The sequence below is a fragment of the Heptranchias perlo genome, unplaced genomic scaffold, assembly GCF_035084215.1.
Source record: "Heptranchias perlo isolate sHepPer1 unplaced genomic scaffold, sHepPer1.hap1 HAP1_SCAFFOLD_49, whole genome shotgun sequence".
Lineage (NCBI taxonomy): Eukaryota > Metazoa > Chordata > Chondrichthyes > Hexanchiformes > Hexanchidae > Heptranchias > Heptranchias perlo.
Genome location: NW_027139505.1, coordinates 1,452,558 through 1,524,646, shown reverse-complemented (window position 1 = coordinate 1,524,646; position 72,089 = coordinate 1,452,558). Strand labels below are relative to the sequence as shown.

General features: G+C 43.5%; 1 protein-coding gene across 1 annotated transcript; it reads right to left on the bottom strand.

The window, feature by feature from the left end:
• Positions 1-36,323: 36,323 nt before the first annotated feature.
• LOC137313875 (probable G-protein coupled receptor 139) lies at positions 36,324-64,694 on the bottom strand. Its single transcript, XM_067979611.1, has 3 exons — positions 64,646-64,694; positions 59,509-59,685; positions 36,324-37,228 (listed from the first exon to the last, which is right to left on the bottom strand). Exons 1-3 carry the CDS (start codon positions 64,692-64,694, stop codon positions 36,324-36,326), a joined length of 1,131 nt encoding a protein of 376 aa, XP_067835712.1.
• Positions 64,695-72,089: the final 7,395 nt, after the last annotated feature.

Here is a 72,089-nt window from a genome sequence, read left to right as displayed (position 1 = left end):
GCCTATCGTTATTGATGAAGGATAAGTCAATTCTATTCTCCTTATGTGGAGATGTATTTTACCTTCCATATAATTATGTGATCCATAATTGTGTGTATTTCCAGCTACAGAGAGAAAGATAAATGTACAAAAGCTGCCTGTTTGTAATGAGTATTCGGATTCGTAAAGTGCTAAGATATTGAGCTCAGAACTGTAAAACCGTTGAATCCCCAACTAACCATTAGCAGGTGTGGTTGTAAGTACAACCTTTTAAGTGTATGTTTAAGTACTATTGCATGTCCTGTGTGCTTAATAAACTTATGACACGTCACTTCAATGTTCAATAACCTTATTAAAAACCTTTCACTCACAATAGCCTTAATACTTTAATTGTGAATGGCCTTCATTTATTAATTGTGATTAAGTGCCCCCTTCACCCGTCACTCTTTAACGTTCCACTTAATCCTGAGATTCTCCAAAAGCCAAACTCCACATTGTTGCAGATCCCCGTGGACCACAGGCTGAGCCTATCCGGCTGGATTCGCTCTTTTGGGAAAGTGGCGCTGGGTTATGGGCAGTTCCGTGTACTCGGCACATTCCATTTTACTGAATTCAGACGACCAACGGTATTTAAGGCACAAGTCAGGCAGCCGGCAGAGGTTTGAATTCCATCGACCAGCGATGTATCTGCAACCAATTACAATCGGGAGAAGCCGATGTGCAATCAGCCACATCATCCAAAATCAACAGATAAACGAGAAAGCAAAGTCATGATCAAGTAAACCATTGCATTTCCGAGTCAAATTCAATCCCATAATGTTGTGATTCCCCGCCCCCTGTTTCTAATCAAACTGTTCTTTGATTCGGAACTTGTTTTCCCTTGAGTTCCTGTCCTTCTAGTTGAAGAGTTCGTGTGTTTCCGTGACATTCCTGTCTCCTCTATTTCTAATTAAACAGTTACAGTCTTCCCGTGTCTCCTCCGTGCAAATAAATGGTTGTTGTGTTCTGCTGGTCCCATTTCTAATGAAAGAGTTGCTGTATTCTCCTAATTTTTCCTGTTCTCAGTCTTTAATTAAACATTTATTCTGCTTCCCTACATTCCACTTTATTCTATTTCCAATTGAACAGTTACTATCTTCCGCTAAATTCCTCTTTCCTCTCGATCTAATGATTGCAATGAAACAGTTGCAATTCACTGAAATTCCACCGTCCTCTATTTCTAATTAAATGGTCACTGTATTCCCCTGAATTCCTTTGTTCCCATCACTATTTTAACAGTTATTCTATTCCTCTAATTTCCCCTGAAAATTATTACCAATTCATCAATTACTGTGTTCCCCTAAATTACCCCCTTTTCTATTCATAATTAAAGTTACTCTAACCCCATGAATTCCACTTTATTTTATTTCTAATTAAGCAGCTCGTGTTCCCCTAGATTACTCTGCCCTCGATTTCTAATTAAGCAGTTATTGTGTTCCTCTAAATCCAACTATCTCTAGTTTTAATAATACAGATTGGGAAAGGAGCTTGTTCAAAATATCGACGACTCGCTCAGTGAAATAATGTTTCTGCAGATCAGTTTTCAACCGCAGGCCGTGTCCTCTGGTTCTACTCTTCTGGATATGGTGAAACAGCTTGTCATTTTTTACATTATCTAATGGAGTAACCGTACTTTCTCGCAAACACTCGGGTCCTCCATATTCCTGGGGCCTCTGTATGTTAGTCATAGATTTGTTAAAAGGAAAACGATAATTAAACTGCTGGTGCTGAGCTCAGCTGCAATTCAACAGTTTCAGTGGTTCGGATGATATTTCAATTCGGAATCTATGAGTCACGATCTTAGCCCTGTAAATAATTAAAAGCAGACTTGTCCTGTTTGTAAAATCTCACAATGGAAATCTCACTCACAAACACATTCTACTTGATTGCAAAGTCGCTAAAAATAAAGGCAGTGAGTGGCCTGCAGTATCCCATTCGATTTAATGTTGTTGAGTAACTTGCGAGCGGCCGAGTCAAAATTGCGAATGTAATATTGGCCTTTATCTCAACCGGTCTGGAATACAATGGGGAGCAAGTTATCCTTCAGTTGTATGGAACCTTGGTCAGACGACATCAGGATTACTTCATTCGGTTTTGGGAACTGCACGTCAGGAAGCATACATCGGCCTTGGAGGGGGTGCAGCACATTATTCGCCTTTAATATTCAAAACTAACAGAAGCGCGATCAGGGTTAGAACTCACGCTCTTTCATTTTACAATACTGAGGAATTACCGCTTGGCAACTGCGCTACCTCCACGTGCCTTTGGTGACTCCGGACATGACACTCCAGCTGTTAAACATTTTATCAATGTTAGTATCTGAATTGACCTTCCCCCACACGGAGCCGTGGTACAGATGGGTAGTCGGTACTTATGTTGAGTCTCCTTAAATGTATCTATGCTATTCGCTTCAACTACTCCATGGGATAGCAAGTTCCACATTCTAACTTCGAAAGAAGTTTCTCCTGAATTCCCTATTGGACTTCTTAATGACTATCTTACGTTTATGTCCCCTAGTTTTGGATGGCCCCACAATCAGAAACATTTTCTCCACGTCTACCCGCTCAAACCCCTTCATAATTATAAAGAGCTCCATCAGTTCACACCGCAGCCTTTTCTTTTCTGGAGAGAAGAGACCCATCCTCTTCAATCTTTCCTGCTAGTTATAACCTCTCAGTCCTGGTATCATCCTCCTAAATATTGTTTGCGTCATATCAATGTCTCAATATACTTTACATAAAATATATATGGAGACCAGAACTGTGCTCAGTACTGTAAGTTTGGTCTAACTAATGTTCTATATTGTTTAATGTAACTTCTCTGCAGGAGTAGGTGGCCTCCTCACTTCTCCAACCAAAACACAACACCTCACGCTTATTTATGTTGAAATTCATTGGCCATTTACATTTACATTCTGCAAGTTTGTGAAAGTCTTCTTGTATTTTGTTGCCGTCTTCCTCAATTCATCCAACAATTTGGTGTCAACCGCAAATTTTGATTTAGTACTTCCGATTATCAAGTCCAAATAATTTGTGTAAAAGATGAACAACAGTGGTCCCAGCACAGATCGTTGTGGAACACTACTTTCGACCTTCCGCCAGTTTGAGTAACCACCTTTAATCCCCCTCTCAGTTTTTCTATTTTGCAGCGAGTTTACTATCAATTCTGGTACTTGTCTCCTGACGGCATTGGATACAGCAAAGGCCATGGGCCGCGACAACATCCCGGCTGCAGTACTGAAGACTTGTGCTCCAGAACAAGCTGCGCCTCCAGCCAAGCTGTTCCAATGCAGCTGCAGCACTGGCATCTACCCAACAATGTTGAAAATTGCCCAAGTATGTCCTGTCCACAAAAAACAGGACAAATCCAATCCGGCCAATTATCGCCCCATCAGTCGACTCTCAATCATCAGCAAAGTGATGAAGGTGTGGTCGACAGAGCTATCAAGCGGCACTCACTCACCAATAACCTGCTCACAGATGCCCAGTTTGGGTTCCGCCAGGACCACTCGCCTCAGACCTCATACAGCTTTGGTCCAAACTTGGACCAAAGAGCTGAATTTCAGAGGTGAGGTGAGAGTTACTGCCCCTGATATCAAGGCAGCATTTGACCGAGTGTGGCACCAAGGAGCCCGAGTAAAATTGAAGTTAATGGGAATCAGGGGCAAAGACCCTCCAGTGGCTGGAGTCATACCTAGCACAAAGGAAGATGGTAGTGGTTGTTGGCGGTCAACCATCTCAGCCCCAAGACATTGCTGCAGGATTTCCTCTGGGCAGTGTCGGAGGCCGATCCATCTTCAGCTGCTTCATCAATGACCTTCCCTCCAACTTAAGTTCAGAAATGGTGATGTTCGCTGATGATTGCGCAGTTTTTAGTTGCATTCGCAACCGCTCAAATAATGAAGCGGTCCGAACCCGCATGCAGCAAGACTTGGACAACATCCAGGCTTGGCCAGCTAAGTGGCAAGTAACATTCTTGCCAGACAAGAGAGAATCTAACCTCCTCCCCTTGACATTCAACGGCATTACCAACGCCGAATCCCCAACCATCAACATCCTGGGGGTCACAATTGACAAGAAACTTAACTGCACCAGCCTTATAAATACTGTGACTACAAGAGCAGGTCAGAGGCTGGGTATTCTGCGGCAAGTGACACACCTCCTGACTCACCAAAGCCTTTCCACCATCTACAAGGCATAAGTCAGGAATTTGATGGAATACTCTCCACTTGCCTGAATGAGTGCAGCTCCAACAACAGTCAAGAAGCTCCACACAATCCAGGACAAAGCAGCCCGCTTGATTAGCACCACTTCCACCACCCTAAACATTCACTCCCATCACCACCGGCGCACTGTGTCCACAGAGTGTACCATCCACAGGATGCACTGCAGCAACTCGCCAAGGCTTCATCGGCAGCACCTCCCAAACCCGCGAACTCTTCCACCTAGAAGGAAAAGAACAGCAGGCACATGGGAACAACACCACCTGCACGTTCCCCTCCAAGTCACACACCATCCCGACTTGGAAATATATCGCCGTTCCTTCATCGTCGCTGGGTCAAAATCCTGGAACTACGTTCCAAACAGCACTGTGTGAGAACCTTGACCAAACGGACTGCAGAGGTTCAAGAAGGCAGCTCATCACCACCTTCTCAAGGGCAATTAGGGATGGGCAGCGACGCCCACATCCCATGAACGAATAAGAAAAAAAAGATCATCACCGGAAATGTTAGAGGAAGCTCACCACCATTAATGTTGAGGAGTATCACCACTATTAATGTTAGAGTAGTATCACCACTATTAATGTTAGAGTCGGATCACCACCATTAATGTTAGATTAGGATCACCACCATGAATGTAAGACTTTGATGACCACTATTAATGTTAGAGTAGAGTCACCAACGTTCATGTTAATGTAAGGTTACCATCAGTTATGTTAGTGTAGTATCACCATCAGTGAGGTTGGAGTAGTTTCACCGCCAGTAGTTTTAGAGTAGAATCTCATCATTAATGTTGGAGTAGGGTGACTACCATTTATGTTTGAATGCTTTCCTTACCAGTAATGTTAGAATTGGGTCACCACTAATAATGATAGAGTAGGATCACCACCAATAATGATAGAGTTGGGTGACCAACAGTAATGTTCTCGTAGGGTGATCACCAGTAATTTTAGAGTCGTGTCACCACCAGTGATGTTGGTGTAGGGTCACCATCAGTCATGTTAGAGTTAGGTGACCACCAGTAATTTTAGAGTAGGCTCACCACCAGTAATGTTAGAGTAGTGTAACCACCAGTAATTTTGGAGCAGGGTCACCACCAGTAATGATGGAGTATGGACATCACCAGTATTTATACAGTAGGATCACCATCACTAATGCTAAAGTAGGGTCACCACCAGTAATGTTCGACCAGGATAACCATCAGTAAGGTTAGAGTACAACAGCATCAGTATTTTGAAGCAGAATCACCACCAGTAATGTTAGAGTTCTGTCACCACCAGTATTCTTAGAATAGGATCGCCATCAGATATGTTAGAGTAGGATTAGCATCAGTAATGCTGGAGTAGGGTCACCAGCAGTAACGTAGAGTAAGGTCACCACCATCAATGTTAGAGCAGGGTCATCACTAGTAATGTTAGAGTTTGGTCTCCATCAGTAATGTTAGATTAGTGTCAACATCAGTAATGTTGGTGTATGGTCAGCACCAGTAATTTTAGAGTTGGATCACCTTCAATAATATTGGAATAGGATCACCACCAGTAATGTTGGAGTCGAGTCACCGTCAGTCATGCGAGACCAGAGCCACCACCAGTAATGATATAGTATGGCTCCATTCATTAATATTGGATTCTGGAGTCGAGTCACCAACAGTATTGTTAGAATAGAGTCACCACCACTAATATTGGAGCAGCGTCAACATCAGTAATGTTAGAGTAGGGTCACCACCAGTAATGCTAAAGTAGGGACAGCACCAGAAATGTTAAAGTAGGGACAGCACCAGTAATGTTAAAGTAGGGACACCACCAGTAATGCTAAAGTAGGGACAGCACCAGTAATGTTAAAGTAGGGACAGCACCAGTAATGTTAAAGTAGGGACACCACCAGTAATGTTAGAGTCGGGTCATCTCTAGTAATGTTAACGTATATTCATCACCATTAATGTTGGAGTAGAATCACCACCAGTAATGTTGGAGCAGTGTTAACATCAGTAATGTTAATGGAGGGTCAGCACCAGTCATGTTAAAGTAGCATTACCACCAGTAATGTTACAGTTGGATCACCACCAGTAATGTTAAAGTAGCGTTACCACCAGTAATGTTACTGTTGGATCACCACCAGTAATGTCAGAATAGTGCCTGCACCAGTAACGTTGGAGCAGTGTTACCACCATTTATTTTAGAGTAGCGTCACCAGTAGTAATGTTAGAGTAGGGTCGCAAGCAGTAATGTCAGAGCACGATCACTACCGGGAATGTTGGAGTAATGTCACCACTAGTAATTTTAGAATAGGGTCACAATCAGTAATATTAGTGTAAGATCATCATCAGTAATGTTAGATTAGTGTCACCACCAGTAATGTGAGGGTAGGTTCATCAGTAGTAATGTTAGGGTGGGGTCATCATTAGTCATGATAGAACATGGTCATCACTATAATGTTAGCGTTGATTCATCACCAATAATTTTAGAGTAGGGTCACCACCATTCATGTTGGAGCAAGCCAGCCACCAGTAAAGCTAGTGTAGGGTCGCCAACAGTAATGTTAGAGAAGGGTCACCACCAGTCATTTTAGGGTAGGGTCACCAGCAGTAATGTTCGAGTAGGATCATTACCAGTAACGTTTGAGTCGGGTCACCACAATTAGTGCTAGAGTAACGTCATCACCAGTAATGTTAGAATAGTATCTGCACGAGTAATGTCAGAACAGTGTCTCCACCAGTAACGTTAGAGCAGTGTCACCGCCGATAACGTTAGAGTAGCGTCACCATCAGCGATGTTGAAGTAGGATCACCAATGGTAACATTGGAGCAGGGTCACGACCAGTGATGTTTCAGTTTGCTCACCATCAGCAATGTTATTCCAGGAACATCATCAGTAATGTTAGAGTAGGATCAACACCAGTAACGTTAGAGTCGGGTCACCACAAGTAATGTTGGAGTCGGGTCACCACCGGTAATTTTGGAGTCGGATCACCATCATTAATGTTAGAGTAGCGTCACTACCAGTAATGTCAGAATAGAGTCTCCACGGGTAATGGTGGAGCAGTGTCACAACCAGAAATGTTAGAGTCGGGTCATCACCAGAAATGTTAGAGTCGTGTCACCACCATTAATGTTGGAGTCGTGTCACCAAGAGTAATGTTAATGTGGACTCACCACCAGTAATGTTAGTGTCGGATCACCATCAGTATTGTTAGAGTAGGGTCAGCACCAGTAATGTTAGATTAGAGTCAGCAACAGTAATGTTGAAGTATTGTCACCAACAGTAATGTGAGACTAGCGTCACTAACAGCCACATTAAAGTAGGGTCACCGTCAGTTTTATTAGAGTAGAGTCACCAACAGTCATGTTAGAGTAGGTTCAATAACAGTAATATTAGAGTAGGGTCAGTATCAGTAAGATTAAAGTAAGGTCACCGTCAATTTTATTTTTTGTACATTCACCAACAGTAATGATAGAGCAGGTTCAACAACAGTAATGTTAGAGTAGGGTCACCACCAGTAATGTTAGAGTAGGGTCACCACCAGTAAGGTTAGAATAGAGTCACCACCAGTAAGGTTAGAGTCGGATCACCGTCATTATTTAAGAGTAGATTCACCAACAGTAATGATAGAGTACGTTGCCCTAACGTTAGAGCCGAGTCCTCACAAATGATTATCACAATGCAAAACACATTTTAATTATTTAATGGATGAGTGAAGATTTTACTGAATTTTTTGAGGCATCAAGAACCGAACGCAGTGTCCTGGAGGGATGTTCATGGAGTGAGGTCTACAATTTTCTCATTTGCGTACCGGGTGCACTGAACCGGAAAATCGCGCCTTGTTTGTTCAGCGACTGTAACTAACGCCAATCATTGTGCAAACTAATTTTCTCACCGGGGCACTGATTGTTCTATAAAGGGGGAATATTTACGGATCTCAGATACACTCCAATCGGAACCGTGAGGCCGGACAGTATTCAGCCATTATTCTAAAAAATGGAACTGCCAACAATATCACAGATAACGACCATTTACTACCCTTGTCTCGCAGCCATTGGTGTTCCCGGTAAGTTATTGTATCCTGTTGTTTAATGGCTGTTGACTGTCTCACTGTCAATGATCATGTGACAGATTCCGAAAACTTCTATCGGGATAAGTTGGTGATCATCATCGTGAATCCTGCAGTCCTCGCGGCCGTGAGGTGCTGTTCTGATCGGTTGGTAGGCGCTCAACTTTCCTCCCGACACTGAGGGAGGAGGAGGACGGCCCTCTTTCAGTGCAGAGATCACCAATGGATGCATTGCCTCGTATCTGTGGACATCATCTCATTTGTACCGTTGTTCACTGTCTACTTTCAGTTGATAATTCTCCGGACTGCAGTCACCTCACCCAACAGAGGCCCTTGAATGATATTTGTGGAATTAATTGCCGCTCAGCTGTTCCCCTCTCCTCGGCTGCAAACAAACTTCGCGTTTGCACCAATTTCCGCTTTGTTACCGAGCAGCTCCCTCTGGCGATTATAAATAGAATAAGCCCAGAGTTTCAACCGAAATGAAATGCTTTCTCTCAGCCCAATGTTTGATTTGAATTCACATTTTTCCAGTAAATGCTGTGAAATTATATTAAATGCTGCTGACATCTGGGCGCTTTTATCTGCACCTGTACCGTCCCTACGAGATGTTGCAGGTTAGTTTGGACCGCACAGTATTATTGTGAGTGGAACCTCAATCTAGTGTAGTGGCGATAGAGATGGAAATGAAATTCAGGAGAGATATATGACGGACGGCTGTTTTACACTATCGCCCAAAGTCAAAATCTCCCGTTGACTCATCAGCCCCTGGATGTCGGTAGTCGTGGGGTCGCTCGACATCACCATTCCCCAGACAGATTCCGAGCGACACTCCCTCCGCTGTCTTGACAACTTTTGACTGAAGGATGCTGGAAGGACGGTGGATTTTCAGTCCCTCTAAATTGATTGTTTCATGTTTTCTTTTTTTTTAATAAAATGGCGTCATCGCTTGTCTAAACTAAAAAAGAACCCGCGTGCATAACTCTCAGTGGGAACACATTGGAACATTTCCCCACAATATGTTGTGAGATTTATCTGAGTATCCCCGTTCCTTACCTGTTGTCCCTCTTTCTTACAGCGAACCTAGTGACAATTGTGATTCTCTTCAGAGGAAAATGCGGCCTTTCCAAATGTATCTCTATCTATATCGTTGCCATGGCAATAGCAGATCTGCTGGTCTTTATTTTCAATGTAATAGGGTATAACATTTTCAGTAATCTCTTTCCACTTTCATTCCTGTCCTACACTGCAGTTTGTAAGTTCATGATGTACATTAATTGCACCAACCTGGATATGTCGGTGTGGTTTACAGTCTCGTTCACATTTGATCGATTTGTATCTATATGTTGCCAGAAGTTAAAAACAAAATATTGCACAGTGAGAACAGCGGCTGCCGTTATAATAACGGTCTCTGTGCTGATCTTTTCAGAGAATATTCCATTTTGGTTTGCATATGAGCATAAACAAATAATTAACAATGTTCAGTGGGGTTTCCGCCCCAAATTGGCCTTTTTCTTATCGCCTGCAGGTGTGGTGTACATGTGGTTGCAAAGTATTTTAGTTACATTTATTCCTTTTGCTTTAATATTCCTGTTTAATTGTTTGACAGTCAGACGCATTTTACTGGCCAGCAGAGCCCGCAGGGGCCTCCGGAGTCACATCACTGAGAATCAGAGTGATCCAGAGATGGAGAACCGAAGGAAATCTATTATTTTACTGTTCACTGTATCGGGCTGTTTTATAATGTTGTGGCTGACAGCTACCGTGAGTACTTTAGCAAGCGGACTGGCCGTGCATCACCAACCCGATTATACAGCTCCCGCATATATCGCCTCTGAAATCGGATACATGCTTATGTATTTGAGTTCCTGTACAAACACGTGTATTTATGGAGTTACCCAAACTAAATTCAGGGAGGAGCTGAAGAAGGTGGTGAAATCTCCTTGGACATTTATTCTGATTTTGGTTAAAGTATTGAAAAGTCAAACCAAAGCTTCCTGTCCTGACTAGAGCTCAATTACAGTCCGTGTTCCATGTAAAATGGCCTTCTTTCTGTTACGACGAAAATGGATTGTTGTTGTGGAAATAAACAGGGATCTGAAAACCTTTCTTCCATTGGGTGCCCCGTGTTTGAAGTGTGCTGCTTTCTCAGGGTGAATAGAATCGTTTCCTGTTAAAACAGCGCACTTGCCCCTGAAGATTCAAAGCGAACAGCCATGATTGAGATTCAGCAGTGGAGTATAACATGTGGCGTCAGCGTTAACTGTTCAATTGATAAATAAAGTTATCTTTCGTGCAGAAACAATGAAGGTTGTTATTATCGTGGTTATTTGTAATTAGTCTGTAATCTTGGTGTGAATGTTGCAGGCGCTGGTCTCCCCATCAGAAACCGCTCCCCATTGTCTCCTGGCCCAATAGAACGGGGCCCCGTCTCTTGATAAGTGATGTAATCATGGAGACAGAAGGAACTTGACTCGTCAATGTGACATTAAGCATCTCTGTTAATAGATATTTATTTAAATATCAATTGATTATCAAAATGTTGGAATGCTTTAACAGGGAAACAGACCATTCGACCCAACCAGTCCTTATCGGCGTTTACCCTCCACCCGAGAATATAGTTCCAATCACATTATCCGCCCTGTCTCAAAATCTCTTCAACCTATTTTTGTTCATCCATCTTGAATATTGACATAATTTCTGAATCTGTAATTTCCACAGTTTCACAACTCTACATGTAAAGAAGGTTCTCCCACGAGAGGTTTCTCCCACCCTCAGTTCTAAATCTCTTACATTTATTCTAGTATTTTGGCTGTTGCTTCTTGATTGCCCAACTTATGGACGCAGTCTGCTTCTATCTATCCGGGCTCCTCCCTTCTTACTTTAAATCACCTGGACACGACTCGCCACAAGATATCAATGTGGTAACAATACACAATCAAATGAAAGTCAGGAAAGTGTGGTTAATATAGTTAATTGATAACTTTCTCTTGCATATGGTTGTGTCTTTGCTTATAATGAACATTGAGATGAATGTATTAAATAGTTTGCCCCATACCCAAAACATCGGGACTGTGCAGGGGGAGATTCTAATCAAACACTTCCAGAGCCCATAATCTTTTGAGAGCGAGCCAGAAAGGGCCGGAATGGCTTGTGTCGGATGTCTGGTGCTGTATGATCTTGGGATATCGGTGTGTTTACAGAAGTGACGTATTGCTCGTGAAGCAACAAGCATGCGATATGCAGAGATGCATTTAAAGGGAAGCTCGATAAACCCGTGAGGGAGAAAAGAATAGAAGGCTATGCTGATAGGGTGAGATGAAGTGGGGTGGAAGGACGGTCGTGTGAATCATAAAGACCGGCATGTGCCATTTAGGTCGAATAGCCTGTTTCTGCGCTGTACATTCTATTTAATTCTCTGTAATTCTATAATGAAGCTGCACTGAATAACGAATCCAAGACATGGTCCGTCACGCTGACAACACCACTACATAAAATGGTTAATGTGGCACTGGACAGTTTGTAAAACCAATAGGTAGAGATCTGTACAATAGAATAGACCGAGACAGATGCTCAATGCTGATGAGATATTGGTTCGTGTTGGCCTTAAATACTCTAACTCGAACAAAGGGGGCACTACAAGGAAATGGTAAATCACACTGTCCTGAAGAGTGCTAATGTGATACTGTATTGGTTGATCCTCATATTGTAGTAATGATAACCTTTAATTTTGGCCTATTAAGCAGGGAAGTATACATCAATTTAAAGTCCCACTGGACTGTTTGGCCAGGGCTGACCCTGCAGCTATGATCCGTTTCAGGATGACATAATAGCAAACTTATTTAAAGACGGACCATTGCATTGAAATTCACAAATTTCACAGAACTATAATTATTTAACAGTGTGGGAAAACAGGTCGTTCTTCAAAGGAAAATATCTGGGCATGTATAACCAATTTAATTGGTGCGAGTGATACAGATTCAAGAATGGACTTATTATTAGAGGTAGAATTACATGTGTATCGATCAAGGGTGAAACTATCGATGTTATACGGAAGTAAGGGAATTATAGTTGTTAGCCCAACAGAATAAGTTTGTAAAGAAACCTATCGTTATAGATAAAGGATAAGTCAATTCCATTCTCCTTTTGTAGAGTTGTATTTTAACTTCCATATCATTATGTGATCTACAATTGTGTTTATTTTCAGGTAAAGAGAGTAAGAAAAATGTATAAAAACTGTCAGTTTGTAAAGAGTATTCGGTTTATTAAAGTGCTAAGATACTGAGCTCAGAACTGTAAAACGTTTGAATCCCCAACTAACCATCTTCAGGTGTGGTCGGAAGTACAACCTTTTAAGTGTATGTTTAAGTACTATTGCTTGCACTGTGCACTCAATAAACTTATGACACCTCACTTCAATGTTCAAGAAAATTATTGAAAACATTTTGCTAACAATAGCATTAGTATTTAAATTGTGATTTTCTTAATTTCTCTATTTCTAATTGAACAATTACTGTGTTTCCCTGACATTCCTGTCTCCTCTATTTCTAATCAAACAGTTACAGTCTTCCCGTGTCGCTAACTGCTAAATAAATGGTTGTTGTGTTCCGCTGGTACCCATTACTCATTAAAGAATTGATGTCTTCTCCTTATTTCTGTGTTCCCCCTATATTCCACTTTATTCTATTTCTAGTTGAACAGTAACTGTGTTCCCCATTTATTATATTTCCAATTGAAAAGTTATTGCGTTCCCCCATACTGCACTTTCCTCTATTACCAATTAAACAGTTCCCATAATCACTTAAATTCCGCTGACCTCTATTATCAATTTAATCCTTACTGTATTCACGTGAATTCCTTTGTTGTACTTTTCTAATTTAACATGTAATCTATACCCTTAAATTCTACTGTACATTATTTCCAATTAATCAGTTACTGTGTCCCACTATCTTCCCCTGTTCTCTATTTCTAACTAAACCGTTACTTTACCCCCATAAATTCCCATTTAATGTTAAGCAGCTCGTGTTCCCCTAAATTACTCTATCCTCTATTGCTAATTAAGCAGTTACTGTATTCCTCTAAATTCCCCTTTCCTCGAATTTTAATTATACAGATTAGGAAAGGAGCCTGTTCCATAGATCGACCACTCGCTCAATGAAATAATGTTTCTGCAGATTAGTTTTGAATTTAACCCCTTCAAGCGCAGGCCGTGTCCTCTGTTTCTACTGTTCAAGACGAAGGGAAACCTGTTGTTTTTCACTTTTTCTAAACGTTTAACCGTACTGCCTTGCATACACTCAGGTCTTGGATATTCCCGTGGCCTCTGAATGTTTGTCAGATGATTGTTAACACGAAAAGGGGAGTTAAACTGCTGATGCAAAGACCAGCGACAGTTTCAGTGGTTTAGATAATATTTTAATTCGGAATCTGTCAGCCACTATCTTAGTCCTGTATATATTTGAAAAACAGCCTAGTCTTGTTCGTGAAATCTCACCATGGAAATCTCCCTTCGGAACAAACTCTACTTCATTAGAAAGTCGCGAAAAATAAACGCGGTGAGTGGCCTGCCGGATCCCATTCGATTCATTGTTTGTTGAGAAACTTGGTGGTGGCCCAGTCAAAAAGGCGAATTGAATATTGGCCATTATCTCAAGCGGTCTGGAATACAATGGGGAACATGTTTTGCTTCAGTTGTATAGAGTCTTGGTCAGACCACATCAGGAGTACTTCATTCGGTTTTGGGGACTGCACCTAAGAGGGATATATTGATCGTGGAGGGGGTACATCGTATTCATCGCATTCAATATTCAAAACTAAAAGAAGTGTAAACAGTGGCTGCCTGCAATTGCCCTTGCTGTCTCCGGATATGTCACTCCAGCTGTTAAACATTTTTCAATGTTAATATCTGATTTGACCTTCCCCCACACGGATCGAGTGTCGTGGCAGGTAGTCAGTACTTATCTAGCATCTCCTTAAATGAATCTATGTTATTTGCCTTAACTACTCCATGTGGTAGCAAGATCCACATTCTCACTTTTGGAGAGGTTTCTCTGAATTTTCAATTGGACTTATTAGAGACTATCTTATGTTTATAGTCCGTAGTTTTTGATATACCCACAATCGGAAACATTTTCTGTGTGTCTACCCGATCAAACCCCTTCATAATTGCACTCAGTTGTACAATCACGGTGCAAAAAGTCATCATAAGAATAATACCGGGCGGAATATACGTATCGGACCACTAGGCACCGGACACGACAAAGGCACACCAAGCCCACTCACCCTGAGAATTCCTCCACACCAGCACCTGGGGACTTGTGCCAACATTGGGAGAGCAGTCCCACAGACTAGTCGAGCAACAACATGACATAGCACTACTCACAGAATCATACCTTTCAGCCAATGTCCCAGAATCTTCCATTACAATCCCTGGGTATGTCCTGTCCCACCGGTGGGACCGACTCACCAGAGGTGGCAGTAATTGATATACAATCGGGATGTAGTGGTCCTGCGAGTCCTCAAAATTGACTCCGGACCCCATGAAATCTCATGACATCAGGTCAAGCATGGGCAAGGAAACCTCCTGCTGATCACCACCTACCGCCCTCCCTCAGCTGATGAATCAGTCCTCCTCCATGTTGAGCAGCACTTGGAGGAAGCACTGAGGGTAGCCAGGGCAGAGAATGTACTCTGGGTGGGGGACTTCAATGTCCATCACCAAGTGTGGCTCGGTAGCACCACTACTTTCCAAGCTGGCCGAGTCCTGAAGGACACAGCTGCCAGTCTGGGCCTGTGACAGGTGGTGAGACCTCGTCCTCACCAATCAACCTGTCGCAAATGCAACTGCCCATGACAGTATTGGTGGGGGTGACCACAGCAGTCCTCGCCTTCGCACTGAGGACACCATCCAACATGTTTTGTGGCACTATCACCGTGCTAAATGGGATAGATTAGAACAGATCTTGCAGCTTAAATCTTGGCATCCACGAGGCTCTGTGGGCCATCAGCAGCAGATGAATTGTATTCCAACACAATCTGTAACCTCATGGCCCAGCATGTTCCTCATTCTACCAGTACCAATAAGCCAGGGGATGAACCCTGGTTCAATATCGAGTGTAGAAGAGCATGCCAGGAGCAGCACCAGGCCCACCTAAAAATGAGGTGCCAACCTGGTGAAGCTAAAATACAGGACTACATGCATGCTCAACAGCGGAAGCAACATGCTGTAGACAGCGCTAAGCGATTCCACAACTAACGGATCAGAACAAAACTCTGAAGTCCTGGCACATCCAGTCAAGAATGGTGGTGGAAAATTAAACAATTAACAGCTCTGTTAACATCGCCATCCTCAATGATGGCCGAGTCCAGCACGTGACTGCAAAAGACAAGGCTGAAGCGTTTGCAACCACCTTCACGCAGAAGAGCCGAGTGGATGATCCATCCCGACCTCCTCCCGATATTCCCACCATCACAGAAGCCGCTCATCAGCAAATTCGATTTACTCCACGTGGTATCAAGAAACGGCTGAGTGCACTGGATACACCGTGGGTACTGGAATGAGACGCAGTCGTTTAATTAAATGATGAAGCTTTCTTTAGTGTAGCAGCAATGCGGGTGTTGCAATCGTGGTTATTTGTAATTATTCTGTAATATTGATGTGAATATTGCCGACGCCGGTCTCTCCATCAGACACCACTCCCCATTGTATTCTGGCCAAGAAGACGTGGTCCTGTTTCCTGAGAAGTGACTAATGATGGAGACAGTAGGAATGTGACTCGTCAATTTGACTTCAGGCAACTTTGCTTGTAGATATTTGCTTAAAGTCTCAACTGCTCATCAAAATGTTGGAATGTTTTAACATAGGAACAGACCATTCGATGCACAGTCCTTGTCGGCGTTCACCCTCCACCCGAGTAAATAGTTCCATTCATTTTACCCTCCCCGTCTCAACATCCCTCCAAACTATTGTTATTCATCGATCTATCCAATTGAAGCTTGGATATATACGTCATTACTGCTTCTGTGTATTCTGCAGCCTTACAACTCTCCATGTAAAGAGGTTTCTTCTACCTTCATTTCTAAATCTCTTACATTTATTCTATAATCTATGGCCATTAGTTCTTGTTACGTCACCTGAGGGAAGCAGTCTTCTTTTATCTATCCTGTGCCATCCCTTCTTAACATGAATCCCCTGGGCAGACTCAACATCATATATCAATCCGGTATCAATGCACAATATGGTGTAAGTCAGGAAAGTGTAGTTAAGATAGTTAATTGATGTCTTTCTCTTGTGCCCTTGCTTATAATGTCTTTCTCTTGTGCCCTTGCTTATAATGAATAAGAAGAGTGTATTTGATGCTTGGCCACTACCCGAAACATCGGGACCGTGCAGGGGGAGATTCCAATCAAACACCTCCAGACCCCATGACCAATTGGTAGATCAGCAAAACGGGCAGGAATGGCTTGTATCGGATGTCTCCTGCTGCATGATCTTGGGATATCGCAGAGGTTACAGAAGTGACGTGTTGTGCGTGAAGCATCCTGCGTCCGATATGCATGACGAAGATGAACTGAAGAAGAATCATCGAATCTTACAGTGCAGGAGAAGGTCATTCGGCCCGTCGTGACTGTGCCGGCTCCTTGTAAGATCTGTACAATTTAGTCCAACACCCCAGCTCCTTCCCCATAAACCTACACATTTGTTCACTTCAAGCACATGTCCAATTGCCTTTTGACAGTTCCAATGCAATCTGATTGCACCGACATTTTAGGCAGTTTATCCCAGATCTTAACAACCCTGTGTGTGAAAAGGTGTCTCTTCGTTTCCCCTCTGGTTTTTTAACCAATTATTTTAAATATATGATATTTGGGTACAGGCCCACTTGCCAGAGGAAACACTTTCTCCCTACTTGCTCTATCAAAACGTCTCATAATTTTCAATACTTCTGTTTGATCTCCCCTAAACATTCTGTCCTCTGAGGAGAACAATCACAGCTTCTCCATTCTCTCTACAAAACTCGAGTCCCTCATCCCTGGTATCACTCTGCTAAACCTCCTCTGTATCCTCTCCAAAGCCTTGATATCCTTCCTAACGTGAGGTGCCCAGAATTGTGCTCATTACTCCAGTTGAGGACGAACCAGCGATTTGTAAAGGTTTAGCATGACTTCCTTGTTTTTGAATTAAATGTCCCTATTTACAAAGCCAAATATCCCATATGCTTCCTTAACCGCCTTATCAATTTGCCCTGCCACCTTCAAAGATTTGTGAATATACACCAGTGGGTCCCTCTGCTCTTGCACCCCCTCAAAATAGTACCATTTATATTATACTGCGTCTCCATTTTGTTCCTCCCAAAGTGCATCACTTCACAATTATCAACATTAAAATGTACCTTCCATGTGTCTGCCCATTTTACCAGTGTGTCTACATCCTCCTGAAGTCAGCTATTATCCTGCTCATTATTTACTGCATTGCAAGTTTTTTTATCATCCATAAACTTCAAAATTATACTCCCTAGACCCAAGTCCTGGATATGAATTTATAACAAGAAAAGCAATGGTCCTAATATCGACCCATGGTGACCCTCATGCATACTTCTCTCCAGTCAGAAGAAACACAAGGAAAAGGAGCAGGAATTGGCCAAACGGCCCCTCGAGCCTGCTCCGCCATTCAATAAGATCATGGCTGATCTTCCACCTCGACTCCACTTTACTGTCCGATTCCCATATACCTTGATTCGCCAAGAGTCTAAAAATGTATCAATCTCAGCCGAGAATATATACTCAGGAGAACTGCGTCCACGACACCACACAACCCTGCCACGGCAACCTCTGCAAGACATGCCAGATCATCGACACGGATACCACCATCACACGAGAGGACACCACCCACCAGGTACATGGTTCATACTCCTGTGACTCGGCCAACGTTGTTTACCTCATACGTTGCAGGAAAGGATGCCCCAGAGCATGGTACATTGGCGAGACCATGCAGACGCTGCGACAACGGATGAACGGACACCGCGCAACAATCGCCAAACAGGAGGGTCCCCTCCCAGTCGGGGAACACTTTAGCAGTCAAGGACATTCAGCCACCGATCTTCGGGTAAGCGTTCTCCAAGGCGGCCTTCGAGACACACGACAACGCAAAATCGTCGAGCAGAAGTTGATAGCCAAGTTCCGCACCCATGAGGACGGCCTCAACCGGGATCTTGGGTTCATGTCACGCTACACGTAACCCCACCAGCAAAAAGGGGGAAAAAATTTATATGTTTTTTTTAAATTCTCTCTCTCTCTGCCATTTTGAGTTTCTTTCTGCCTGCCTGTGTAAAAGACACTATGTATATCGAGTGTACTGGGACGTGCTGTTCTCCGTGACTGGCCTGTTTGAATAACAACGACACCTTTTGATTGTTGTGATGTTGTCCCAACATCGTATAAGATATGCGATTTGAGAACCTTTTCATTCATTCATCTGACGAAGGAGATAATCTCCGAAAGCTTGTGATTTTAAAATAAATTTGTTGGACTATAACGTGGTGTTGTAAGATTCCTTACATTTGTCCACCCCAGTCCATCACCGGCATCTCCACATCGAGAATATATTCAACTACTTAGCATCCACATTCATCTGGTGTAGTGAATGCCAAAGTTTCACAACCCTCTGAGTGAAGAAATTCCCCCTCATCTCAGTCGTAAATGGCCGAACCCTTATCCTGAGACTATGCCCCCTAGTTCTAGACTCTCCCACTGGTGGAAACAACCTCTCAGCAACCAACCTGTCAAGCCAACTCGTATGTTTCAATGAGATCACCTCTTATTCTTCTAAACTCCAGAGAGTATAGGCCCATTCCACTCAATCTCTCCTCATAGGATATCCCTCTCATCCCAGCAATCAATCTAGTGAACCTTTGTTTCACCGCCTCAATGGCAAGTATATCCTTCCTTCGAAAAGGAGACCAAAAATGTACGCAGTACTGGAGGTGAGGTCTCGCCAAAGCCCTGTACAATTGTAGCAAGGGTTTCTTCCGCTTGTACTCCAATTTGCTTCCAAAAGGCCAACATGCCATTTGCCTTCCTATTTGCTTGCTGTGCCTGCATGCTAACTCTTAGTGTTTCTTGTACGAGGAGAACCAAATCTCTCTGAACAACAACATGTAATAGTTTCTCACCATTTCAAAAATATTCTGTTTTTCTATTTTTTTTCTACCAAAGTGAATAACCTCACATTTCCTCACATTATCCTCCATCTGCCACCTACTTGCCCACTCACCTATCCTGTTTATGTCCATTTGCAGACTCTTTGTGTTCTCCTCACAGCTTACTTTCCCACCTCGATTTGTATTGCCAGCAATGTTGGATGCATTACACTCGGTCCCTTCATCTAAATCATTAATATGGATTGTAAACAGCTGAGGCCCAAGCACTGATCCTCACCGCATTCCGCGAGTTGCAGCCTGCCAACCTGAAAATGACCCATTTATCCCTACTCTCAGTTCTCTGTCCGGTAACCAATCCTCTATCCATGCTGATATATTATCCCAAAGGCCATAAGCCCTTATCTTGCATAACAACCTTTTATGTGGCAACTTATTGAATGCCTTTTGAAAATCCAAATATCGTACGTCCACCGGTTCTCCTTTATCTACCCTTCTAATTGCATCCTCAGAAAAATCTAATAATGTGTCAAGCGCGATTTACCTTTCATAAAACCATGTTGACTCTGGCCAATCATATTATTATTTTCCAGTGCCCTGTTAACATTTCCTTAATAACGGATTCCAGCTTTTTCCCGACGACTGATGTCAGGCTAACTGGCCTATAGTTACCTCTTTTCCCTCTCCCTCTTGAGTAGCGGGGTTACATTTACTGGGAAAAAAAAACATCTGTTCACCACTACCCTCTGCCTCCTATGCAGTAGCCAATTACTTCCCCAAGTTACCACCGCCCCTTTAATATCATGTGCTTCTATTTTCCCAATAAATCTGTTATATGGTACTTTATCAAAAGACTTTTGAAAGGCCATGTTTAGATCCCCTACGCTATCTTCATCAACCCTCCCTATTGCTTCATCAAAGAACTCAGTCACGTTAGTGAGACACGATTTGCCTTCAACAAATCCGTGCTGTCTGTCCTTTATTCACCCATGCTTCTACAAGTGAGAATTAATGTTGTCCTTGACAATAGTCTCCAGTACTTTCCCCACCACTGACGTTACACTGATTGGCCTGGAGAGATTTATTCCTCTCCCCTTTCTTGAACAGGGGAGTAAGATTTGCAATCATCCAGTCCTCTGGCACCATTCCAGGCGAATTGAAAGATTGTAATCAGACGTTCCGAATCTCCCGCCCCCCCCCCTCCCCCACCCCAGCTTTCTTCAGCAACCGAGGTTGCATCCCATCTGGACCGGGTGACTTGTTAACCTTGTGCGAAGCCAAGCTATTTTGCACCTCCTTTCTAAATTGATCCTATCGAATATCTCTGCTCCCCCCTACTCTACTGCGACATTAACTTTATCCTCTGCTTTTGTGACAACAGACGCAAAGTCCTCATCCAGTACCTCAGCCATGCCCTCTGTCTCCACAAGAAGAACAACAGCAACTACTTGTATTGATACAGCGCCTTTCGCGTATTAAACGTGCCAAGGCGCTTCACGGGAGCGATTATCAAACAAAATCTGACACCGATCAACATAAGGAGATATTAGGACAGGTGACCAATAACTTGGTCAAAGAGACAGGTTTGAAGGAGCGTCTTAAAGAACGAGAGAGGAGTAAGAGTGGAGATGTTTAGGGATGGAATTCCAGAGCTTTGGGCCGAGGCAACTGAAGGCACGGTCGCCATTATTGGAGCGATTAAAAACAGGGATGCGCAAGATGCCAGAATTGGAGGAGCGCAGAGATCTCGGTGGGTTGTCGGGCTGGAGAAGGTTACAGAGAGTCCACATGGTCAGTCACACTGACATCCCACTACATGAAATGGTTAATGTGGCGCTGGAGAGTGAGAACATACAGTATGTCAAACCGATAGGTAGAGATCTGTGCAATACAATCGATCGAGATAGATATATGATGCTGATGAGATATTGTTTAGTGTTCGCCTTAAAAAAGCTAACACCAACGAAGGGGGTATTGTAAAGAAAGGTTTAATCAAACTGTCCTGAAGTAATCTAATGTCTTGATTTCTCGTTATATTCTAGTAACGATAATCTTTAGCCTTTGCCTGTTAATCAGAGGAATGTCAGTAAATTTAAATTACCAATGGACTGTTCGGCCAGGGCTGAACCTGCAGCAATGGTCAGTTTCAGGATGACGTAATAAGAAACGTAATTAAAGACGGACCATTGCACGCTGAATCATAAATTTCAGAAAACTTTAATCATTTTATAACAGTGTTGGGAAGCAGTTAGTTCTGCCAAGGAAAACATCTGGGCATACACAACCAATTTAATTGATAAAAATGGTACAGAAACAGAGATATTATAATTAAATATTTAACTTGGTCGAATTGCAATTATATGCATCAATGGTGAAACTATCAATAAGATAATTCAATTAATTTATCTTTATATGGGGTAACTTTTATATAATTATGTAATGCAAAATTGCATGGATTGTCACTTACAAGGTGTGAGAAAAATGCATGAAAACTGGCAGTTTGTAATGACTATTCGGTTTACGCAACTCCTGAAATACTGAGCTCAGAACTGGAACACGTTTGATTCTCCAGCTCTATTTCAACTATATGTATGTATTGTGTGCTTAATAAACATCTGACACCTCACTTCATTGTTCAAGAACCTTATTGAAAACCTCACGCTAACAATAGTCTTAGTACTTTAATTATGGATAGGCCTTCAATTATTAACTGTGATTAAGTGCCCTTTTTACCCGTCACTCTATAACATTCCACTTTTTCCTCAGCTTCTCCAAAATCCAAACTCCAATTGTTTTCATGTGCCGGTGGAGACTCGTCTCTACCAATCCTGCTGGCATCCAGCGTCTGGGGGAAGTGGTGATCAGTTGCGGCAGTTCTGTGTAACTGGTACATTCTCATTTAACTGGATTCAGACGGCCAGCATTATTTACCATTCGAGTCAGGCAGTCGGCAGAGGTTTCAATTCCATCGGTCAGCACCCACGTACAATCGTGAGAAGACGATGTGTAATCAACCACATCATCCAATGACAACAGGTAAAAGAGAAAGCAAAGGCATGATCAAGTTAACTATTACATTACCGTGTGAAATTCAATGTCTTACGGTTGTTAGTCCCCGCCCCCTGTTTCCAATCATGCAGTTGATGTGATCCCTTCAGTTCATCAATTTCTAAGCAAAAAGTTACTGTCTTCCCGTGTCCCCTATTTCTAAATAAACAGTTACTGTTTTCCACTACTCTACTTTATCTATTTCTGACTGAACATTTACAAAGAATTACCAAGAATACAAATAAAGTACAGCACTGAAACAGGCCATTCGGCCCAACAGGTTCATGCCAGTGTTCATGCTCCACGTGAGCCTCCTCCCACCATTCTTCATCGAACCCTATCAACACATCCTTCTATTCCCTTCTCCTTCATGTGTTTATTTAGCTTCCCTTAAATGTATATATGCTAGTCGCCTCAACTACTCCTTGTGGAAGCGTGTTCCACACTCTTACCGCTCTCTGGGTGAAGAAGGTTCTCCTGAATTCACCGAGACCAAATGCGATCACTCTGAGATCTTCACGTACATTGTACCTTCAATCCATTTCATATCTTGATATATGTAGCATTGTTCATTCATACAGATGGATTAATATTTCATTCCACACTAGCGGCTCAGTGGTAGCATAAATCTGAACCAGAAGGTTGTGTGTTATAAGTCCCTATTAGAACACTGACATTCAGTGTCCCAACAAATACATGTTAAGGGATCGGATGAACATTTAACCCCTTCACCTCACTTCCTCACGAAGGAACCGTCTGGGTTTTACCTCCCAGCCTACACTCAGAAGTGAATGATGTCTAATATTGCTCGCTGAACTGTCTTAAATCTCCCAGTTCAGATTGTATATGAGTTCACCTCACTGACCCTCAATTAGGACCCCCCACACGCTACCGAGTGAATGAATTAACTCTTTCTTGCCAAATCTTCAAAGAAGTCAGACAGCAAATCTTGCACGATAATTTATTGATTTCAGAAACATAATCACCATTCCATAACCGTAAACATTGAGTTGGCCAATAATTAGCAAATAAAAATAGTTGAAGACAGGGTTGCCAAGCAATTTTAATAGCTTATAATTAATGGGCAGTTATTTAACGAAATGATTAACAGAAATTGTATAAACAGCTCAGTGTATCACCATAATTCAGCATTCGCTGGGTCTCTCATTATCATGTTAGAGTTGAGGTCAGCGTCTAAGATTACTGCAGACTGCTGAGATTAATTTAGGATTGACTCATTTGATAGCTGACAAATTGACCGCATTTGATCGCTGGAGTACTGAATGGATTAGAGTATAAATATACCATGGGCGTTCGTGTAAAACGGGCGATAGTGAATCGACAGCCCGTTTTGCACTCCACCTCGATTTACTTCACTATTTGTTGTTGCGTTTCCCAATGAGATGTTAATCCAGGGCCTCCTCTGTCTGTTTCAGTGACCTAACAAATCCAACAGCACTGATGTAAGAAGAGATGGGGTTTCTCCAGTATTCCGCAGTTGAGGCTGGGTCAATTGAAAATCTCAAAACTGAGATTGAGAGTTTTTGTTAGGTGACAGAAGCAAGGCGGGTAGATAAAGTTAAGATACAGATCAGATATGATCTAATTGAAAGGCAGAACTTGCTCGAGGGGCAGAAGGTCCTACCCCCGTTCCTATATTTCAATGTTTTCATACGAATTTCGGACAGTTGAATGGTCACTGATAACAGTTTTTTTTCGTAAAAGGTCCAGTTTCTGTTGAACTGAATTGAAGTTTTGAACCTGCCATTTGAATTCACGTCAACCTGTCTTTACTGCGCTCAAATACTGACGATCCTGCTCCGTATTTAAAACATTTCTTCTTGTTTTTAGACCCAGAATGGTTCAGATTTCGGTCCCTATATTGGTCCTGTTCAGTTACTGCAAAGTATTTTCCACTGTTTCACTAGATTTTCAAAACTTATCACATTTTGAGAAGTTGCTTTTCAGCCCAGACTGAGCCCCACCCTGGGCCCTTCCTGTCTGCATTTACCCAGTGAGTCCCACTGCAGCCCAGACTGAGGCCCACCCTGGGCCACTCCTGTCTGTACACTTACGCAGTGAGACCCACTGCAGCCCAGACTGAGGCCCACCCTGGGCCACTCCTGTCTGTACACTTACGCAGTGAGACCCACTGCAGCCCAGACTGAGTCCCACCCGGGGCCCTTCTTGTCTGGTGATTTTCCCAGTGAGTCCCACTGCAGCCCAGACTGAGCCGCACCCTTGGCCCTTCCTGTCTGTGCATTTACCCAGTGCCCCATTGGACGTTTAAAGGGGAAGGACAGAAATTCGTCCAAAAACGTTCATATAATGAAACTGATCATGTTCATCAATTGCAATTTTCACACTCTCACTCTCAGCCCGGGTCTGGATTCCCGCAGGGCCTGCAGCTGATTCTGTCCAGATGAACTGAAACCATTCCCCAACAGCCGGAAACAGATTAAGAAATAAAAAGGACATAAAGCGATTACAAAACCTTGTAAATAACAGGGAGACTGGAGTTAATATTTCAATAATAATAAAAAATACTACTCATAAAAGTGACTGAATTTTATTGCTATTTTGTTTATTACATTAAACATTAACACAAACACTCACCCGATCCACTGTAGACTCCTGCAGGTCTTTATGAGGCGGCAGAGAGCAGGGACAGATCGGTCAGTGAAGGAGTTTAATCTCAGGTTCAGCTCAGTCAATGTCCGGTTTGTACCGAGAGCGGAGGCGAGATCCTCGGCACAAGAATCTGTGAGATCGGCAGCAATCAGCCCGGGGATCAGAGAGAGTGAACAGGAAGCAGGGGAAATCCGCAATATTTATCAATAACAATTGCTGATAATAATGTACAGTGTTCATTAACAACACTGTTACTGATATTAATGAATACTACATTATTAGTACCAATATTACTGATACTAATAATACTGTCATGTGTTTATTAATAAAATTATTACTGATATTAATGAACATTACATTATGAGTAACACTATTACTGATATTAATAATAATGTCGTCCGTTTATTAATAAGATTATTAATAAACAGTACATTATTAGTATCAGTAATAGTGTTATTAATAAGCATTACATTATTAGTATCGGTAAGTGTTATTAATATACAGAATATATTATTAGTAACATCTACCGATGCTAATAATAAAGCTATGTATATTAATGACACTATTACTGTTACTAATAATGTACATTGTTAGACATCCAGTTGTTATTAACACAATCTCACACAGTCTGACTCTTACCGCAGTTTCTGTATTTTATTATCCGGGTCCCTCAGAGTCGCAGACAATACTTTCACTCAAGAATCACCCAGTTTATTATTACCCAGATTCAGTTCCGTCAGTGACTGGTTTGTACTGAGAGCTGAGGTGAGATCCTCAGCACAAGCATCTGTGAAATCGTTATTATCCAACCTGGAGATCAGAGAGACAGGGGTAAACAGAGAGTCAGAGGGACGAGCAGAGATAAAGGAATCAGAGTATATTCCCGGCATTTATTTTTACTGATACAAAAAAACGTAGAGTGTTTATTAAAAGCACTATTGCTGATAAAATACAGCGTTTATTAACAACACTATTATTGAAATTAATAATGTACAGTGTCAGACATCCGGTTAATAGAAACACAATCTCACATAATCTGACACTTAGCGCCGTTTCTGTATTTAACAGTTTGAGTTCCTCAGAGCCGCAGACAGTAATTTCAGACCTGAATCTCCCATTTCATTGTAACTCAGTCAAAACACAAAGACATAGAGTTAAAAACAAATTGAATCAAATCATAAATCAGGTATAATTTTTGACTCGAATATTAGAGCAAACACTGAAAAATGTTTAGGAAATTAATAAACAGATTTTCCTGTCACTGACAATTACTCTCACTACGTTCCAACTCCCCATATATTCAGGGACTGTCAGTAAATGCATTTATTAAATTTAATACTGGCCGTGTGGAGCCTTTAAATGTGCTTCAGACGGGCCTCATTCCATGATGATCAAAATTATCTTCCTGGAGGTCAGTGACCCGTCCCGTCATGTTTGGGGCAACTTGTCTCATTTTTGCTACTCCTTGAATTCCAGATTTTATGGGAATGGGCCTATTTTAAACGATAAAGCGGCGATTTCCTGTACTTTTATCCTCTGCGCGTTCTATTAATCTGTATAATATCTAGGGATGAGTGATGCTGTGAAACGGCGCTAACAGCTGCTGTAAAATCCATCCCACAGGATTTAATGTGACAAGAAGAGTATATTATTTCCCGTTACAAGTTTGAAATGCCCATGTACTCCTCGTTTATAGGGGAGGGAAGTCTCTCAGTTTATTGCCCATAAAACTGGATCTACATTTATTTCAGTTGTAACCAGTCCGATAGTTTTTTGGGGAATTTTGGGAAGCTTCCTCTCCGAGCGGATCCTCACACACGGGAACGGATTACAGGGTAATTCCCGGGTTCAATGCCCCTGGTTTACCCAGGAGCCTCCCGCTGTGTACCAGGCTCACCTCTGTCTGTACTCCTGGGCTAATACCCCACAACCCGATGGATTTCAGCCTTTTTAACGGTGGATTGAAACTTCTAAAATACTATTATTTACTTCATTTGCGGGACTGTAAATAACACGAAACATTAACTGTTCGTCTACTATACTTAACATTCTTGCCTCGTCGACAAAAAAACACTGCATGGAATTGAGCTAAATATCGTCATTTACTGTTAATTATTTTAGCCCATGTTTCTGTCTTGTTTCAGTTTGATCTCGTAGATGTATAAATTATTTTAAATTAATTCCATCTGCTCTGTTCATTTATATCATGTTTGCAATCCTGCCCAGTCTTATTCAGTATGATTTATTATAATTTAATTAGCTTCCTCTTTTAGTGCCCGGCATGTGTTGACCAATAAAGAGTGCAACATTCCTTTTGCTCTCAAGGACCAATTTTACACACCTTAGGGAATTAAATCCCCGGTTCTCCTTTTACTGGTGTATTTTTGCTGGCTCGCTCTTTCTCCAGATGAATTGGAGAGTTTTTCAACTAATACAAAGCAACAGCACAATCATTGACTTTTCAACTGATCACTTAACCGTTAGAGACACATACAGTTACCCCAACACTTGGCATTTGTACAGTGCGAGTCCCAGCCGCTGGAGTCCTTCACACTGAATGCAGCAGCTCTTCATGTTGAGTTGTTTTATTTCAGTACAGATTCCAATGACATGAGACAGCACTGCACAGTCAATCGGGGTCAGTGTCAATCCGGCAAATGTAAGTATTTCCATAGACACCACTGTGGCCTGTGCAAGTGCTTTATTCTGAGACTCAAACAGATAGTGGAATGTGTTCAGGAGGTCCCTTTTACCAGTTTCACCCTCTGTGTTTCCAATCTGTCCTTCAATCTTCTCCATCACCCAGTCAATCACTCCGCAGATTGTTTGATGAAGATATTCACCCAGAAACTCCTCCAGGGGCCGAGCTGACTGAGGAGGAGAGACCAGCAACAAAACGGAGAAATATCTCAAATCGCACATCTTCCTTGCTGTGGGCCTCACTGAGGAGTTCCCGGATGTTCCCGTGATCTGGAGTCAGGAATTCTGCGAGTGCGGCGACAAACTCTTGGATAGTGAGGTGCGGGAATGTGTACACCACGGTCTGGGCAGAATCATCTCTCTCCAAAAGTTCCAGCATGAAGCCAGACAGGAACTGAGAAGGATGCAGTTTGTACTTGATCAAATCTCTATTTCTAAACTCCTTCTCGGAGAAACCAGTGAAGGCCATCTCACCGATCTTCAGTAACACATCATGGGGGCTTTCAGTTCCTCGGCCGTGGTTTTTCAGAATGTTGTGAATATAGTCGGAATATAGTTGGGTGATGGTCTTTGGAACTTGCTACTTTATCCTGTCGCTTTGTGTGAAGAAGGAACCCAGTGCCAGGCCGAGGATCCAGCAGTCGGAAGGGTTGTAACACATGGTGTACAGGATCTCGTTCTCCTCCACATGTTTGAAAACAGCTGCAGCCACCACCCGATCTTGAAAAAAATTGTTGAAATATTTCTTCCGTTCCTCACCAACGAATCCAAGGATTTCAGCCCAGACGCTGACATCAGCCTATTCCAATAAATATAATACAGAGGAAAGGCTGGTCACCAGTACTGAACATCCTGGGAGCAGCTTGTGCTGTATTAAACTGTACACAATGTCAGAGATTTTACACCGGCTGCGAATTTGCTGAGGTTCTGTATTTTTACGATTGTCAGCAAAATCGATACTGTCCTTCAATTCTTCTAAGCCATCAAATTTAAACAGTAATCCCTCTGGGTTCTTCCAGAGCTCTCTCAGAATATTCCTCAAATAAGGATAGAAAATTACTATCAGGTTCCACAGGTTTATTCTACAGTTAATAGCGTTTAACTGGCTGAATTTAAAACTAAAAACAAATTGAAAGTGTGGGTATATTTTCCCAGTGGCCCAGTCATAAACAATCTTTTGTCCCATTGTTGTTTTTCCAATCTCCGGGATTCAGCTCACTGCTGCTGAACTCCCAGAATTGGATTCTCACCGGGAAAAACTGCTCTGGAACAATTGATAAGTTCGGATTTTTTCAGTTCTCTCCAGAGATATTTCTTTCTCCACTCTTCATGGTCTCTGCCTCTTGCCAGCAGTTCATATTCCACAAGTTTCCGATCTCGAACATTAGAAATGACCATTAGTTCAGCGCATCGATCAGCCAGCTGGAAAATCTGAACCTTCCCCTTTGTTAGGATCGTGTTCACTCTCAGTTTTTTTCAGTTTGGACCCGGAGTGATTCCTTGTGTTTCTGTTGAACATCTTCAATTAGAACAGAGAGAAAGTCGTTCTCAATGTTAGTTTTATTGACATAAAAACAATTCGACTGACCAGTAAAATGTTGCAAGAATTAATTCACAACTTTAATAGAGATACGTGTCGAAATTCAAACTCCTTTAATGGAAACCTCGCATGAATATGAACAATGAATCATAGAATCATAGAATCATAGAAGTTACAACATGGAAACAGGCCCTTCGGCCCAACATGTCCATGTCGCCCAGTTTATACCACTAGGCTAGTCCCAATTGCCTGCACTTGGCCCATATCCCTCCATACCCATCTTACCCATGTAACTGTCCAAATGCTATTTAAAAGACAAAATTGTACCCGCCTCTACTATTGCCTCTGGAAGCTCGTTCCAGACACTCACCACCCTTTGAGTGAAAAAATTGCCCCTCTGGACCATTTTGTATCTCTCCCCTCTCACCTTAAATCTATGCCCCCTCGTTATAGACTCCCCTGCCTTTGGGAAAAGATTTTGACTATCTACCTTATCTATGCCCCTCATTATTTTATGGACTTCTATAAGATCACCCCTTAACCTCATACTCTCCAGGGAAAAAAGTCCCAGTCTGTCTAACCTCTCCCTATAAGTAAAACCATCAAGTCCCGGTAGCATCCTAGTAAATATTTTCTGCACTTTTTCTCGTTTAATAATATACTTTCTATAATAGGGTGACCAGAACTGTACACAGTACTCCAAGTGTGGCCTCACCAATGCCCTGTAGAACTTCAACAAGACATCCCAACTCCTGCATTCAATGTTCTGACCAATGAAACCAAGCATGCCGAATGCCGTCTTCACCACCCGATCCACCTGTGACTCCACTTTCGAGGAGCTATGAACCTGTTCTCCTAGATCTCTTTGTTCTATAACTCTCCCCAACGCCCTACCATTAACGGAGGAGGTCCTGGCCCGATTCGATCTTCCAAAATGTATCACCTCACATTTATCTAAATTAAACTCCATCTGCCATTCATCGGCCCACTGGTCCAATTTATCAAGATCCCGTTGCAATCCTAGATAACATTCTTCACTGTCCACAATGCCACCAATCTTGGTGTCATCTGCAAACTTACTAACCATGCCTCCTAAATTCTCATCCAAATCATTAATATAAATAACAAATAACAGCGGACCCAGCACCGATCCCTGAGTCACACCGCTGGACACAGGCATCCAGTTTGAAAAACAACAATCGACAACCACCCTCTGTCTTCTGTCGTCAATCCAATTTTGTATCCAATTGGCTACCTCACCTTGGATCACATGAGATTTAACCTTATGTAACAACGTACCATGCGGTACCTTGTCAAAGGCTTTGCTGAAGTCCATGTAGACCACGTCTACTGCACAGCCCTCATCTATCTTCTTGGTTAATGGCTGAGAAAAGTTTCAAATCCTCACTTGATGCTAATATTTACTGAACATGGAGATTTCTATAAAGGTGGTATTTTTCCTCTGATGGTTAATACTCTCAGCCCTGCCCTGTACTAAAGCCATCTCTTTGCAAATCCGCACATGATCCTCGATAAACGGCAGCAGAGGTTCTAGTGGATCATTCTATGAAATCCTCGGTGGTGTTTACCGTCTGCGGAAATGGGAAATAGGGCATTGGATATCAGTGGGAGGGGGATATACTGTAAATGGTCAGGGGTCCCACCGTCATTGTACCGGACTTTGGGCTGATTATCTGGTGTACACTGGGAGAGCGACAAACTCTGAATTGCCAATGATCCACTATTATTGTTTAAGGCCGTGGGCAAGTTATTGGGGATGTTGTGTACACTGGGAGAGGAACAGGCTGCGAATGGACAAAATTCCACTGTTATTGTTTCAGGCCTTGGGAAGATTATCTGCGGTATTATGTGCACTGGGGAAGGGACAGTCTATATTTGGAGAGGAACTCCACTGTTATTGTATCAGGCGCGGGAAGCATTATCTCGGACATGTTATCTGGGGTATTGTGTGCACTGGGAGAGGGACAGACTGTTAATTGGCAGAAATTCCACTGTCACTGTATCAGGCCTTCGACAGGTTATCTGGGTAATTGTGGGCACTGGCAGAGGGATAGGCTGTGAATGGACACAAGTCCCACTATTATTTTATCAGGCCGTGGGCAGGTTATCTGGTTTATGGGGTAGCACTAGGCGAGGGACAGAAGATCCACTCGGCGTCCTATTTAACCCCGAGATGAGCTTCGGACCCCGTATCCTCTATGTGAGCAAGACCACCTATTCCACCTCAGTAATATCGCTCGTATCTGCCCCTACTCTGCTGAACAACTCATCAATGACTTTGTGACCTCCAGACTCGACTATTCCAATGCTCACAATTCGGTCTTTCACTTTGCACCCTCCTTTTGAGCTGACCCAAAACTCTGCTGTCCGTATCCAAACTCGAGCCAAGTCCCGTTCTCACATCACCACTGTGCTCGCTGACCAATACCGGCTTCCGATCCGGCAACGTCTCGATTTTAAATTCTCACACTTGTTTTCAAATCCCTCCATCCCCCCTTCCTATCGCTGGAAACGCCTCCAGCCCTAAAAACCCTCAGATCTCTGCGCTCCTCCAGTTCGGTCCTCTTGCACATCGTCAATTTTCATCGCTCCATCATTGCTGGCCCTGTCTTCAGCTTTCTGGTCCCTAAGCTCTGAAATTCCTTCCCTAAACCTCTCCGTCCCTTAACAGAAGTTCCACTGTTATTGTGTCAGCGCTTGGGCAGGTTATCTATTGTATAGTGTACACTGAGAGAAGGACAGACTGTGAATAGACCGGAGTTAAATATAGATTTAACAACAGAGATTGAAAGAGTTGAGTGAATCGACTAAACGGAGTGACTTGGTGAAAAGTGATGACGGGAATTTGCTGAGAGTGGGAAGAGATGTTCAGTAATTTAAACCAAGTAAAACCAGAAACAAGTAATTATACAAATAGTCAGCATAATTGATTAGATCAAACGGGACAATATTAAAATTAACTAAATAGAGGACACAAACATTAAAGGGTTCCGAATTGTATTGAATAAATTCCATAATTAGGTGGATTAATAGCATCTTCTGCATTCGCGTCCTAGAGTCCAGGTGGGTTTTCTACCTGGTGCAAGGGTAAAGGAAATCTCGGAGCAACTGGAGAGCAATTTGGAAAGGGAAGGCGAAGATCGAGTTCTCGTGGTCCATGATGGGACCAATGATATAGGGAAGAAAAGGGGAGGAGATGCTGCTAAGAGAATATTAGAAGCGAGGAACTATTTTTTTTTTAAAAAGGAACTCACAAGTGGTAATCTCGGGATTACTACCCGAGCCACGTACTCATTGAGAATGGGATGGACAGAAAAGGAAACTGATTACGTGGCTGAAAGATGGATGTGGTAAGGTAGGGTTCCATTTCATGGGACGCTGGCACCAGTCCTGGAACAGGAAGGAGCTGTACCGCTGGACGGGCTTCACCTGAAATGGAATGGGACCAATGTCCAAGAGGAAAATATAAACTGTGGATAGGATTTTAAACTAGTAAGACGGGGGGAGGGATTTCGGGAAAATAATACAAATCTTAAGATAAAAGAAATAGGGGATGAGAGTAAAGGTATGATTAAGGTAATTAATAAGCGTAACAAAAACAATCAGGGAACAAATACATTTGCAGGTCATAAGTAGAAAATGGCTGTTAAAATCAAGTGAGGGGAACAATTATTGAAAACAAATTAAATTGCCTGTACAGCAATGTTAACAACATCCAAAACAAAACGGTGGGACTGGAGGCAATAATTCGTAACGAGGAGGCAGATGTATTAGGGATAACTGAAACATGGCTACGTAAAGAACAGGCAGTTAAATATTGCCGGATATTACGTAATTTGAAAGGATAGGGTAAGAAGAATGTGGGTTGAATAGCTGTAATAATTACAAAGAGCATAATGGCAATAGAAAAAGGGGACATAAGTGATATTAAGTTAGAAACAGAATCCATATGGATAAGAAGCAATCGATCACGTGAATAGGAGTGTTCGACAGGCCACCTATTCGTTGAGGGGAAGTGGAGGAAGAAATATGTAAGCGAATCTATGAAATGAGGAAAATCATCGAATAATAATCTGTGGAGATTTCAACAACCCCCAAATAAACTGGCAAGAAAATGTAGGGAAAGGGGAAAGGGGAATGGAGTTTTTAAAGTGTGTACATGACTCTTTTCTCACCGAGTATGTGAGAAGACCAACAAGAGAGAAATCACTGCTGGATCTAGTAATGGGAAATTAACCAGATAAGCAAATGAAGCAGATAATAGAAATAAGCATATTGGGACATCTAAGCAATAGCGATGATAACATAATAAGGTTTAAAATCATGATTGAGAAAGATATAAGTAAAACACAGTACAAAATAATGGATATGAAAAAGGTAATTTTGAGGGAAAGAGAATGGAACAAGGGAAGGTAAACTGGAAAACACTTTTCACTGAAAAAGAGATAGAAGAGCGGTGGGAAATATATAAATGGTGATCCATAGAGTTCAGGAGAAATTGATTCCTCTCAAAAATAAGAACAAACTTGCAAATAATGAAACACCTTTGATGAATAAAGAGATAAGGGTAATATTCAAACTAAAGATAAAGGCATAAACTAAATAAATAAATAATAAAGGAGAGGATGACAAAACGGAATACGAACAGGTTAGGAAAGAAGTCATAACAATTAGGAAAGCAAAAAGGAACTACGAAATTAAATTATCAAGGAATATGAAAATATATAGTAAAGTTTTCTACAGACACGTAAATAACAAAAAGAAAGAATAGCGATAGGGTCACGAAGGGAGGCAAAAGATCAACTCCCAGGTAATGACAGTGAATTGTTGCAAATACTGAATGGTTACAGTGCCTAACTCGACACCAAGGAGACTAACAAGATGGACATGAAATCTAAAAAGATATAAAGACATTTAAGATAGTAAGTGGGTAGATCTTTGATAAACTAATCAAACTTTGAAAGGATGCAACTACTGGTCCGGATCGATTGCATCCACTCAAATTAAAATCTTTATGGAAGAGATAGCAGAGGCACATAACTATAAAACAAATCACAAATGGAATAATGCCAAAGAAAAGGGCGATGGAGCAAGTCCAGTGAAATATACACCAGTTTGCTTAATGTCAGTGGTCGGAAAGGTAATGGAATATTTACTCAAAGATGCAATTGAAAAATATCGAGGAAACGAAAATATAATAAAGAGTACTCAGCACAGATTCGAGATGGGAAAGACATGCTTGACCAACCTACTGAATTCTTTGAAGAAGTAACAGAAATATTAGACAAGGGTAATGCAATAGATGTAATATATTTGGATTTTGAATAGGCCGTCGATATTGTACCACATGGCCTTATGTGGTATTATTGTCAGGGCATGTGGTGTCCGGGGACAGGTAGCAGAATGGATAGCAAGCTGGCTGCAAAACAGAAAGCAGAGAGTAGATGTTAAGGGTAACTACTCAGACAGGCAAATGATGGGAAGTGGTGTTCCAGAGGGATCGGTGCGGGGATCATTGTTGTTTGCAACGATTTGAAGGACAATTTCAAAATTTGTGGATGACATCAAATTCCGGGGTGTAGTTAATACAAGGGAAGAATGTGTCAAAATGCAAGATGAAATTAATATAATTGTAGAATGGGCATGCCATTGGTAAATGAATTTGAATATAGATAATGTGAGGTGGTGCATTTTGGTAGGAAGAATAAAGAAGGCACATTCTGCTTGGATAATAAGGGTCTGAATTGGTTAGAGAAGCAAAGGGATGGAACTGTCAGACAAATGAATCAGTAAAATAGCGAAACAGGTTAATAAGGCCACGAAGAAGGCCAAACCGAGTACTGGGGATCAATCCTAGAGGGATAGAATTGAAAAGCAGAGAAGTTATATTAAACTTGTACAGAATCTTTGTTGGACCGCACTTGAAGCATTTTGCACTTTTCTGGTCTCCATATTATCAAAACAATGTATGCAGAGGCATTTAGAAGATGCAGAAAAGATTCAAAAGGATGAGACGAGATCTGGGAGGATGTCCTTATCAGGAAAGGCTGAACGGGTTGAGGCTGTTTTCTCGAGTAAAGACAAGGATGGGGAACGACCTGATAGAGGTCTTTAAGATAATGAAAGGTTTGAAAGGGTAAACGTAGAGAAAATGTTTCCACTTGTGGGGAGTCGAAATCTAGTCATATATATAAAATAGTCACTAATAAACCCAATAGGGAAATCAGGGGATGCTTCCTTAGCAAAAGAGTGCTGAGAATGTGGAACGCGCTACCACAAGAAGCATGCTGATAGGGTTAGATCAATTAGGGAGGGACGAGGCTCGTGTGGGACATAAACGCCGACATTGACAAGTTGGGCCGAATGGCCTGTTTCAGTGCTGGGGACTCGATATAACTCGATGAAATTCGAAGAAACATGAGGAGACAAGAGCCCCGTTCGATTGGACCAGGAGACAATGGGGGTCGATGTCTATGGGTAAAGAAGCGCCTGCAACACTCACACCGAAATTGCAGAAGAATTACAAATAACCACGGTTGAAAGACTCCTGATTGTTTCGAATAGAAGTTTTATTTATGTCTTAAACTGACGCGTCTTATCCCAGTACCTGCGGTGTCAGGCAGTTAACGATGACGCCCACATGTTCTACTCCATTGCTGAAGCTCAATCATGACTATCCGCTTTCACTCTTCACCTCGAAAGGTGCTGATTTACCAGGAACAGGTTAAATTCACTCAACGAAAGAAGCGAGAAATAAAAAGCGGGGAAAAGCAGACATCAAATGACCACTACAAAGCAGAAGAAGTGTTTCCTGATATCTGTTCGCTTTCACAAGAGCAATCCCATTTTGTTATATCGAGAAAAATGTCCCCTCTCAGCTGCAAGAGGGGCTGAAATTGAGCTCAGATTATAAAAGGAAGCTTTCGTTTGATTTAATGCCTTTTCATTGTTTAAATGATCTCAGAATTAGTGTCCATGGATAGTTCACCATAATCTTCAGCTCTTCTCTGAATTTCCTCTGGGTAGCTGCATAAATACAGGTGTTTGTACAGGAACTCAAATACATGAGCATTAGTCCAGTTTCAGTGGCGATATATGCAGGGCTGGTGCAGTCGCCATGATAATAAACGGTGGTTATCACCCTGGTAGTTAAAAAAGTCACAGCAGCTGTGGTCCACAAGAGTATAAAACTGCCCGATATAGTGAAGAGTAAAATTATGGATTTTTTTCGGTTCTCCATCTCTGAATCAGCCTGATTCTCACTGTCCTTACCCCGGATCGCCCTGCGGGCTCTACTGGTCAATAAAATACGTCTGACTGTCAAAGAATTAAGTAGTGCCATTAACATGAAGGGAAGCCATGGGACTGTGATACTGCGGATCAAATTGTATACGGCCCACGCGGGTAATGTAAGAAAGTCCACAGTCATCAGACAACCCCACAGCTCATTGTTAATTATTCGTTCAGGTTCATATGAAAACGAAATGGGAATATTCTTCAAACATATCAGGACAGAGACGGTTATTATCACCGCGCTCGCAGTTCTCTTGGTGCAATATTTTGTTTTGAGCCTCTCCCAGCAGATCACTACAAATCGGTCAAATGTAAACAAGACTGTGAACCAGACCGATGTTTCCAGGGTAGCAGAATTCATGTATTGAGTGAACTTACAAACGGAAGTGAAGGACAGGAATGAATTTGGAAATTGATAATTGAGAATGTGAGACACTATCACATTGAAGATGATGACCAGTAGATCTGCTGTTGCCATGGACACCATGTAGACAGAGATACATTTGGAGAGGCTGCAATTTCCTCGGGAAAGAATCACAATGGACACTAAGTTTGCTGAAAGAAAGAGAGAGAAGAGGAATTACACGGGGACACTCACAGGTACATTTATTTGAAAGAGGGAGAAGAGGAATTACACGGGGACACTCACAGGTACATTTCACTGAAAGAGAGAGAATATGAATTACACGGGGACACTCACAGGTACATTTCACTGAAAGAGGGAGAAAAGGAATTACACGTGGGCACTCAAGGGTACATTTCACTGAAAGAGGGAGAAGAGGAATTACACGGGGACACTCACAGGTACATTTCACTGAAAGAGGGAGAAGAGGAATTACACGGGGGCACTCACAGGTACATTTCACTGAAAGAGGGAGAAGGGGAATTAGACGGGAACACTCACAGGTACATTTCACTGAAAGAGGGAGAAGAGGAATTACACGGGGACACTCGCAGGTACATTTCACAGCATGTTTTCCATGTTGAGCTGTGATGTTACTTACGTTGATGTACACGGGATGCTTTGATCAGTGAGTGTTGAAAAGAACGTTTAAGAAGAAAGAAAGCATTCAACAGGGAAAATGTAAAATTCTCTGTCCCGCTGGGAGTTTTCGGAGGGGACGGGAGTTCGGGGCAACCACGGAACTGATGTCTATTATCCTATCGAAAGACCACCTACTTCCATGTCCGCAACATCGTCCGCCTCCATCCCTACCTCAGCTCATCTGCTGCTCCTCCAATTCTGACCTCGTGCGCATCCCCGTTTTAAATCGCTCCACCATTGGTGGCTGTGCCTTCAGCTGCCTATGTCCGAAGCTCTGCAATTCCATCCATAAACCACTCCACCTCTCAACCTCACTCTCCTCCATTAAGACGCCTCTCATAACCTACCTCGTTGTCCAAGCTTTTGCTCAGCTATCCTAATTTCTCCTTGTATGGCTCTGTCAAATTTCTTTCGATAACGCTCTTGTGAAGCACCTTTGTAAGTGTTTGGACGTTAAAGGCGCTATGTAAATGCACGTTGTTGCTGTTCCGTTCCTGTAAATCTCCTCTACAACCTCTCTGAGGCCTTGACATCCTTTCTAAAGTTTGGTGTCCAGAATTGGACACAGCAGTCTAGCTGGGCCCTAACTTGTCTTTTCTCACTGTTCAGCACGACTTCCTTCCTTTTCTCCTTGCCTCTATTTGTAAAACCGAGTAACACGTATGCCTTTTTAACAGCCTTCTCAACCTGTCCATCCAACTTCAAAGGCGTGCGTATGTACACCCTCAGGTCTCTGGTGTTGCATCTCTTGAAAAATTGTACAATTTACTTTATATTGCCTTCGCTCATTTTTACATAAGAACATAAGAGCAGGAGTGGGCCACACAGCCACTCGAGCCTGCACCACCATTCAAAAAGAGCATGGCTGATCGTCAATCTGAATTCCACTTTCCCACCATATCCCCATCTCCCTTGATTGCCTTGGTGATAAAAAGCTATCGAATTCAGGTTTAAATATACTTCCCGACTGAGCATCATAAGCCCTCTGGAGGAGAGAATTCAAAGGATTTACAACTCTCTGAGTGAAGACGTTTTTCCTCATCTCAGCCCTCCAGAGACAATATAAACTAAATGGTACAAACCGAAAGAGGTTGCAGGAACAGAGAGACCTGGTGGCATTTGTGCACAAATCTTTGAAGGTGGCAGAAGAGTTTGAGAAAGCGCTTAATAACGCATACGGGATTCTGGGCGTTATAAATACAGGCATAGAGTGCAAAAGGAAGGAAGTTATTTTGAACATCTACAAAACAAAACTGGTTCAGCCACAACTGGAGTATGTTCTCCAATTCTGGGCACCGCATTATACGATGTGAAGACCTTAGGGGAGGAGAGGAATTACACGGGTTCAATCACAGGTACATGTCACTGAAAGAGAGAGAAGAGGAATTACACGGGGACACTCACAGGTATATTTCCCAGAAAGAGGGAGAAGAGGAATTATACGGGGACACTCACAGGTACATTTCACTGAAAGAGGGAGAAGAGGAATTACACGGGGACACTCACAGGTACATTTCTTTGAAAGAGAGAGAAGAGGAATTACACGGGGACAATCACCGGTACGTTTCACTGAAAGAGAGAGGATAGGAATTACACGGGGACACTCATAGGTACATTTCCCTGAAAGAGAGAGAAGAGGAATTACACGGGGATACTCACAGGTACATTTCACTGAAAGAGAGATAAGAGGAATTACACGGGGACACTCACAGGTACATTTCACTGAAAGAGGGAGAAGAGGAATTACACGGGGATACTCACAGGTAAATTTCACTGAAAGAGGGAGAAGAGGAATTACACGGGGACACGCACAGGTACATTTCACTGAAAGAGGGAGAAGAGGAATTACACGGGGATACTCACAGGTACATTTCACTGAAAGAGGGAGAAGAGGAATTACACGGGGACACTCAAAGGTACATTTCACTGAAAGATTGAGAAGTGGAATTACACGGGGATACTCACAGGTACATTTCACAACATGTTTTCCATGTTGAGCTGTGATGATACTTAAGTTGATGTACACGGGCTGCTTTGATCAGTAATGTTTATAAGAACTTTTAAAAAGAAAGAAAGCATTCAACAGGGAAAATGTAAAATTCTCTGTCCCGCTGGGAGTTTTCGGAGGGGACGGGAGCTCGGGGCAACCGCGTAACTGAAGTCTATCATCCAATCTAAAGACCGCCTACTTCCATGTCCGCAACATCGTCCGCCTCCACCATTACCTCAGCACATCTGCTGCTGAAAACCTCATCCATTCATTTGTTAAACGTAGACTTCACTATTTCAATGCTCTCCACGTCGGCCTCCCATCTTCCACTCACCATAAGCTTGAGTTAAACCAAAACACTGCTGTCCTTATCCTAACTCGCACCAAGTACCATTCACCCATCAGCCCCCTGTGCTCGCTGAACTACATTGGCTCCCGGTCCGGCAACGCCTCGATCTTAAAAATCTCATCCTTGTTTTCAAATCCATTTGTGGCCTCACTCCTCCTTATCTCTGTGAACTCGTCCAACCCTACAATCCTCTCAGATCTCTGGGCTCCTCAAATTTTGGCCTCGTACGTATCCCCGGTTTTAATCGCTCCAGCATTGGTGGCTGTGCCTTCAGCTGCCTATGTCCTCAGCTCTGCAATTCCACCCTTGAACCACTCCGCCTCTCAACCTCACTCTCCTCCATTAAGACGCCTCTCATAACCTACCTCTTTGTCCAAGCTTTTGGTCAGCTATCCTAATTTCTCCTCATATGGCTCTGTGTAAAATTTTGTTCGATAACGCTCTTGTGAAGCAACATGGTACGTGTTTGTAGGTTTAAGGCGCTATAGAAATGCAAGTTGTTGCTGTACCATTCTCGTAAATCTCCTCTACAACCTATATGAGGCCTTGATATCCTTTCTAAAGTTTGGTGTCCAGAATTGGAAACAGCATTATAGCTGGGGTCTAACCAGTCTTCGATAACTGTTCAGGACGACTTCCTTGCTTTTCTCCTTGCCTCTATTTTTAAAACCGAGGAACCCGTATGCCGTTTTAACAGCCTTCTCAACTTGTCCATCCAACTTCAAAGGCTTGCGTATCTACACCCCCAGGTCTCTGCTGTTGCATCTCTTTTTAAATTGTCCAATTTACTTTATATTGCAAACGCTCATTTTTACATAAGAACATAAGAGCAGGAGTGGGCCACACAGCCACTCGAGCCTGCACCACCATTCAATATATCTTCGATCTGAATTCCACTTTCCCACCATATCCCCATATCCCTTGATTGGCTTGGTGAAAAAAACTATCGAATTCAGGTTTAATTATACTCACCGACTGAGCATCACAGCCGTCTGGACGAGAGAATTCAAAGGATTTACAACTCTCTGAGTGAAGAAGTTTTTCCTCATCTCAGCCCTACAGAGACAATATAAACTAAATGGTACAAACCTAAAGGGGTTGCAGGAAAAGAGAGACCTGTCGGCATATATGCACAAATCTTTGAAGGTGGCAGAAGAGTTTGAGAAAGCGCTTAAAAACGCATACGGGATCCTGGGCGTAATAAATACAGGCATAGAGTGCAAAAGCAAGGAAGTTATTTGGAACATCTACAAAACAAAACTGGTTCAGCCACAACTGGAGTATGGGCTCCAATTTTGGGCACCGCATTATACGATGTGAAGGCCTTCGAGAGGATGCAGAAAATGTTTACTAGAATGGTTCCAGCGATGAGGGACTTCAGTTGTGCAGATAGACAGGAGAAGCTTGAGTTGTTTTCCTTAGAGTACAGAAAGTTGGGAGGAGATTTGCTGGAAGTGTTCAAAATCATGAAACGTTCAGATAAAGTAAATAAAGGCAAACTGTTCACATTGTCGAAAGGGTCGAGAAATAGAGTGCACAGTATTAAGGTGATTGGCAAAAGAATCAAAGACGATATGAGGAAAAACTTTTTTTAGGCAGTGCGTAGTTATGATCTGTAATGCACTGTCAGAAATGGCTGTGGAAGCAGATTCAATCGTGGCTTTCAAAAAGGAATTGGTTAATTACATGAAAGGAAAAAAATTGAAGGTCTCATCGCAAAGACCGTGGGAATGGGACTATCTGGAATGCTCTTACCAAGATCCGGCATGGGCTCGATGGGCCAAATGGGGTTTTTCTACTTTTAACGATTCTATGATCAAATGGTGCTGTGATAACTGGTCGACCCCTGGTCCTGATACTAAGACCCCTAGTTCTCGTCTCTCCCGCCAGGGGAAGCAAACTATCAGCTTCGACCCTGTCGAGCCCTGTAAAAATGTAATACATTTCAATCAGATCATCTCTCATTCATCTGAACTGCAGGGAATTTCGCAGCAACTGTCCCTTTCACCCCATGGGTTTCAATTTTGCTAACAATTCTATTATTTGGTACTTTATCAAACGTCTTTTGAAAGTCCATATCACAACATCGTCCGCACTACATTCATAAACCTTCTCCGTTACTTCATCGAAGAACTCAAACATGTGAGTCAAACATGATTTGCCTTTAACAAATCCTTGCTGGCTCTATTTTATTGACCCATATGTTTACTAAGTTCCATTTAACTTTGTCCCGGCTTATTCTCTCTAAAAGTGTCCACACCAGCGACGTTAGGCTGGCTGGCCTGTAATTGCTGGGATTATTCATCTCCCATTTATTGAACAAGGGTGTAACATTTGCAATCCTCCAGTCCTCTGGCACCACTCTCATATCTAAAGAGGATTGGAACATTGTGGCCTGAGCCTCTGCAATTTCCACCCTTACTTCCCTCAGCAAACGAGGATGCATCCTAGCCCGACCGAGTGACTTTTCTACTTTGAGGGCTGCCAACATTTTAATACCTACTCTCAATCTATGATTATCCTATTGAATTTCTCTTCTACCTCCTCCTTTACTGTGACATTGACAGCATCCTCTTCTTTAGTGAAGATTTTGTGTTCCCTTTGATGTTAGCCGCTAGTCGATTCTCATAAACCCTCTTTGCCCCTCTCATTTTCTTTTTCAGTTAACCTCCATAAACCATGAACTAGGTGGACTCCCCTGTGTTAAGTTCAGGCGTGGAGGGGCCCACACAATAACACTGGCTCAATAAACCATGGAATGGGTGGACTTTGTGTGTGAGCTTCTCACTTGAATTGCCCACACCAGTCACACTGCTGTCCCATTAAAACATATGTAAGGAATCTTACAACACCAGGTTATAGTCCAACAATTTTATTTTAATATCACAAGCTTTCGGAGATTATCCCCTTCGTCAGGTGAATAATCTCCGAAAGCTTGTGATTTTAAAATAAAATTGTTGGACTATTACCTGGTGTTGTAAGATTCCTTATATTTGTCCACCCCAGTTCATCACCGGCATCTCCACATCACCCTTAAAACATGGAATGGGTGGACTGTATGACGATCTGGCGGGGAGGGACACATACCAGTAATATTGGCTCCATAAACCATGGAATGGGTCGTCTCTCTCGGATGATCAGGCGGGAAGGGACCCGCTCAGTTAACACTGCTGGCTCCATATCGGCGATATTAACTTAAATAGGCAGAAAGTCGGTCAGGAGCTTACCTTCTCTGCTTCTCCTCCAGGACTTTTCTATTTTGCCAAACATTTAACGCTTAAATGCAAAGGAATGATATCTCCTGAAACTTAGGGTCCTTGCAAGCAGGGACGGTTTCTGAACATGAAAAAATTGGGATTTGAATCGTGTTCAAAGTCTGAATGGATTCGAAATAAAATGAAACCTCCTGCTCAAGAGAATCTCACTCCCCTTTCTATCTGTGTTGGATTCAGTTCTGACACCGGATTGTGACCACTATTAAATGTTAGCGGCAAGTACCGTGCCAAGCCAAAGTACTTCGCAAGAACCGTGCAGTTATGAATGAATATGCAGATAAAGGGAAAGCTTGGATTGTTCTATAATCCATTAAATCTTGAAACGCAACAAAGTAATTCTCTCTCATATCCAAATTACATATTGCGATCTGTCGTTGAAAACTGAAACTAGAAAGTTGCTCACGACTATTCCACCTGCCAATTTTCTAAGTTGTCCTTTGAAAAGGTCTTTAAGAATATGGTTTGAAACAAGCATTGTCAGTATCCCATCTCGCATCGTTCGCATAAAGCGCGGAAGCATTTTAATAAGAGAGCGGGTGTCAACAGAAGGTGACGGGGGATGTCATGCCTCTGTGTGTGCAAACAAAGAAAGTTTGTAAAAGAAAAAAATCTTTCCTGAATCTTCAGAAGTAAACATTCAAACGTCAAGGGATACCACGGTTCTAGATGCGATAACGCCAGAAGTTGGATTACTTTAAAACAAGACATGTGGTTGCAAAATAAATCACACAAGAAGACCTGATAACAGTGAAAGGCTATGTAAACAATAAACATCACAGGAGTCATGTTCAAGGTTGACGTGGAACAAACTATTTATGCAGCACACATTATAAACAATCCTCGCTGGTTTCTGAGAGTCAGCACAACGGGATGATTGATAAACAGGAGATAAGGACAGAGGTGCATACGTGCAGAACAACGCAGCCGAATAGTATTAAATGGGACATGCTTCCCAACAAAAGATAGATTTCTCAAGAGGGGACGGTTGGAACTCCAATGCTAAAGGCAGTCGACGAAGGAAAAGTCTGATGACCCTGGATTCTCGGACAGATCAGTTTGTGTGATTGCTTGTTATTTAATATAATCTGTAGACTGTCGTAGTGCAGCTATAATCCTGTTGGATGTAATGTTGAAGAAAGCTGCAATGCAACTCTGTTCTAATTCAATCTATAAAATGTGTTATTTTACAATCACTCAGGCTAGAATCAAGCTAAGATATTGTTGAAGGATTAACAACCCATAGTTGCGACAATAATGGGAGGAATTAACTAACAACGTCCAACTGCGGCCCAGTGGAAAAAACGGGTCAAACTTTTACATAAGTTTCATTATGTTTGGTTCTTTTAGTTTCATTGGGGGGACAATCGCACGGGTAACAGAACCCACCTGGACAGGTGTTGCAACTGGCCTGCAACCCTTCATGTCCGATTTTCCTCTCTGCGCCCAATTTAGGCCATGATGAATGTCCACCCCTCTATGCTGCTTAATGTCCAAGCAATAAAGAGGAACATCTACCGCTTAGTGGAAAGGGCCGAAATTGATTTTTTTTTCTCCGCTGCAATTTCAGTTTGGATCCATGAACTTCCAATAATTATTTCGAATTTACATCAAAGCCTGTTCACTTTCTGAGATCTCACTCTCCTCTTAGGATTCGGGAGAAGTTCTCCCGTTCTCCTCACTACACCAGGCAATGGAGACACAATAAATCTAAAAGTATATTTGGCTAATTCTTGGTCTTTGGGCTTCCAGGAACGCTTGGGTGGAACATTACACCGGGCTCAATTTGCCTCTGACAATCTGCCTCGGCGGTGCGTGAAGCCCTGGCAGTTACAAGGGTAATATACTCCATTATCCTCCAGAGGGCGCTGCACGGTAGGACAGCGGCACCTGTTGGATCCCAAGCAAGCGGGAAATTGTGCCCAAAATGAGCCCGAAATTGCGCTGATTATGTTCCAGTTCAAGTTACCAATAAAATTCATTTGAATAACGACAAACGTAAAATGTTCCACTAAACAGCGTAATTGGACAGCGTAATGAAACATAATCGTTTCTTTTTTCCATTAAGAATTATTCCTTGTTGTTTTTAAGAGAGGCAACCTCGTGCAGTTATATTGATGCAGCTGAAAATGGCTTTATCACCAAATATAATCATTTTTTATACCAGTGTCCATTCCTGAGCCTGATTTAAAATCATTAAAAAGGACTTTAAAATATTGCACTGAACATTTACTGGTTTCATTGCTGTACACTAGTCAGTTTCTTCGTAAAATACATATTTTTGATTTACATTTTTTTTTTAAGTGTCTACTGGTGCCTGTGCGCCTAAGAAAATAATTGCAGTTTGGTGACCATTCCCCAAACAGAGCAATCCGAGGAATCTCACAATTTCGATCTGGCCGCATGGCCAGTTTTGTGGTAGGGGCCTGATACGGGTGAATTAAATCTCAAACCACAGGAAAAGATCTTGGAAAATATAAATGCAAGTGGTTTTGGCCATCACTCACTTATGTTTAAAATTCCTCGATCTTTTGCGCAGGTTACGCCAATTACACTGGAATCTGCACGCAAAACTAATGGAAACAAGAAGTAACTCTACCCCACTATCTTTAATGAGCTGCGTACTGCAGGGTTCGGGGCTGTGAGAATTTGTCCCACTGTATAGGCATAGAATGTTGAAAGCCCAGTGCTCACGATTTTCTCACCAGAAGAGCGACTGGCTAACGATGCAAATCGGTAGGATTACGGCTGGTAATAATAAAGTTATTTCACAGAATGAACAACTCTTCAATAAGATATTATCATTAGCTGATGCATTTTCTAACAAGCACCAACATGGGGAGATATTCCACAACTATTAAGTAACCAGAAAGACTGACTTACCGGGAACACCAAAGATTGCGAGAACAGGGTAGTAAATATCCTTTAGTTGTAGAATTATTGGTTGTACCATTTTCAGAAGAGCTGGTCAATTCTGACTACACTTTCTGGTTCCAACTGGAGTGCATCTGAGATCTGTAAATGCTCTCCTTTTATATACAATCAGTGCCCCAGTGAGAAAACCAAGTTACAAAATAATAGCATTAGTTACAGTCAATTAACAAAGAAGGTCAGATTTTCCGCTTCAGTGCACTCAGGATCGCCAATTGGGAAATAATGCACCCGAGTCCACGGAACTCCGTGCATTAAAATTAATGAACAGAAAGTAATCTCAGATGTAATTCGCTTGGGCGTGATCCAGGATCCCTGAAGTAAACACCTCTCATGAACATTGAGTTAGGTTCTTGCTGCTGAATATTTCTAGTTCAGTGACATGTTTACAACGTTTCAAGCACTCAATACAAAATCATACTTACTGCTACCAGTCAGGTATTGACTCTGCTGCAATATGACTGGTGGTGTCTCTACTCTATCATTACTGCTGTTGGCACGACTGTAATATTACTGACCATAAACATACTCGAACATTATATGGGGTGGCCGCACTCCAACATTAATTGTAGTGAGTATTCTCCAACATTACTGGTCCATCCCTACTCTTTACATTTCTGGTGGTGATCCTGTTCTAACTATACAGGTGGTCATTCTACTCTAACATTAATGATGTTGACCCCGCTTTAACATTACTAATGGAGGCGCCACACTAAACCTGTTGATGATGACTCGTACTCCAACATCATTATCTTGGTAAACGGTTTCCTCTCATCAAAAACTGACTCTCTCCCGTTCCATCCCCTCAGTTACTGTGACCATAATGCACTTTCGCTCCTCATCAAACGGTTCCACCTCATCAAACACTGACTCTCTCCCGTTCCATACCCTCAGTTACTATGATCATAAGGCACTCTCGCTCCTCATCCTCCTTAAGTTCATTGCGACCTTAGGCATGGTCGAGCACAGCACATTCTTGCAACACCGCTCCTCAGTTCGGTGGAAATTCCCTTGCTTGATTCTACCCTTACATAGCCTGACCATCACGTGCAATGACTGCACTTCTTTATCTCTGGACGCCCTCGGCGATCTCTACTTGTCCCTTACAAATTTACACGCTTCAACAAGGTGGTATCATCCACTCACATAGGGTTACCTTCCACATTTACTCTAATAACACCGTGCTCCATCTCTTCACCACCTCTCTCAGACCCACGTCCCCTCCCACCACCTGCACTATCTCTTCACCACCTCACTCAGACCCACGTCCCCTCCCCCCACCACCTGCTCTATCTCTTCACCACCTCACTCAGACCCACGTCCCCTCCCCCACCACCTGCTCCATCTCTTCACCACCTCACTCAGACCCACGTCCCCTCCCCCCACCACCTGCTCTATCTCTTCACCACCTCTCTCAGACCCACGTCCCCTCCCACCACCTGCACTATCTCTTCACCACCTCACTCAGACCCACGTCCCCTCCCCCCACCACCTGCTCTATCTCTTCACCACCTCACTCAAACCCACGTCCCCTCCCCCCACCACCTGCTCCGTCTCTTCACCACCTCACTCAGACCCACGTCACCTCCCCCCACCACCTGCTCTATCTCTTCACCACCTCACTCAGACCCACGTCCCCTCCCCCCACCACCTGCTCTATCTCATCACCACCTCACTCAAACCCACGTCCCCTCCCCCACCACCTCCTCTATTTCTTCACCACCTCACTCAGACCCACGTCCCCTCCCCTACCACCCCCTCTATCTCTTCACCACCTCACTCAGACCCACGTCCCCTCCCCGACCACCCCATCTATCTCTTCACCACCTCACTCAGACCCACGTCCCCTCCCCCACCACCTCCTCTATCTCTTCACCACCTCACTCAGACCCACGTCCCCTCCCAGACCACCCACTCTATCTCTTCACCACCTCTCTCAGACCCACGTCCCCTCCAACCACCACCTGCTCTATCTCTTCACCACCTCACTCAGACCCACGTCCCCTCCCCCACCTCCTGCTCTATGTCTTCACCACCTCACTCAAACCCACGTCCACTCCCCCACCACCTGCTCTATCTCTTCACCACCTCACTCAGACCCACGTCCCCTCCCCCACCACCTCCTCTATCTCTTCACCACCTCACTCAAACCCACGTCCCCTCCCCCACCACCTCCTCTATCTCTTCACCACCTCTCTCAGACACACGTCCCCTCCCCGAACACGTGCTCTATCTCTTCACCACCTCACTCAAACCCACATCCCCACCCCCACCACCTGCTCTATCTCTTCACCTCCTCACTCAAACCCACGTCCCCTCCCCCACCACCTGCTCCATCTCTTCACCACCTCACTCAAACCCACGTCCCCTCCCCCACCACCTGCTCCATCTCTTCACCACCTCACTCAGACCCTCGTCCCCTCCCCCACCACCTCCTCTATCACTTCGCCACCTCACTCAAACCCACGTCCCCCTCCCCCACCTCCTGCTCTATCTCTTCACCACCTCACTCAGACCCACGTCCCCTCCCCCACCACCTGCTCTAAAACTTCGCCACCTCACTCAAACCCACGTCCCCTCCCCCACCACCTGCTCTATCTCTTCACCACCTCACGCAAACCCACATCCCCTCCCCCACCACCTGCTCTATCCCATCAGCACCTCTCTCACACCCACGTCCCCTCCACCCACCACCTGCTCTATCTCTTCACCACCTCTCTCAAACCCATGTCCCCTCTCCCCACCACCTGCTCTATCTCTTCACCACCTCACTCAAACCCACGTCCCCCGCCTCCTCCACCACCTGCTCTATATCTTCACCACCTCTCTCAAACCCACGTCCCCTCCACCGCCACCTGCTCTATCTCTTCACCACCTCTCTCAAACCCACGTCCCCTCCACCACCACCTGCTCTAACTCTTCACCACCTCTCTCAAACCCACGTCCCCTCCCCCACCACCTGCTCTAACTCTTCACCACCTCTCTCAAACCCACGTCCCCTCCACCGCCACCTGCTCTATCTCTTCACCACCTCTCTCAAACCCACGTCCCCTCCACCACCACCTGCTCTAACTCTTCACCACCTCTCTCAAACCCACGTCTCCTCCCCCACCACCTGCTCTATCCCATCAGCACCTCTCTCACACCCACGTACCCTCCACCAACCACCTGCTCTATCCCTTCACCACCTCTCTCAAATCCACGTCCCCTCCCCCACCAGCTGCTCTCTCTTCACCTCCGCTCTCAAACCCACGTCCCCTCCCCCACCACCTGCTCAATCTCTACACCAACTCTCTCGCACCCACGTCCCCTCCCCCCAGCACCTGCTCTAACACTTCACCATCTCTCACAAACCCACGTCACCTCCCCCACCACCTTCTCTATCTCGTCACCACCGCTCTCAAACCTACGTCCCCTCCCCCACCAACTGCGCTATCTCTTCACCACCTCACTCAAACCCACGTCCCCCGCCACCCACCACCTGCTATATCTCTTCACCACCTCACTCAAACCCACGTCCCCTCCCCCCACTACCTGCTCTATCTCTTCACCATCTCTCTCAAATCCACGTCCCCCGCCTCCCCCACCACCTGCTCTCTCTCTTCTCCACCTCTCTTAAATTCACGTCCACCTCCCCCCCCCCCACCTGCTCTCTCTCTTCATCACCTCTCTCAAACCCAAGTCCGCTCCTCCCACCAACTGCTCTATCCCTTCACCAACTCTCTCGAACCCACATCCCCCGGCCCCGACGACCTGCTCTATCTCTTCACCACCTCTCTCGAACCCAGGTCCCCATCACCCCCCACCCCAGACCTCTTTGTTGTCAGGCTGCTTGTTACATATCAAGTCTTGAAGAGCGCAAGTTCCTCCAGGTAAACGTAAGGAAGACAATTGTAATCGCCTTCAGCCCCCCGTCACTAAACTCCATTCACTTGCCACTGATTTAACCCTCTCTATGCCACCATATCAGGCTGAACTAGACTGTTTTTAACGCAATGTACCTTTTCCCCACGAGGTGACCTTCCCACCCCGTATACTGTCCATCTTGAAGACCGCCTACTCGTTATCCAGTAACATCATTCGCCTCCGTTCTTGTCTACTATGGACTGTTCCCTGAACTTTTGCACCTCTAGACTAGATTATTTTTACGCTCACATGGCCGACCTCCCATCCTGCACACTCTGTGCACTTCAGCTCATCGGAAAGACTGATGCCTGTATCCTATTATGCACCGTCTTGCTCACCTGTCGTTCCAAGCTTTGCAGATCTACTTTGACTGCCGCTCCCCCAAAATCTACAATCGAACGGATACTACCAAAACAAGGAACGATTTTGGGTGTGTTTATTTTTAAATAACGATTCTTTTGTATCATAAACTGGAAATATCCCAGTGAAAGTTCGAAAATGAGAAAATTTGAAATATCATGTTCGAAAGAGAACTTTCGTTCGACTTCATCCCATTTCATTTTTGAACAAATATCAGGATTACTGCCAAAGAGACTGATTCTTCACTCTTCTATAGATTCACTCTGGTAACGATAAAATTGAAGTATTTGTACATGACTGGAATTACGTCAGAATAGGTCTGGATTGACTCGAGATATATACAGCGCCTTGTGCCATCGCCTTGGTAATGGGAGTTGTTTTGCAGCCTGGCAGTTAAATCTTTCGGTGCAATATTTGGATTGAAAGTTCTGGCGACATTTGTGAGGAGCATGGTAGTCGACTTCAGGAGGACACTGACAGACTGGAAAAATGGGCAGACACATGGCAGATGAAAATTTAGGCAGCGAAATGTGAAAGCCGGCCTCCCACCTTGCAATATCCATGAACTTGAGCCCATCCTAAACTCTGCTGCCCAATATCGTAAGTCGCAACAAGTTCCAATCACTCATCACCCCTGTGCTCACTAATCTGTATTGAATCGCGGTCCGGCAATGTCTCGATTTCAAAATTCTCATCCTTCTTTTCAAATCCCTAGCTGGCATCGCCCCTCCCAATCTTTGTAACCTCCTCCAGCCCTACAACCCTCTGATCTCAGCGCTCCTCCAATTCAGGCCTTTTGCCCATTCCTGAGTTCAATCACTCCACGACGGGCGTCCGTGCCTTCAACTGCCGAGGCATAAAGTTCTGAAATTTCATTCCAAAACCTCACCCCCTCTCCACCTTTCTCTAGACCTTTAAGGCGCTTTGTATTATGTAACTATCCCCCACTCACTGCATTTGTTTTTATTCGTTCATGGGACATCGGCTTCGCTGGCGAGGCCGCATGTATTGCCCATCCCTAATTTCCCTTGAGAAGGTGGTGGTGAGCCGCCTTCTTGAAAATCAGCAGTCCGTGCAGTGACGGTTCTCTCACTGCGCTGTTAAGAAGGGAGTTCAAGGATTTTGACCCAGCGACGATGAAGGAACGGCGATATATTTCCAAGTCAGGATGGTCCGTGACTTGGAGGAGAACGTGCAGGTGGTGTTGTTCCCATGTGCATGCTGCTCTTGTCCTTTTAGGTGGTAGAGGTCGCGGGTTTGGGAGGTGCTGTCGATGAAGCCTTGGCGAGTTGCTGCAGTGCATCCTGTGGATGGTACACACTGGAGCCACTGTGCGCCGGTGGTGAAGGGAGTGAATGTTTTGGGTCGTGGATGGGGTGCCAAAGAAGCAGGCTGCTTTATCTTGGATGGTGTGGAGCTTCTTGAGTGTTGTTGGAGCTGCACTCATCCAGGCCAGTGGACAGTACTCCATCACACTCCTGACTTGTGCCTTGTAGATGGTGGACAGGCTTTGGGGAGTCAGGAGGTGAGTCACTCGCCGCAGAATACCCAGCCTCTGACATGCTCTCGTAGCCACAGCATTTATATGGCAGGTCCAGTGAAGTTTCTGGTCAATGGTGACCAGAGATATAAGCAATTGGACCTATCCCCCACTCACTGCATTTTCCTGGAGAAATAGTCAATTGGTATTAAGTAACTATTCCCCACTTCCTGCATATTACAGCAGAAATAACCATTTTTTTAGAACATAACTTTCCGCCACTCACCATATTTTAAGGGAGAAATAATCAATTTGTATTATGTAACTGTCCCCCACTCCCTGCATTTTGCTGGTGAAATAATCAATTTGACTTACGTAACTATCCGGCATTCACTACATTTTACAGGGAAATCGTCGGTTTTTATTATGTAACTCTCGCACGCTCACTACTTTTTACAGGAGAAATAATTCATTTGTATTTTGTAACTATCCCCCACTCACTGCATTTTGCTGGAGAAATAATTAATTTATTTTATGTAACTATCCTCCACTCACTGCAATTTAGTGGAGAATAATCAATTTGTACCATGGAATTATCTCCTACTCATTGCAATTTGCTGGCGAAATCATCAATTTTATTATGTAACTGTTGCCGACTCACTGCATTTTACTGGAGAAACAATCAATTTGTATTATGTAACTATCCACCATTCACTGCATTTTGCTGGTGAAGTAATCAATTTTCATTCTGTAGCTATCCCCCATCACAGTATTTTAGTGGAGAAATAATCAATTTTATTACGGAAGTATCCCCCACTCACTACATTTTACAGGAGACATCGTCAGTTTGTATTGTGCAACGATCCTCCACTCACTGCATTTTACTGGAGAAAGAATCAATTTGTATTATGTCGCCAGGCCCCAATTCATGCATTTTACTGCATTAATAATCAATTGGTACAATATAAATATCCTCCTCTCTGCCTTTTTCTGGAGAAATAATCAATTTGTATTGAGTAACTATCCACCACTCACTGCATTTTACTGGAGAAATAATCAATTTGTATTATGTAACTATCCCCCACTCACTGTATATTACTGGCAATATAATCAATTTGTATTGTGTAACTATCCTGCACTCATTGCATTTTACTGGAGAAACAATCAATTTGTATTATGAAACCATCCTCCACTGACTGCATTTTAGTGGAGAAATAATTAATTTGTATTATGTAACTATCCTCCACTCACTCCATTTTGCTGGAGAAATAATTAATTTGTATAATGTAACTATCCTCCACTCACTCCATTTTGCTGGAGAAATAATCAATTTGTATGATGTAACTATCCTCCACTCACTCCACTTTACTGGAGAAATAATCAATCTGTATTATGCAACTGTCCCCCACGTGCTGCATTTTACAGGAGAAATAATCAAGTTTAATAATGTTACTTTCCCCCATTCATTGATTTTTACTGGAGATACAACCAATTTGTATTATGTAACTATCACCCACTTCCTGCATTTTACTGGAGAAATAACCAATTGGTATTATGTAACTATCACCCACTTCCTGCATTTTACTGGAGAAATAATCCATTTGCATTATGTAACTAATTCCACTCATTGCATTTTACTGGATAAATAATCAATTTGTATTCCGTAACTCTCGCCCACTCATTGCATTTTGCTGGTGAAACAACCAATTTTTATTATGTAACTATCCCCCACTCACTGTATTTTACTGCAGATATAACCAATTTGTTTCATGTAACTATCTTCTGCTCATTGCATTTTGCTGGAGAAATAAACAATTTTTATTATGTTACCATCCTCTACTCACTGCATTTTACTGGAAAAAATATCAATTTGTATTTTGTAAATATCCTGAACTCACCGTATTATGCTGGAGAAATTACCCTGCTTTTATTGGGAGAAGTTGCGATAATTTCGTTCATGATTTCTGTTTGTTGTCGTTCGTTGAGACTCTTGCTAAATAGACTCTGTAGACTGTTTGTTGTAGTGCGTTGTTTAACTGACTCTTTTTCTCATTGAGTAGATATTGTTTATTGCAAAATAGACAGTTTGGTATGCGTTTTGACTTACGTCCAGCCCCGTTTCAAACTCATTGCCTGACACAGTGCCACACATTGGCTGACACAGTTGTACCAATGGATACTCTCAAAAACCTTTGCTCCGCCCCCACTGTTTCAGCAATATTTTTCCATTGCCTGGCTGTCTTTCTTGTAGTGTGGGACCACAGAACACCACTCTATGGATCTTCATGGATGACCAGATTGGGGAGAAATGGTCAGATTGAGGAGAACGGGTCAGATTTATGTTGGAAGAGACCTGTGTTCACACGGCGTGTGTAAATGTCTATTGATGGGAATGTAATTGCCTGCCACAGCCATTCAGGATTGCTGAGACTTTTATGTTCCAGGTCGATTTATGTGTCCAGCTCGGATAACTCAGTCGACGGGGGAAATTTTTTTCCTGCATTTTTAAACTCGTAAAAACGTTGTCTTTGACGACACAGCGACCCTTTCTGGTTGTGGTAGCGAATTACATTTCCCTCACTTCATTCTCAAAGCCGACCTGTGACCACACCTCTCGCCATAAAATTGCTTCAGCTGAACACCTTTTCTCAGCCCATTTCCTCTCAAACACACTGCACTCCAACAGGCATCAACCTGCCCCGAGTATGTTCCAACCTCAGCTGACATCTTCTCCTCATTCTCACTCAACTCCTCAATCTGACTCCTTCTCTTCAATATAACCCCCTTCTTCCTAATCTGACTCCATTCCCTCAATCAGACCCGTTCTCCACAATCAGAACCCTTCTCCCCAAACGGACAACATCTCCTCTATCTGCACTTTCTCCTCAAACTGAGCACTTCTCTTCAATCTGAACTATGCTGCAAGACTGAGCCCTAGTCCTCAATCTTACCTCTTTTCCTCAATCCGCCCCTTCTCCTCAATCTGACCACTTATCTTCAATCTGACCCCTATCTCAATCTGACCCTACTCCCCAATCTGACATCATCTCCCCAACCTGACTCCTTCTCCTCAATCGGACCTCTTCTCAATCTGACCCCTTCTCCCCAATCTGACCCCTTCCACCCAAATTGACTCCATTGGAAAGCAAATTCGTGCTGGGTGCATAATCGGCAGCAAATTCACCATCGGCTTTGATACATCCCGACAGAACGTTAAATTTACCCACAATATCTCTCGGATAGTGCTTTCACGCAGAGACGCCAGAAACGATCCCTAATGGGAGCCTTAACTGGTTTGCATCAGTGTCCAGCTCCATTCTGAACTCCCAAACCAGTAGTAATACCGGACCCCTCCTCGACGCAGATCAGGTCGCTCGACACTTCCGTTATTGTTGCTGATGGAGGTTTGCCACTTCGGGCTGGGGATGGCAGGTTTGGCGGGCTGTACGGCTTATGAGAAAAACTGGCGAGGCTGCACATCAATCGGACCTGAGCACAAACCTTCTCCTCAACCTGAACCCTTCACCTCAATCTGACACAACATCGTCAATCGGAAGCATTCTCCTCAGTTTGACCATTCAGATAAATCAGAAAGCACTTTTTTTCAGAGGAAAGTTAGTGGAAATCTGTAACTCTCTTCCCTAATAGGCTGTGGGTCAATTGAAATGTCAGGACTGAGATCGATCGATTTTTGTTCGGTAAGGGATATGGAGTAAAAGCGGGTGAATGACATTTATATTTTTGGGCGGCAGACTTAAACTGACTGGCGCTTATTGGCAGTGCTTTAAGGTGTATATTGAGTGTGATTGCAATTCATAAAAGCAACACCCGAACATGGACTTCAACCCGACAGCCTCACATGAAAAGCCTGATGGTTTATGGATTGAACGATTCGAGCCTTGGAGCACTAACGACAACGCGACCCTAACTGGCTGTTAAAGGGTATTACACCCACTTCACCACGTTCACAGCCGCCTTGTCAACAAACATTACGTCACAAAATTGCTTCAGATGCAACACCTCTTCTCAGGCCATTCCATCTCAAACGTACCGCACTCCAAACACCATCTACCTCTCTGAGTGTCTTCCAAACTCAACTGGACCCTTCATCCCAAACTGAACCATATCCTCAATCTTACCCCTTCTCAATCTTTCCCTTCTCCTCAGTCTTACCCTTCTCCTCAATTTCGCCCTTTCCCTCAATCTGACTCCTTATCAATCTGTCCACTGCTCCTCAAGCTGATCGTTTCATAAACTGCCATCTTGTCTTCAATCTGACCACTTCTCCCCACTTTCACCCCCTCTCCTCAGTCTTTCCCGCTATCAAATTTTACATTCTCTTCTCAAATTGTATCTTCTCCCCATCTGACCCCTTCTCCTCAAACTGAACCCTTCTACACAATCTGACCCCTTCTCCCCAAAATGAGCCCTTCTCCTCAATCTGCCCCTCTCCCAAATCTGTCCTTTTCCCCTCGATCTCTATGTTTATCCTAAATCTGACCCCCTCTCCTCAATCTGAATCCTTCGCCGCAATCTGGTCCCTTTGCCTCAATCATGACCCATTCTATGCAACCTGACAACTTCTGCTCAAAGTCAACCCTTCCCCCAATCTGATCTCTTCTCCCCAATCTGAACCCTTCTCCTCAATATGCCCACTACGATAAAGGGCATTTATGAGCGAAATCAGGAAGTACCTTTTCTCACAACGAGTGGTTGAAATCAATAACCCTTTTACACTAATAGGCAGTGGGTCAATTCAAATTTCAGGACCTAGATCGATCGATTTTTGTTGGGTAAGGGGCATGGAGCAAAGGCGGGTGAATGAAGTTGAGGTACGGATCAGCCACGATCTAATTGAACGGTAGAATAGGCTCTAGGGGATGAAAGGCCCACCCCTGTTCACTCGGTTCATGATCTGCCTTTTCTATTCAAAGGCTTATTTCCATAGGGCCAATGTTAAAATGCTCCGTTTTAATCTCCATGAGAAATAATCAATAATCACAGATACAATGAGAAATGCAGAGAATGAAAGATGAAAGAATAGGGGAGGGAAGCGGACATGGGCAAAGATTTTCCAGAACTTCTAAACTGGTAAACACGTTATTTTTGAGTGAATGACGTTCAGTTCCCCTCTTTCTGACTCCGCTGGTCAGCTGTTGTGCAGTGAATAATAATGCAACTCAGTGACATTTTTTTTTGGCTGCAGACTTTGACTGGCGCTTGATGTCGATGATTTAAATATAAATTGTATGCGATTGCAATTGAGAAATGCAACGGCAGAACAGGGACTTGAACGCTGGACCCTCGACGTAAAAGGCTTCTGCTGTCCAATGGAGCTATCCGGCCTATGCACCCATAACGACATATCGACCGTGATTTGCTGGTGTATGGAAATACATTCTCTTCACATTCACAGCTCCTTGGATATGGGAGTGTTGCCAGAAGACTGGAGGATTGCAAATGTTAAACCCTTTTCAAAAAAGGAGAGAGTGATCAATCTGATAACTACAGGGCAATCAGCCTAACGTTAATGGTGGGATAAACCTTGGAGAGGGTACAGAGGAGTTTTACCAGAATGATGCCAGGAATGTGGGACTTCAGTTATGTGGATAGATTGGAGAAGCTGGGATTGTTCTCCTTTGAACAGAGATGTTTAAGGGGAGACCGAATCGAGGTATTCAAAATAATGAGGGGGTTTGATCTATCCAATAGGGAGAAATCGTTTCCTCTTGCATATGTTTCGGTAACCAAAGGTCATTGATTTAAAATAATTGGCAACAGACCTAAAGCGGAAATGAGGAGACATTTTTTTTCACACTGAGGGTTGTTAATATCTGGAATTCACTACCTGAAAGGGTGGTGGAAGCAGGTTGCGTAGGAACTTTCAAAAGGCAACTTGCATGAACTTGAAATTGACTAATTTGCAGGGTTATGGGGAAGAAGCTGGGTTGTGGCACTAATTTAGATAGCACTTTCAAAAAGCCGGCACAGGCAAATGGGGCCGAATGGACTTCTTCTGTGCTGTAAGATTCAATGATTCTATGACCACAGCCCTCACGAGTATGTGACTGTCAGCATTTCTCAACAGCTCGATGCCTTCCAGTTCCCACAATCCTTGATTCACAGGAAGTGTCAAATCAGATCTTTCCCTTCCTACAGCCTGATACTGTTCTCCCTATTCTAACACCTTATCTCCCAGCTCATACTCTGGTGTAACTGGTCAGCCGTCTCTCATTGGGAACTCAGCAGCTCTGAAGATTCTTCGTTAACTCTGACGCCCTTTCCACATCAACGAGTCTGTTCGCAGCTCTCATTCCATCTTAATGTTCTCACAGTGGGTGTCCCCACTTCAAGGCAATAAACCGACTCTCTTGCCTCCTGCTTTCATCTCTCGTCTTGGATGAGAACCTACTTGACACGAATGTTCCCCTTTCACACTAAATTGCAAGAGTGGATCTTTGTTCTCGTGTGCTTCGATATGGAAGTTACACGATCGTGGCAACAGACAGAAGATGAGAATGAGCATTACTTCACTCTGGCAGCTAATTTTTAATGAACTTTTAGGAACCTCCTCTAATTCCGCTACCGGATCCCTGCTGATACTGCTGTTGCCCTGGGGAACCCGATAGTAGAACTGTAGTTACCTTCATCAGGTTTTATTTTACATTATTTTATTTTATTTCGTAACATTGCACGACATCTCCCATTTTTCCGATTATTGACAATGATTTGAAATTCCGCTTTAGACATGAGAAGTATCTTTGGTTTGATTATTTTTTTCTCATGTTTTAACCAATTTGAGAATCAGTGACCAGAGAGTTTTCAGTAGAGTTCTTCTCTGAATTTCCTCTTGGTCGCTGCATAAATACACGTATTTGTTCAGGAACTCAAATACATGAGCAGATATCCGCTTTCAGTCGCGATATATCCAGGGTTTGAGTAATCACCTTTGTAATCAACGGTGTTTGACAGCCGTGTGGTTGCAAAACTCACGATGGCTGTCAGCCACAAGAGTATAAAACTGCCCGATATAGTGAAGAGTAAAATGATGGATTTCCTTCGGTTCTCCATCTCTGGATCACTCTGATTCTTACTGCTGTGAACCCGGAGTCCCATGCGGGCTCTATTGGTCATTAAAATTCGTCTCACGGTCAATGAGTTAAACAATACTATGAAACTAAAGGGGAGCAATGGGATTGACAGAGCCTGGAACCAGTTTTATGCGGCCCATGAGGGTAATGTAAACACGTCCACCTTTCGCCGGCAACACCACTGCACATTGTTAATTATTCGTTCAGGTTCAAATGAAAACAACATGGGAACGCCCTTCAAATCATCCAGGACTGAGGCCGCTACTATAACCACGGTAGCCGTTCTCTTGGTGCAGTACTTCGCTTTAAACCCTTGAAAGCAGATCGCGACAAATCGGGCAAATGAGAACGAGACTGTAAACCACACGGACATATCCAGGGTGGCAAAATTAATGTAAGAAATGAACTTACAAACGGCAATGTGGGACATGAATGAATACGGAAAGCGATAATTGAACATCCGGTAAACTATTACGTCAAAGGTCATCACCAGTAGATCTGCTGTTGCCATCGCCACCATGTAGACGGAGACACATTTGGAAAGGCCACAATTTCCTCGGGAGAGAATCACAATTGTAACTACGTTTGCTGTGAGAAAGATGGAGAAGATGAAAGTTACTGCGGACACTCACACGGAGGGTCCTTTTTTGGTGAATTCTAAACTGCTCCCAAGCCTCAGGCTTACTACTTTTCCTGGTAACTTTATATGACACCTGTTTGGATCTAATGCTATTCTTAATTTATTTTGTTAGCCAGAGGCAAACAAAATGAATAAAAGAGGATCTATCTGTTTGTTGAGGTGGGTATTAAAGATGCAATGGTACAATTAGAATAGCGGGGAATTCTCCCAATTCTCCTGGCCAGCATTTATGGCTCAACTAAAATCACCAACACAGATTCACTGGATTAGCTAATTGCAGTTTGCGGGATTTTGTTTGCACAAATTAACTGCGGTGTTTGCGTGCAAAACAACAGTATATATGTTTGAATGGAAATCATCGGCTGTAAACCACTTTGGGATGTCCTGAGCACATGGAAGACGTAAATGTGAACAGAAACAATTAATTATCAATATTAACTTTTAGCTTTTGCCTGTTAAATAAGTCTCTGTAAGAAGAATGGTCTAAATTAAAAAGCATTTCAGTCAGAGAGGTTTAGCCGAGAACAAGTTTACTGCACAGACACAGAACAAGCAAGAACAGTCTTTGCTGATCAGAGATTCAGCAGAGGCAACACACTGTATTTGTTCTGGTAAGTTCTTTTTATGGTTCGGTCTCCAATCAAAAAGGATGGCAAATATTTTGTTCAAAGGCTAAAGACTTTAATACGAGTTCCAATACAAGATAAGCAATAAATATGTTAAAGCTGCAGTGTTGCAATTATAACATACCAGGTAAGACGTTAAACAACACAATATAGTAAAGTTTTGATGTGGCAATTCAACCTCGAGAAAGAACAAGGATTTTGTTTGATCAGACATGAATGACCCTGCGATATGGAGCTGTTCAGTGGCTCCGAGAAAATTCAAATTATTACCCTTTAAGTCTCTCTCTCTCTCGCTCTCTCTCTCTATATATATATAGATAGATAGATAGATGGATGTGTTACAACTACCCATTCGTTCGTACAGGACCTTCAGCCACGCCCCACTTCCTCCCTTTTTATGCAGGCATATCAATCAATCTGTTGAATCCGACACATTCCACAACAATACAAAAACAGCAACCAAAGGTTTCTCATGCCATGTCACACTATAAACATTTCATAATAATGGAGGCATGGAGTCACATAAACAATCTTTAGCTGAAGGTTGGCATTTTCGCAGACACAGTTTTGTTGATGATTTTAAGAATCTTTATCCGAAAGCCTAAGGGTTGTTATTCTTAGGCTCGCCTGTCCACCATAACCATAGCTCACGTCTCGGTGGCACAATTTTCAAGTAGCTTCTCATACATTAAGGATATTACACAAAGCATTACAGGTATAGGTTTAAGAGTGACCGTGGTGGAATCGGATGTCCAAACTGTAGAACGGCCTTCTCGGTTTTCTCCCTTAAACCGATCTCCAACTGAATTTCCGTAGCGTTATCAATGTTCACTGGAATCAGGACCGAGTTTGCAATGACAGTCAACATAGACTAATCTCGATACACAGTAACGACGTCTTCCCATAGATCCGTGTCTTTCTCCTCCAGGTTTCCATATTTGAACACTGACAGCACAATTATTTAATCCTGGGTGAATCCACAGGCCGAGATATTGTTCTGGGTAACATCACCTCGACACATCCACGTGGCCTTGATCAGAGTACAGCAATATAAATGGCTAACTCTCTCTTTCCCTCCCTTCCGTGCCATGCTTATCAAGTATGTTGCTCAGATTACTTGACTACTTAACAGAGATGATCAAGCTTTACATTTGCAAGCATCGTTCAACATTGCATTGTTTAGCCTGGGTGGTTTTAACTTGGCTATTTTGTGATTCTTGGCTGCTATATTACAATCCCGAGCTATCTTATGTTTGCAAGCGTGTGAAGCTGCTGCATTAAGATGCCCAACCGAAACGTGAATGGATTCTATAGTTTATAAGTTGAAAACACCTCATCTAAATGTAAGTTAATGCCCAAGGAAACAGTTCCTGGCACCATATTCTTTAATCGAAGCAGACAATTCCAAGTTCAGGGTTTTCTCTAAAAGTCTCTTAAATAATCGTTTGAGCCAACACATTGTACCAATTATAACTATGAGGACAATTATTTGGGCTATGACAAAATGCATTGCTATTATTTTAGCCCATGGGTGCTGACCTATGTTGTAAACCATGTCCCACCACGCATGATTCCCAGGGGAAGCTGTCTCCCTTTTTGTAGCATTACGTTGTTTAATAAGTATTGCTGTCTTTCAATATTAGGGTTTCAAACTGCAGAAGTAATAAAATAAAATGGTTCCCTTTTGTACTTCTCAGTCGTAATCTCGTGGGTACTCCGCATGCCCTTATCTAAGATCCTCATCTTTCGAGCATTACAAACCTTTCTCGAGCGATTTGCTCTTTTTGTCCATTTTTCATTTGGTCAATATTAAATATCATGATACAGACAAAGAAAATCGTAATACATTACACAGAACGTTAGAGAATTCCATATTATCGTGGTTTTAAATGAATCTCCAGCTCTCCTTTTACCGTCAGCAACCCTGTGCATAATTCTTGTTAAATATAATTTGTCTCTTGCCCTCAGTTGTCCCAATTTCATTGTTAACTTAAAGGAAACCAATCCTGAATTACAGAAATCCAAATTTAATGTCCTTCTTTTTAATTAGTCTGTTTCTCTATGGAGCATCGATTTGTATCGAGTTACATAAAACTAAAGCACAGAAACAGATCATTCTACCCAACAGGACTATGCCAGCGTTTAGTCTGCATGTGAGCCTCCTCCCTCCCTAATTCATCGAACTGTATCAGCATACCCTTCTATTCATTTCTCCCTCGAGTGCCTATCCAGGTTCCATTGCCATCCAGGAGCTTAGTGTGGATGATTGTATTGACATCATGGCCTTGACAGAAACCTAGATGGCAGATGATGATACCTTCTTCCTTAATGCAGCATCCCCGCCTGGCTTTAACTTCTACCACTTGCCCCGGCCGGCCCGCCATGATGGCGGTGCGGCCCTTATCACCAATCACACCTTGGTCTGTCCCTCTACTCCTCGGCAACTTCTCTTCCTTTTAGCATCTCACCTGGTTTCACCCCTCCCAACCCTCCTTTACAATTCTCCTTCACTACCGCCCGCCCAATTACCACGCCAAGTTTCTCACCGAGATTTCTTCACTGCTGCGTCTTGACTGAGCACTTTGATTATAAAATTGTTGCAGAATATAAGTCCAGGCTCCAGATAGAGAAACAAGGCGAGCGTTAAATTTACTGGAGTCATTTCTCACAGAAAATTGCTGTTTTTCTGGGAATGTTTCAACTCTATCCCAATGTTATTTCAATAGGAACAAATATTGGACCGTGTCCATAATAGGCGGTGGTGGAACCAAATATTGGCCAGGCCTAAAACAGATGGCGATGGAACTGAAGAGGGGGCTGGCCCATAACAGGCGGCGATGTAACCGAATATTGGACTGGGTCTATAACAGGTCGTAATGGAACTAAAATTTGGGGCCGTCTCTGTAAAATGTGGTGATGGGCCTGAATATTGGGCCATGGCTATAACAGGTGGCGATGGAACTGAATACTGCCCGAGATAAATTTCTACTACCTCAAATGATAAAACGATTTTCATCGCCTCAGGCCGCCCGAAAGCGCCTCACAGATAAGGAAAGACTTTTGAAGTGTTGTCACTGTTGTAATGTCAGGAAATGTGGAAGTCCATCTTCGCCCAGCAAGGACCTAAAAACAGAAATGTGATAAAAGACCACATAGGTTGAAATTGGTCATTGCCGGTGACATCAAACGGGCGGGATTCCATCTGTCGCCTGTTACATGCTCGGTCTGATATTCAGTCCATTGAATTCAAAAGAGCAGAATATCGTGCGTGTCCAAAAACCGTCAGAAAATGAAATTCCACCTGTTTTGCGACAACGCCCGTGTCCAATTTCGCCCCCAACAATCTGTTCTAATTCTGTTTGTTGAGGGATAAATCCTGCCGAGGACACCGGAAGGTTAGAGATTCCATTCAAGGGCGAATCGTGTAACTGTTGGGAACTCCTTATCAAACTCCGAGCTCGATTACTGTTCTTCTCATTGACCCTGACCCATTATAGACAGGCAATGTAAGAGCTGTAACATGAACTACCATCGCCCCTTCTCCCCTTGTGTTCTGGTCGGGAAATTCCAGCACTGGGCGGAAAACAACGTCATCAGGAGAACTACTAACGTCCAGCAGATGGAAGGCACCGTGATACAATCGAAACTGGCTATCCGAAATAAAACACATGGAAGATAATAAATGTAAAATAAATTTAAACCAACACAGCAATCAATATCTGTGGTGCCCATCAATCACAGAGTGTGTAAAGGTCGAGCGGACACAGTGCTGTCTGTATTCCATGTGTAACCGGTATACTGAATAGAACAGTAGAAGCAGTCAAACACATCTCCTCTGATGATCTTACAAATCCTGCAGCGTGAACGGTGGATTTAAGCAGTCCCAGGAGCAGCCTCTCCTCGACATCTTACAATCTGCAACCAATATACTGCAGGATCAATTGGGAAATAGTTTCCTCCGAGACACAGAAACTGGCGAGTGGACAAAATGTTGGTTAATTGCCTCAAATCGTCATCTGATGCCTTTATATCGAGCAAACGCTCTCAAACCCAGGTCTGAAGTGGTACCGGACGGAACTCCGATACACAGCCTTGCACTGGGGATGCCCATACAACACCAGTTAATAAAAAGGGCAGGGGGTATCACATGTTACTGTCTGTGCACCATCACACAGAGCGGATTATTCCATCTCAATATCAGAGAGTATTGATTGCAGGTCCTGGCCTGGAATGTCCCGATTATTAAGGTTATTATGAATTGTTAATTCTTAAACTATTTTACCAGTTTTACCCGGTTGCTGATTCAAGTTATTTGCAGTCAGATTCCCCATGTTCACATTTAGCAACAACAAATAACAACATTATTTTCACGTTGCTGGGCAGCCTGCAGCTATTTCTCATTATTCGGTATGTAAGAAAAAGCAGGTAACACGAAGGAACAACAATTAATATTCAAAAATGGTGAAACCGCGCAAGACTGGAATGAGACAGCGGCTCCGCTCCTTATTCCCTGGAGAAGGGATGAAGCGGCCGGTGCAGCTGACGTCAGTCCAAGCACCGTGTTCATCAAACCTCCGAGAAAAAGGAAATTCACCAGGAGTTCTAAACGATCGAATCTTTACCAACTGCTGGTGCCTTCCTGTCAATTACACGGTAAAATTGAATTACCGTCCTCACACAGTGATATTGAACTATTTGATTAAATATTCTATTCCAATATTAAAGTTCACTTCATCCCTTTTCATAGTTAAAGGGAATGTTGTTATTTGGCAGACGTCACTCAGCCAACGAACTGTGGAAACCCCCGGTCAATGATGCGTTAAATGCTACAAAGAGGAACAAATACATTCGCCTACCTGTGAGTTTTCACAAGAACCACCTTTATGTAGCTGTTAGGGGAGAGATCCCCAGTCTAAGATAGAATTGGTGCTAAAACTGAATTCTATTGCTCGCATTTCTTTCATTTTTAACCAATCTTAAAATCAGTGTCCAGGGAGATTTCAGCAGCTTCTTCTGCTCTTCTCTGAATTTCCTTTGTGTCGCTGCATAAATACACGTGTTTGGGCAGGAACTCAATAACTTCAGCATAGCTCCGGTTTCGGTGGCGATAAATGCTGGGTTAGCACGGTCGCCTCGGTATTGATTGATGTTTGTCAGTCTGTTAGTTAGAAAAATCACACCATCTGTCAGCCACAAAAGTATAAAAGTGCTCGATATAGTGAAGAGTAAAATGATGGATTTCCTTCGTTTCTCCATCTCTGGATCACACTGATTCTCACTGCTGTGACCCCGGAGTCCCCTGCGGGCACTACTGGCCTCTAAAATCCGTCTGATGGTCAAAGAATTAAACAAGGCAATTAAAGTGAAAGGAAGCCAAACGCGACAGATGCCGTGAAACCAGCCGTACGCTATAACGAGAGGAGAGGAGAGAATAGCTTCAGTTGACCGGCAGCCCCATTGCACTTTGTTAATTATTCGTTCAGGTGCAAATACAAACAAAACGGGGATGTCCTTTAAAAAGATAAGTACAGAGACCGTTGTTGTAACGGTGGCAGCAGTTCTCTCGGTGCAATAATTGGTTTTGAACTTCTGGCAGCAGAGAGCGACAAAACGATCAAATGTGAACGCGACGGTGAACCATCGAGACAAATCGAGGGTGACACCTGTCATGTATAGAATGAACATACACACGGCAGTGTGGGAGAGGAATGAAAGTGGGAAGCGATAACTGAAAATATGATACACCATTATATTGATGATCATGACCAGTAGATCGGCTGTTGCCATCGCTACCATGTAGAGAGAGATACATTTGGAAAGGCCGCAGTTTCCTCGTGAGAGAATCACAATTGTCATCAAGTTCGCTGTAAGAAAGATGAGAGACATAATATTCCAGTGTCTGATTGAAAAACTGCATGCAGTATATGGAAATACCCGTTAAAAGCATTTTATTCCAATCGGTGTGATTATTAACACGGAGCAGTGTGACAAAATGATTAATATTGGAGCCATTACCAGGGCAAGCTACCCACACATGTTAATGAACTGTTGCAGCGCTCACTCTGCACGGGGTGAAAAGACGGTCCGGAAATCCACTAAAATCCATGTGTTCGAGCTGCAAAGAACATTGAAATATCAGTAAAATTATCAGATTAAGTGGAACGTAGAAAGGGCGGTCCAACCGTTCACAAATTGGTCCCGGTCAGTGCCGACTGTGTAATGTTGACATGCGGGAAACAGGTTACCTTCTCCAAAATGAGAAAGGAAGAGTGAGGCAGTTATCATGGATTAACAGGTTACAATGGCTCACCGGGAATACTGACGGCTGCGAGAATCGGGTAGTAAATCTCTTTTATCTGTAGAATAGTTAGTTGCCCCATTTTCTTTGAGAAAGGATGAATTCTGTCGGATCTGAACGACTCTGACTTGCTCACGGCTGAGGCGGGAGAAGGGATCCCTATATTTATACACACTTCAATCCTCCAGAGAGTCAATCAGGTTATATCATTATGAACATCAGTTACAGTCATTGAACAAATAGACTCAGGTAAGTTGTTTTCTTGTATGATACATCAGATTAAAAAACAAAGTTAAAATTGTATTGGACAGTTTCAAAAAAACACAAACAAATAAAACATTCTTCACAAATGGAAAGTCGAATATCCCAGTCCTGCTCATGATCCTATTGCCACAGGACTGGTGGAGGCAGCTACCTTTGAAATAATCGCCCTTACACTGCTCCTGATTCACTCTCAGTGCCCCAACTCATCCAGTAGAAGCGCTGAACTTGATCATGCCGCATTGGTGATGACCCCACTCTTGCAGCATTAGAAGTAAACGTGCTCCTCCGGCACTCCTGGCATCCTACACTTGCAATAAAGGAGACAGTACTCTTCCGATCCTAGCCGTAGCTACATTTACACCAGATGTGACCGTGCTCCCCCTGTACTAGTCTACCCCTACACTGAAACTAGATGTGAACGTGCTCCTTCACTACTCGTGGTACACTACACTTAAACGAGAGGTGACTTTGCTCTCCTATTACTATTGGAACAGTACACTTACACTAGATGTAACCTTGATCCTCTGATACTGGTTTTATCCCTACACTGAAAATACAGGTGACTGTGCTTCTTCGATCCTAGTAGCACCCAATACTTACACTGGAGGTGACCATGCTACCACGGTGCTAGTGATACCGTGCTCTTACACTTGATGTAAGTTGCTGCTATAGGACCAGTGCTTTCATACACTTCCGCGAGCGCTGACCGTGCTCTTCTGGTACACGTTTAAACCCTAAACTTGCACTAGAGGTGAGCGTGCTCCTCCTCTGGTACGAGTGGTCCCTCTACACTTACACTCGAGCTGACTGTGTTCCTCCGGCAGCAGAGCAACCCTAAACTTACACTGGAGGTGAAACTTCTCCTCCGGTACTACTGGTCCCTGTACATTGCACCATATCTGACCGTTATCCTCCGGTACTCGTGGTATCGCCACACTTACACGAGAGGTGATTTGCTCCGCTGGTACTCGTGCTATCACACAATTACACTGGGGGTGACTGTGCTCCTCCGCTACTCGTGGTATCCTAAATGTACACTGGAGCTGACCTTGTTCCTTCGGAACTGGTGATGTGCTACACATGCACTGGAGTTGACCGTGCTGCTCTGGTACGTGTCATAACCCTACATTTACACTAGGGGTCACTGTTTTCCTTCTCTGCTCGGGGTGACCCTCCATTTACATTAATGGTGACCACGCTTCTTTGATAATGGTGGTATCCCTACGATCATATTAGATGTGACCGTGCACTTTTGGTACCGGTGGTACCATTACACTTACACGTGGGTCACCTTGCTCCTTCTCTACTCGTGGTAACCCTCCATTTACACTAGAGATGACCGGTATTAGTGGTACAATTGCACTTACACCAGGGTTGACCCTGGTCCTCCGGTACTTGTGGTACCCGTGCACTTACACGAAGGATGCTCCTGCCCTTCCAGTACGAGTGGTACATCTGCACCTAGACTAGATGTAACCTTGTTCCGACAGTATTAGTGATACCCCACACTTACATTAGAGGTTACCCTGCTCCTCCTGTAACAATGGTGCCCTACACTTGCACTAGGGGTATCAGTGCTGCTCCGGTACTACCGGTATCCGTACACTTATACTAGAGGTGACCATTCTCCTCCAGTAATAGTGATGCCCTACATTTAAACAAGGGATGACCATTCTCCTCCAGTATTCGTGCTACCGTACACATACACGAGTCGTGACCGTTCTCCTCCGGCACTGCTGGTACACCTACACTTGCACAAATGGTGATCTTGTTCCTCCGTTACTAGTGTTAGCCTGGCACGAAGAAAATAGGTTATTGTCCTCTTCCGGTACAACTGGTACCCTACAGTTATATTGGAGTTGACCGTGCTCCTTCTGTACGTGTAGAACCCTTACACATACACTTCAACTAGAGGTGCCTGCCCTCCTCCGGTACTTGTGGTACACCTACACTTACACTCGAGGTAACAGTTCTCCTCCGGTACTAGTGTCCCTGCACATTACACGAGAGGTGACCGTTCTGCTCTGGTACAAGTGGTACCCCTACACTTACAGCTCTCCCAATTTTGGCAAAGTCCCCAGATGTTAGTGAGGAGGAATTTTGCAGGATCCTCTGGGCTTGATTTGCCTTTGCCGTGTTCGGTGCTTAGTTGCAGCACTGCTGACCGAGCTGGCCGAGTCCTCAAGGACATAGCTGCCAGTCTTGGCCTGCGGGAGGTAAAAGCATCCATAAGAAATAGGAGCAGGAGTAGGCCATACAGACTCTCGAGCCTACTCTGCCATTCAATCAGATCGTGCCTGATCTTCGATCTCAACTCCACTTTCCTGCCCGCTCCCCATACCCCTTGATTCCCCGACATTCCAAAAATCTATCCATCTCAGCCTTGATCATATTCAATGATTCAACATCCTCAGCCCTCTGGGGTACATAATTCAATAATTCACAACACTCTCCGTGAAGAAATTCCTCCTCATCTCAGTCTTGAACTGTCGCAGATGCATCTGCCCATGAGATTATTGGTAGGAATGACCAGCGCACAGTCCATTGTGGAGATGAAGCCTCGGCTTCACACTGAGGACACCGTCCATCGTGATATGTGGCACTACCTCCGTGATGAATGGGTTAGATTCAGAACAGATCTTCCAGCTCAAAACTGGGCATCCATCAGACGCTGTGGGCCATCAGCAGCACCAGAATTGTATTCCTGCACAATCTGTAACCTCATGGCCCAGCATATACCTCATTCCACCAGTACCATCAAGCCAGTGGATCAACCGTGGCAGAAGAGCATGCGAGGCGCAGCACCAGGGGTACCTAAAAATGAGGTGCCAATTTGGTAAAGCTAAAACATAGGACTACATGCATCCTAAAGAGCAGAAGCAACATGCTTTGGACAGCTAAGAGTTTCCACAACCAACGGATCAGATCAAAGCTCTGCAGTCCTGCCACATCCAGTCGTGACTGGTGGAGGACAATTGAAGAACTAATGGGAGGAGGAGACTCCGTGAACATCCCCATCCTCAATGATGGCAGAGCCCAGCAAGTGAGTGCAAAAGTCAAGACTGAAGCGTTTGCAACCATCTTCAGACAGAAGTACCGAGTGGATGATCCATCTCGGCCTCCTCTCCAGATTCCAACCATCACAGAACTAGCCACGCCTCTCGCCAAGCTGATCCAGTGCAGTTACAACACTGGCATCTACCCGACAAAGTGGAAAATTGGCCAGGTATGTCCGGTCCACAAAAAGCAGGACAAATCCAAACGGCCAACTACCAGCCCATCCGTCTCCTCTCAAAGCGATGGAAGGTGTCGTCGACAATACAATCAAGCGGACACTTACTCACGAATAACATGCTCACCGATGCTCAGTTTGTGTTCCCCCAGGAACACTGGGCTCCAGACCTCATTACAACCTTGGTCCAAACGTGGACAAACGAGCTAAGTTCTAGACGTGAGGTGAGAGTGACTGCCCTTAACATCAAGGCAGCATTTGACCGAGTGAGGCATCAAGGAGCCCGAGTAAAATTGAAGTCAATGGGAATCAGGAGGAAAAGTTTCCAGTGCCTGGAGTCATACATATTATAAAGGCAGATAGCAGTTGTTGGAGGCCAATCATCTCAGTCCCAGCACATCGCTGCAAGAGTTCCTCAGGGCAGTGTCGGAGGCTCAACTATCTTCAGCTGCTTCATCAATGACCATCCCTCCATCATAAGGTCAGAAGTAGGGATGTTTGCTGATAATTGCACAGTGTTCAGTTCCATTCGCAACCCCTCAGATAATGAAGCAGTCTGTGCCCGCATAGAGCAAGACCTGGACATCCAGGCTTGGGTTGATATGTGGCAAGTAAAATTCGCGCCAGACAAGTGGCAGGCAATGAACACCTCTAACAAGATAGAGTCTAACCACCTCCCCATGGTGTTCAATGACATTACCATCGCCGAAACCCCTACCATCAACATCCTGGGGGTCGTCATTGACCAGAAACGTAACTGGACCAGCCACATAAATACTATGGCTACAAGAGCAGGTCAGGAGCTGGGTATTCTGCGACGGGTGACTCACCTCCTGACTCCCCAAAGCCTTTCTACCATCTACAAGGCACAAGTCAGGAGTGTGATGGAATACTGTCCACTTGCTTGGAGGAATGCAGCTCCAACAACTGTCATGAAGCTCGACACCATCCAGGACAAAGCAGCCCGCTTGATTGGCACCCCATCCACAACCCTAAACATTCACTCGCTTTACCATCGGCGCACTGTGGCTGCAGTGTGTACCATGCACAGGATGCACTGCAACAACTCGCCAAGGCTTCTTCGACAGCATCTCCCAAACCCGCGACCTCTACCACTTAGAGGGACAAGGCAGCAGGCACATGGGAACAACACCACCTGCACGTTCCCCTCCAAGTCACACACCATCTCGACTTGGAAATATATCGCCGTTCCTTCATCGTCGCTGGGTCAAAATCCTGGAACTCCCTTCCTAACAGTACTGTGGGAGAACCTTCACCACACGGACTGCAGCGGTTCAAGAAGGCGGCTCAACACCACCTCCTCAAGGGCAATTAGGAATGGGCATTAAATCCCGGCCTTTCCAGCGCTGCCCACATCCCATGAACGAATAAATAAATAAAAAAAAAACATGTTCTTCCACATAGCCCTGCAATATTCGCCCTTCCAAATGTCTTTTGAAGCTTAGTATTGAATCCGCTTCCACTACGCAGTCACGTATCCTCTGGCTCTTTTGCCAATGACCTTAAAATCTGTGTCATCTAATTACCGACCCTTCTGCCAGTGGAAACATTTCTCCTTATTTATTCCACAAAAAAAACATTCATCATCTTGAACGCATCTATTTAATCTTCCCTTAGCCTTCTCTGTTTGATGGTGAATAATCTCAGCTTCTCTAGTCTCTCCACTGAATCGAAGTCCATAATCCCTCATACCACTCAATGAAATCCCCCCTGGACCCTCTCCAGGGCTTTGACAAACTTCCTAAAGTGTAGTGCCCCGAACTGGATACAATAGTCCAGCTGAGGCCTAACATATGATTTATGAAGCTTTAGCATAACTTCCTTGGTATGCACTCTATGTCTCTATTTATAAAGCCAGCGATCCTGTATGCTTTTTTTAACAGCCTGATAAACTTGTTCTACCATCTTCAA

Coding starts and splice junctions, on each gene's coding strand:
- LOC137313875 (XM_067979611.1), bottom strand. CDS start 64,694: ATGGGGAATCTGACTGCAAATAACTTGAATCAGCAACCGGGTAAAACT. Junction 59,686..64,645: donor TCAGCAACCGGGTAAAACTG/GTAAAATAGTTT, acceptor TCTTTCTCACAG/CAAACGTAGTTACAATTGTG. Junction 37,229..59,508: donor CATGTCCCACATTGCCGTTT/GTAAGTTCATTT, acceptor TCTTTCTTTCAG/CAAACTTAGTGTCCATTGTG.